The 72,089-nt window shown below is 36.2% G+C and overlaps 1 protein-coding gene and 2 long non-coding RNA genes across 3 annotated transcripts; 2 read left to right on the top strand and 1 right to left on the bottom strand.

The window, feature by feature from the left end:
* The first annotated feature begins 5,705 nt into the window (after positions 1-5,705).
* On the top strand, positions 5,706-6,277 carry LOC122197785 (uncharacterized). The gene is made up of 3 exons (XR_006191461.1): positions 5,706-5,797; positions 5,870-6,007; positions 6,122-6,277. It is a non-coding gene; the product is annotated as an uncharacterized LOC122197785 (long non-coding RNA).
* Positions 6,278-37,266: 30,989 nt separating this feature from the next.
* LOC122197784 (uncharacterized) lies at positions 37,267-39,138 on the top strand. Its single transcript, XR_006191460.2, has 4 exons — positions 37,267-37,532; positions 38,211-38,277; positions 38,626-38,685; positions 38,767-39,138. It is a non-coding gene; the product is annotated as an uncharacterized LOC122197784 (long non-coding RNA).
* Positions 39,139-39,955: 817 nt separating this feature from the next.
* On the bottom strand, positions 39,956-43,173 carry LOC111876624 (UDP-N-acetylglucosamine transporter ROCK1). The gene is made up of 7 exons (XM_023873171.3): positions 42,906-43,173; positions 41,764-41,812; positions 41,444-41,670; positions 41,166-41,364; positions 40,937-41,080; positions 40,375-40,449; positions 39,956-40,283 (listed from the first exon to the last, which is right to left on the bottom strand). Exons 1-7 carry the CDS (start codon positions 43,043-43,045, stop codon positions 40,122-40,124), a joined length of 996 nt encoding a protein of 331 aa, XP_023728939.1. The 5' UTR covers positions 43,046-43,173; the 3' UTR covers positions 39,956-40,121.
* Between the last annotated feature and the right edge of the window lie 28,916 nt (positions 43,174-72,089).

Below are 72,089 nucleotides of genomic sequence, written 5' to 3'. Positions count from 1 at the left end.
GGATAATATGACATTTTCCCGACAATTTAATGTTGGATGTCCTTTTTTACCACATCCATTACATTCTTTTAGGATCTGACCCTCACCTTGTATGGGAATACAGTCAGTATTTTTTGGACTTGCATGTTGATGTTTACCCATTATTGTTGACCTTAAATCATTAAACTATTGAGGATGGCCTGTTCATATGGGACTGGGAGAGGGTTCATTAAACCCGTGTCCGAAATCAGAAAGTTACGCCTTGCATAATTTTTCTTACGTCATGCATAGCAGCTGCGCCCTGCGTAGGACAAAAGCCCCTGATTTCCACTTCAACTTCAAACAACCATAACCTTTTCTTTTCAATGCCGTTTTCGCGTAGTTCATTAAACCTGCGTCTGAAATCAGTAAGTTATACCTTGCGTAATTTTTAGTTACACCATGCGTAGCTTTCCTACGCCCTTTGTAGGACAAAAGCCCCCAATTTCCACTTCAACTTCAAACAACCATAACTTCTTAACTCTGTTTTCGTCGTTCTTTATATGAACGAAAAGATATTGAAGAGCCCCACAATCCTATCTAACTAACTTTGAGTTAAAACGTACCGAACTAAAACCATAATCCATGAAAAAAGCCTGAAATATTACTTTTCCCATTTTACCCTTTTTGCTTTGAAGCACAATTCGGTGGCTTTAATCATTTAACCCAACATTTTTTAACATCTGATAGAGTCTAAACTTTATTTTCTTGAAGTCCAAGACCTTTACTTGATCCATTTATTGTTCATAATCTCGAAATAAGAATTTTTTCGAAATAGGATGTTACAATATAATCCAAATTCTACATATAATTGATAAATAGTTTAAAGAGTATTATGCATTGCTCTAAAAAATCAAAGAATATCATTAACACATACAAAAACAATATCAATATTGATTATGTTTTGTTAAAAAATGCTTGTACATTTTACTTTTAGTTTTATAAAGAAAACCAATATTGAAGTGTACATTATGGGCGTGTTCGGCACGGAGCATTTAAGAGAGTTTAAGAGCTTCTAGCTTTTGACAAAACGTTCCGCTTTGAACAGAAAACCTCGTTCAGCACTATAAGCTTCTAGCGTTTAGTTTAAACAAAACACATCAAATCCAAATGCTACTTCATATAACGTTTAACAAAACGCTACAAGCTACAAACTACCCGCTACAAGCCACCCGTTACAAGTTAGTTTTGCCGAACACGTCCTATATTTAATAAAAGTATTTTGATTTTGTTTCCTGATTTAATATATAAAATTATACGTTTAACAAATACATATGTATATAAAAGCCATTTAGATTAAGGTGAATTATTAACAATCATAAAACTATTTAATAACAACAAAATATTGTCTTATTGAATTATATGTCCCGGTACATATTAAAATAAATTTAAAATATATTCTGAATAACAAGTAATACAATAATAATAATACCATATTTTTATAATAATAATAATAATAATAATAATAATAGTAATGACCGGGATTTTCTTTTAAATAAAGCTATAAAATCTTACCAAAATATTCATTAAAAATCCTAGTCTTTAAATATGTATAAAACTTTAGATAAAATTTTAATGGTAAACTATATAAAACTTTAAATAATAACGCTGATGCTAAGGAAATATGCTCACAATAACGCTAAATAACTTTTTCAAATAAATTAAGAATATATGTTGATTTATATAACAATATTGTATTATTGTTAATATATAACCCGTCAATCAAAAATAATCAAAATATTAATACTAGTATCGTAATTACAACAAACAATATGTAACTTCTTCGTTAAGATATCAACGATCCAACGGATCTTTATGTTAAGTATGGAAAATATTCGTACTTATTAATCGGAACATCCCCTTTTAAAAGGGCACAACTCACTTTCATGATTCGGTTCGAAATAATTCAGCAAGTATAATGGGTATAATTGGAAAGTTTACTTATTTAGTTTCCATACAATATTTTTGAGTTTGATTAGGATTCTAAGTACATTAGTATAAATAAGATAGTGAACTTTTTTATTCTATTCATTCACTTCTCGTTTAATCAAAAGTAAAACTTACTGAGCAAGTTCGTTTAACCTCTTCTGTCCCCCGTTCTGCCTCTTTCTTCCATTGTTTCAGTTTTTGTTCTTCCCCTGTTTCAGTTTTTGTCCCTCTTTTACTCCGATTTCTTGCGCTCGAAGTCATAATCAGAACCTGAAAGTTTACACAATCATCATCGTTTTTTCTGAACAATTAACCCATCAATCACACTTCACCAGAAAAGATGGAAAATTTCATGGAGGTTGTTTTCTCACCGAGGCTGTCGACTTTCCATCTACAACCTGCTCATCCTTGCGCCTTCTTTCCACACGACGAAGAAACCCTTGTTATAGCAAGCCACATTCCACCGGAAGAAATGGAACAAATTCTTGGGGTTGCTTTCATGCCGACGCCGACTAATTTCCATCTACATCCTGCTTACGCATATCCTCATCTTCTACTTCAACAACAACAACAACGAGAAAACATGTTATACAGAGAAAAAACGCCGACGAAATCCACCTGGACATTCCCTGGTAATGTTTTGAAGTTAAACACTGATGGGAGTTCGAAAGGAAATCCGGGTCCTTCAAGCTTCGGGGGATTAATCAGAGATTGTGGAGGAACGTGGGTGTGTGGATACATGGGTAAAATGAAAGGAAGATCATACACAAGTTTAGAGGCTGAAATTTGGAGCATTTATAAGGGATTGTGTTTAGTGAAAGAGAAGAACTTGTCAAATCTGTTGATTGAGACCGATTGTGAAGCTGCTTTGATGTTTAGGGTTGGAGAATTGGATGATCCACTGCAATCTGTTGTTGAAGATATTGGAAGGATTATGCTTGAGCAAAAATGTACTTTGATTCATACAAGAAGAGATGGAAATCACTCTGCAGATTTTTTGGCGAAATTAGGGGGAAATCAGTCTGAAGAATACACTGTTTTGGAGGAACCACCAGCCATTTTGATACCTTATCTGTTACGAGATACTGAAGCTGCCTATGAGTTTGAAAGGAATGGTGATTTTTAAGATTGATGACATTTTTTATGAGTTTAGTTAGAATATTTGTGATGGATGATGATTTTGTAAGTCGTTGTATATAATGCATTATCTTTTGATTTCAAGATGAGTCAACTTTTTATTGTGTACTGTTGTGCAACTCTAGTCACCATTTTGCAAAAGCCCTTCATTCAATGAAGTTATTGAACTATAAATCTCCAACAAATAAGATCGTATACTCTCAATTCTACAGAAAATAGAAATGAAGGAGTAAAGGACCCACTAAGTGAACCAACTTCCCCAATATATTGTGGGTTAATTACAAAAAATATCAAAAACTATTGAATCCACTTAACAAATTGACTATAATTTTGACTGATATAAAAATTGTCGGGGAAATTGCGAATTGCAAAATGAATGATTGAAAAAAGAAAATTAGTGGTTATATTCGGATTTTGATAATCTATGAATATTTTCAGTGAAACTATGAGAGAGATTGAATATTTAGAATTCATTTCAAAATTAGTTTTTTATCATTGAAAACAATGCACTTTGTTGTCTGAATGATTTCTTTTAATAAATGTTAAACTTTTAAATGTAATATAATATTTTTGATATTTTTATGTATGTAAGAATTTATCATAATTTGAATTTTCAAAAAAAAAATTGTTCAATTTAATTGTAAAAATGTGAAATATTTCATTAATATGCATATATTAATATATTAAAAAAAGTTTAAAATTAGGAATAGTAAACATGCATGTTTTTGTCAGTTCTGCATCTTATTTTTAATGATTTTGACACCTTTGGACTTTGGTTATTGCAATAAAAAATTTTACATTTTTAGCAGCCTTTTAATATTCAAAGTTTGGCCACAAAACTTTAAGGAATTGACGACTTTGGTCACTTTTGTAAAAACTTGCTAATTTTAACCCCTTTAATTCTTTAGCAATTTTAACACTTTTGGTCCTTACAGTCTAAACTTTTATATTTTTTCATAAAAAAAATACAAAAAACGGCCCGAGACAAAGTTTGAGTTTGTCCTCATATTTAATTTTTTTTCTCGTCCCTTGCACTTTTTGCCGTCTGTCATTTTCTTTTTTGGTATATTTTTTATATATTGACCCGTATATTTGTTTTTTTTTCCTGCCTCTATCTATTCTTATCCGTCTGTGAAAATTAGGGGTCGAATTATTCCACTTATATCTTTTAACAAAAACGGCACTCAAATCAGACGCATACGGCCCATGCGAAGAATGGGCAACATATCTAGTCTTAAATAAATAACGTTTGTGTAAAAACGACAATTTTAGATGAGGAAGTTTTACGATACATTTCATATAGGGTAGGATAAATTAGTTAATTATACCAAAAAGAAAAAAAATTCAAAACCGTCGATGATTTGAAAGGTTTTGAGTTAATATGTTTTTGTTTGATATAGTTAGTGGAAAGCTCATCACAAAACAAAAAAAAAAAATTATGTTTGATATCCATGACCGTGAATACTCTAATCTGCAATGTCCACTTGAAATCTCTCTCGACGACATACTTGCTTGAACACCAATGGCTTTAAACCAAATAAGTTTTTGTTACTTAATTTTCTTTATATACATAGAATATAGGTTTTGCTTATTTCCGGTTATTTTGTAACCTTTTCACATCTAGTAATCTCCATGCTAAAAAGATATTTATTTGTTATTCAAGTCCTCTATGTTACGTATATCACCTCTTTGTGCAAGTAAGAGTAAAGTTGGTTACAAAAAATGACAACAACATAATAGTTCATTGATATATCCATCGCTAAAAGAATTCCAAACTGGAACCATTCCATAAAGAACAATTTCATCACGATTATCACTTCCATAGCTTTTTCTAGATCCTTCCCCAATGCTTAAAAGAACAGCTGCTAAGGGGCGTGTTTGACACGGAGCTTTCGGAAGCGTTTGAGAGCTTCTAGCTTTTGATAAAACGCTCTTATTTAAACAAAAAGCTTTGTTTGACAGTACGAGCGTTTAACTTTTAGTTTTAACAAAACGCTCCGATTTTAAAAGCTACTTCATGTAACGTTTAAACAAAACGTTCATTAGCTTTTGAAATCAATTTCCATAATTACCCGTAAAAATATATTTATATATTTATTTATTTTTACTGTCCTTTTATGTAATTTTATATATTTCAAAAGTTTCCAGCTACTTTTACCAAACATTCATATAACAAATAAAAGCTACAGCTTCCCGCTATTAGCTACTTGCTACACGCTACCCGCTTCTAGCTAACAGTTACTTTTGCCAAACACGCCCAAGATAAAATATGAATAGGGCACCAATTTGTTGAATGAATTGCTTATGTCTGCACTCAATTATTATAATTTCTCTGTTATTTACAACCATTGAAAACATGTGTGTTCATTATTATTATTATTAAAAAAATACTAAATTTATGTCGTATTTACAGGTTAGAAGCACGCAACTGGGATAAGAAAAGCTTGATGACATTATTGGACACACAAAGCTATTAAGACCTCCAAATATCTCTTTAATCAAAACTCAACATCTTGATCTTAGCTATATGCTTTCTGTATGCCTCTTTACTGTTTCAAAACTGCATTTTTGTTTTGTTTTGTTTGAATTTCTTTTAGTAATCTTTAAATTTTCATTTTTAGAATGTTGGGTTGCCAAAATGGAGCAACACCACCATCAGGAGGTTCATAATAATGACCCTGTTCTTGATGACATTTTGCTTTCTGATGTTGAGGTAATTCACTAATTCTTTCTTTAGAACAATTCCTGTTTTCAAGACTTTTTGTTCTTCTTTTTTTGTGTCCAGATATCAGATGCAATTGAAAATGAAAAAGTTGTAAATAAAATCTTCAAGATATACAATGTGGATGGTGCTGTTTGTGGACGTCTAGAGGTGCCGTTGCAAAAAAAATGGAGATATTAATCATTTTGTTTTTATCTAAAGGTTTTAAGTGAACATCAAAACACCTTAATATACAAATGCATTGAAAGCCCGTTTACAATCATCAAAATTATGACACAATTACTCTAATTATTTACTTTCTTTGTGGTTTTACAGGTTAGAATCCACCTGTTGCGTTACAAAATAATCACATGAAGGTATTGTGCTTTGGACAAAGGTTGTGTTTCCCGTTATCTATGTAATTTTAATTATTAATTTTTTCATTTTAAAATGTATACATTACCAGAATACACCTTTCATTTTTATTCATTATATACTTGACTTTTTTCTATAGCGATTAAACCATCAATGCATTTTTACCGGTTACAGGCCAAAACGAAAAGAAAAAACATGAAGTACTTTTACCATTTTAGGAATTTAGCCACTAAACTAAAATCTTCTGTCAATTTATCTACCATTTAAGTCAAAACACCATCTTTTTTTTTCTTTTTTTTTGTGCATAATGCTACATATAGCATTGTACTTTCTTATACTTTGTTAATGGGTTGAGTGCTCTAAATAGCAGTCTACTTTCATTTATAGTGTATTATAGCATACGTTTTTTTTCTTTTCATTACAATATTGTAATAGGAAGAAATGAAACTACAAATACTTAAGATTCTAGACACTATTATTATTTTTATTACCAAGTTTGTAGTGTGGCTTACGGTTGCCTTCTGTTGATACATATTTGGTTTATTGCCATTACTGATTGTGGATTGGCACGTAGTATGATGACACAGATTATTAGTTGGCTTATTTTTGGCTTTTAAATTTTCAATTTTGTTGCTTAATTTTAGTTGTTTTTCAAATATAACTTTTACGAATTTCCACCCACATCATCTACTTTCTTCCATGTCAATTTTTTACTAGAGAAATTAAAACAAACATCTTTATCAAAGTCTACTGCGGTATTGAAGAACATTGTGGTTCTTATTTGTATTTGGATGTTTAAACATGTTCAATTAAATGATATTTGTATTAATTTTTGTTATTTTAATATATATATTTATCACAATAAAAAATATAACATTCATCGGATAAAGTTAAATGATATTTTTAGTAATTTTTGTTTCTTAATATCTATTTGTCACAATAATAAAGATAACATTTATTGTATAAACTATGAACCGGTATCAATGACATATTTGTAAATGACCTCCATTTTTCTCAAATTGAATTATTTAATTTTAAGGTTGAGTCGTGATCAAGTTTTCTTTTGAATCATTCAAATTTAGATGAAAAAAAAAAAAAAAAAAAAAAAAAAAAAAAAAAAAAAAAAAAAAAAAAAAAACTTAACCAGGTTTAAATGATACCGAAATAACAAAATTGACGGTGAATAAATTTTTTACCATGCTTGAAAATTTGTTATAAAATAATTACCCGTTTAATAAAAGTGATTTGCAATCTTAATAATTAACATATTGGTTAGAGGTGTTGAGATCAATAAACAATCTAAGCTAGCTTTTGAGAATACAATTGGGTCTAGGGGTGTTCGTGGATGGTTAACCGAACCGAGCTTCACGAAACGATCGGTTCAATAATTTCTTAAACCTAAACCAAAAAACTCGGTTAATGAGTTTTTGGTTAACCTATTTTTTCGATTTTGGTTATTCGGTTAAACTATTAACTGTTTATGAATTAGTAAATGCTTTTTGAAATTAAAAAAACTGAACGGTTAATATTCAAAACAAGGATAATAATCCGCTACGATCTTTAAGAAAAAATTAAAACGATGAATATAAGTTGTAATTTATTTGCAAAATTTTCCTTGTGTGTTTATTTATTTATTTTAATTTTTACATTGCTCAGAAGCAAGCATGCAAATCGCTAATTAAGAATGTACATTTTCCCATCATATCCTTTAGAGACAACTTTGTATTGTGTAGTCAATTGATGCAACTCAACAAGAGGAGCTGATGGTTGACGGGGAAAAATAAGCATTTGAAGTGTTTTTTCTCAGGGGTAAGTTTCAAAGAAGTTTTTTTTATATAGATTACGGTTTATGAAAGTTTTTGTATGGATAATGGTTTATAAAGTACTAGGTGTCAGACCCGTGTAATTTTAAAAAAAATTAAACATTAAAATATAAATAAAAAATATTTTTAATGGACAACTTAAAAATAAAATAAAATAAAATAAAATAACATATTTATTGCAATTTAATATTATATATATGATATTTAATACTTTACATATATAAGTATATGATTTTAATTTTAAAAATTGAAACAAACCAAAAATTGACAAATTTCAAAAATACCACAAAACGACAAGTGTCAAAACTCATGAGAGATTCACATGTGTCAAAAAAAACCTTCATTTATTAAGGAAGATTTCAATGTGTTTACTCTTTAGAATCATTGAATGTCATTTAAACAATGTTTTAAAAACCGATTTGAACCGGCCGGTTGAACCGGTTGGACCGGAAACCGGGGGAGGGAGCGGTTCAACTATCATCGGATTTATGTCGATTTCTGAACCAGATTGAACCGTCCGGTTTTTAGAAAAACCCGGTTGAACCGGTCAAAATAAACCGGTTGAACCGGTTAAACCGAATAAAAACACACGAAAAAAACCATTTACATATTAAACTTTAGTGATTTTTTTTTCAAATCTATTTAGTTTTCTATAAATAAAAATATATGATAAATGTTATAAATTTTTTTGATGTGTTTGTATTTATCTTATTCTATATTTTGTTTCGGTATTGTATATTTTTTTTTTCTTTTTGACTTTATGGATTGATGTAAAACACTAAAACTTATGATTATATGTTATTTTAATGTATACGGATTCATCTAAAACTTATTTTTATGTGTATTTTTAATGTTTGAACTTGTAAACATGATATTCATGATTATATATATATATATATATATATATATATATATATATATATATATATATATATATATATATATATATATATATATATATATATATATATATATATATATATATATAATGTTTGAACTCACTAAGATGGTCTTTTTTGATTTGTAGTTGGCATGCACATCTAATAATTTGAAAATGACAATTTTGATGATCTTGTGAATTGTGATTTATGATACATGGATACCCCGGAGCAATTGTGAATATTCTAAAAGATTTTAAAGGTAGGAAAAGCAAAAAATGGGATCAGTGTCCTTAATTTTTAATTAGTATGATTGCAAATATGGGGAATAAAACAAATTCAACTTCAAATTTTCTAAAAATAAAATTTTATTCCTCTATTAGAAATTCAACTCTAATGGCCCCTGAAAAACTACCTGTAAGCTTTTTTGGGGGAATTCTAGACACCATGGTTGAAAACCATTTACAATGGTCAAAACCACTAGCAATCAAATCAAATAAAAAAATATAAAAAAATGCAATAGGCATCCATCCTAACGTCAACTTTCTTCTTCTTTTTTACACAATTAAATATCTTGTTATTTTATTTTTGATTTAGATTAAGTAACTTCTATATCAATGTTTATAATTACAATTTTAGTTTTTATAATTATTACACGCATTTTCCTCTCTGTTTATTTATGTCACAATCTTAAAAAAATATTTCCTATGCTATTTTTTTGTATGATGTTTTTTTTATCATGGTGATAATATTTTTTATTATTAATATTTTGTTATGTATTTATGTCATGGTCATATTATTTGCATGATATTTTCAAGAGTTTTAAAATTACATTGTTTGAACCGTTTATTTAATTATTATGATTCGAAACTTCTAACAAACACTTTTGAATATTTTAAATTTTTGATAGAAAAACTTCATATTGGTTTACTAACTTAGATAAGAACCAAAATGTCTTTGTCTTTAGCAGTATAGTTATATGTCATTGCTCAATAAGGTTAGATATTCAAGTTCCGTTTGGAATATATGTGGAAAAGATGAGTAGATTAGGATTGTATGTTTATGTTTGCCGTTTAAAAAAAACCCTAAATAAAAACTCGAAAATATATCATAAATGGTTATTGTGGCTTCCTTAGATCTGAAGTTTGATCCATGTGTTTTAAGAACATCATAAAAGGTCCATTTGCTTCCAAAACTTTTGATTTTTGGTCCGTATTAAATTTTGTCCGTTAATTGAATGACATTTTTGTCATTTCATTGCCACAATGACCATTTATAGGGGCGTATCCACCAAGGGCTTAGATAGGTCCTAGGACCTACCTAAGTTCTCAATTTCATTTACAATGTATATAGTAAAAAAAACTAAGAACTATCTTAAAAAAAATATAGGACCTACCTTAAATTTGTTTTTTAAAAAAACTTCTTAAAAACCATTTTAAAAAGAGAAAAATATAAGTTATTATAGGCAATTTGTTATTTTAAATTATAGTCTTGATAACAAAAAGTTAACCATTTTTAATCGACACACTCAAAATATTAATAAATAAATAAGTTGCTTTAATAAAAAGAAGTCCACATGCCAAAGACTTTCACTCTCTTTTTGCCGCTTTATCAATGGACTAATAAACAACTAGTTTTTTGTTAAACCATATGGACTTTTCAGTTATATTTCAATCAGTTTTTAAAATTTTTAATCGGTGGTGATTGATCGTTTTTAACCAATTGAACCGGTTTAGTTCTTTTAAGGTACCCGACCCGACCCGAACCGAACCCAAAAGTGTTGTTAATTTTTTTTTTTTTTGGCTTTACTTAATTTAGGAACCACGTGATTTTTTGTTTTAGATTCGCCACTGACCATTTATGATGTTTTTTTGTTATTTAAAAAAAAAAGATAATATTTAATATATAAAGGGTCCTCTCTCTCTCTCTCCCTCTCTCTCTCTCTCACTCTCTCTCTCTTTCAACACATCAAAGAGGGGTGGTCGACAGGGATGTTACAACCAGTCAGTGGTGGCAACGACAGTACAAGTGGGTGCTTTGGCTAGACCGAGTTCTAGAATCGATTTGAGTTCTGATTTTAGGGTTTTAGAATCGATTTTAACCTCATTGTAACGCCTATTTCTGGTATGTAATTTAAATAAAGAATTTTCATTTCTTAGGGGTACTCGACGAGTCTGTAGCCCGACTCGTCGAGTAGAGACAGGATGATCACGCGATTTGAGCTGGCTACTCGACGAGTCCAGACGCTGGGACTCGACGAGTCCATACCCTGGTCCGATGCAGTATGCAGTATATGTGTTCATGCTAGTTGACACGACACGAAAATAAACGGGTTGACACGACACGACACGTTAATTAAACGGGTCAGGTTAGGGTCAAACACTTTCAACCCGTTTAGTGTTTCGACACGACACGATTGCCACCTCTAACCATAATTATAATTACGTGGTCGCGAAAATAACATGTTATATTAGTTTATACTAAAAATATAAAAAAATAAAAATTTAAAATTTAAAAACAAACAAAAATGACTAATTTTTTAAATTATTTTAATTATGTCCGTTTATTTATAAGTATACCTATCATGCATTAGTTTATGGACTTTAGATAATTGTTGTAAATTGTTTAGTTTAAAGCAACACAAACGAACATATTTTTATTTTTTTATCTTCTAATTTACGTTTTATCAAATATTATAGTTATTTTGAAAAAAATAACAAGGATAATAGTTAGAAATTTATCAAATATAAATTTACCCCTGATCCTATTTTTATTCATATTACCTGTGCTTCTTTTTCATTTAATTTTTGTTTTTTCTTATCAGTAATTCGATATATACATATCAACATTTACTGGGTATTCTAAAATTTTAAATTAATTAAAGAAAGTGGGAATCATTACAAAGAAAAACACCACACCAAAAGGGACAAAGTTGGAAGAGGAGATGTCTTTCAATTTGGGTTTTAATTAATGTATAAGTGGTTTTGACTTTACAAAAATGGTTTTGACTATATAAATCGGGTGCCATTAACAACACCTTAACAACACCTGCTTTTTTGTTGTGTATCTTTATTTTGCCCGGTTGTTAAAAATGACCATTTTGACAATTTTCACATTTTTCTCAAACTTGACTATTTCACCATTTTGACATTTTTACCCTTTCAAGTTTCTTACATTTGGATCGTTTTCACATTTTTACATTTGGACCTTTTTGGCATTTTAAAAATAGGCCTACAAAATAACCTTTTTGATTTTTTACAATTTTACATTTTGAATTATAGTGACATTTTGGCCACCATCATGCTGACCTCTTGAATCTTGATTGAATATACTCCATAAAAAAACACCTCGATGCAACCTTAAGTAGTCTATTGAAGCTTCATAGTTTTAAATGAGTAGCATATTTGATCATTTACAACTTTTCATAGATAAAATTTAACTATTCTAGCATTGGGGGTAAAATGGTCCAAAGAGAGGGTTGGTTTTACACACATGTGGGTAGTGACCAAAAGGGTGTCATTGAGGTAGATTGTAAAACGTTTATAGAAATAAACATAAATTGGGGAGAAAGTGGCAAAAAGGCATGTTGTCAATTTTTTTTTTTTTTTTTTTTTTTTGTGTTTTATTTTCTTGCTTATGAATATTGTAATTCTTTTTAACTGTTTTGAAATAGAATATATTTTGTCTATTAATTTCAATAATAAAAAATAATAATGTCAAACCTTTAACAAAGTAAAATCAATATTTTTTTATTACACCGGTCAACCGTCCACCGGACAGGTATAATATTAGTTTTAAGAACAGTTAGGTGTCTAGGTTGACATTTTTTTGTTCAATTTCTTTTTGAATTTAATAAGTCAGATGTATAAAAATTAGTATTTACCCAAAATGGATCATATCAAAGAAAAATAAATTAAATAAAGAAATCATTGTTATCTAAGATCCAAAAAAGAACAAACAATGGAAGAGCCAAGTAACAATATTCAACTCTATTATTTCCACATATTACAAAGTTAATGAATAATTAATTTATAAGTATGCTATATTACAGTGAAGCATATAAGCAGATTAGATTATAGTGAAGCAATTAAGCAAATCGGATAACAACAGAAACAATATGATATAAATTAGAAATCAATAGCCAAGTATTTAGTATATAATGAAACAAAATTAACTAAAATTCAGGACTTATGTACAATCATAGCCTGTAACTTACTTTTGACATCGATGGTGAATCAATAGAAAACCCAAGTGAGTACATAATTAAATAAGAAACTATGCTAATTGCGCACTAATAAATGAAAATAAAAAAATGTTAAATGCTTATTTATGCAACCATGTTTCATTTTCTTTACCAATTTATGCATCAATATTTCACCTTTTTCCCAATTTATGCACCAATGTTTTATCTTTTTACCAATTTATGCAACGATAAAAATGAAGGGAATATGATAAAATATGAGAAAGTATTCTAGATAAATATGAATCAACGCGAATTATACACCCAAGTTTCAATGGTTAAAACAACATGAAATGTAGTTGCAACTTTTATCTAAAAGCCCACTTCGTTGCATAAATTAGGGGAAAAATTAAAACATTCTTGATAAGCTTTCAACCCTTCACAAAAACCTCAAAAAACTATATATTTATATGCATATTTCAATAAAGCCAATTCCATGTAGTGCCTAAATACAAAATACTTATAGAAAGTTGTAGAATGTCCTCCTAAAGCACACACTTTAGAGCTAAAATTCCAATACCGAATTGCAGATACTTGATTAATCACTAGTTTAGTAGTTTTGAATGACAGAGTTGAAGAAATAAACAATTGGGATTCAACAAATTACAGTGTACACAAATTATTTCAACTCCTGCTTATATATACATGCATATATAGTATATACACCAACAGACAGAGAGATAACATATTGCAATAGTAGCAGCAGATAAGAATGATACCTTGATATGAAAGAATGGGAGAATAGGGATGATAATTCTTTTCCAAAAAAAAGAATAGCAATTATAGCAATGGGAAGTTAAAGTACAACTAACAATTATCAAGGCATGAAGGCCACCTCCTCGGTAAATGTTTACAACTCATTTATGCCAATTTTAAGCAATAACTGGATGCCTGAAGCTTGGGTAGTTTGAATCCTGCCAATTCAGTTTTATTATCGTCTTTCTTTTTTCATACCTTTAAAAACCCAAACAGTATCGACTCTTGTTCTAAGTTCAATGACAAAAGAAAAGCGAATTCTTAGCAAAAACGCGTTTAGAAACAAGAAAACAACCTAAGGAGGTGTTTGGATAGGAAAAAAAGAGGATTGCTTATTGCTTATTCTCATCATAATAAGCTAAAAAAACTAATTTTAATAAGCATCCTCTCCTTGCTTAAATAAGCTAATAAGCTAATACAAATACCCCTAAAAGTGTACACAGGTAGCCAAGGAGAAGAAAAGGTGGGTCGATGTTTACCTGCGTTAGAAAAAGGAGTGAGCGATGGCAGAAGAGTGGAGTCGCTACTGTGGTACTTAGTTGAGCGTGGGTTATTGGGCGCGGAGCTAGAAAGCTTCAAGATTTACGAAGGGTTTATGCGAATTAGATGTAAGACTCATATATTACATGAGTTGTAAAACCCATATAGTTCATTTAAAAGAAAAATTAACTATGAAATTCTTTAACATTTTGAGAAAATTGAATTTATAAGAAGAGTAAATTACACGAATGGTCCCTATGGTTTAGGGTAATTTGCACGCTTGGTCCTAACTTGTTTTTGTAACTCGGAAGGTCTCTATTGTTTGTTTTTGTTACACGCTTGATCCATGTCTTGCCTAAAAAGACTATTTTGCCCTTGTTTTTTTTAATTTATTTAAATAAACACACCCCACCCCCTCACCTTACCTTACCTACCCCGCCATTTTTTTCTTTATTTAAATAATAGTTTTTTTAGGTAAGAAAGAGACCAAGTGCGTAACAAAAACAAACAGTAAAGACCAAGCGCGCAACAAAAACAAAAAGTAGGGACGTTCCGAGTTAAAAAAAATAATAAGTTAGGGTCCAAACGTGGAAATTACCCTAAACCATAGGGGACCATTCGTGTAATTTACTCTTATACGGAAAATTTTAAAAAATAATGAATTATTAAAATTAAAGTGTTTTTTACTTTTTTAAATTTAAACTACTAATTTAGATAAATAAACATAAGAAACTAATAAGACTTTAATTTAGAAAATTTTAAATCAGAAGAAATATTAATTAATGATATTGATATACATTTATCATTACACTTATTTAATTATTATATTTAAATATTATGTGAAGTTTAATAAAAACAGAAAAACCACAAAATGTCATGTGGAAAAAATTTAATTGAAAAAAAAAACTCAAAATGACATGTAACCAAATCAATAAGAACGTGACACGTGGAAAAAGGTTTTCATTTATTAGTGTAGATTGCGAAGGGTAAAACTCCAATGAAAATAGCAATATTTTGTAATTATTTTTCATAAAAATTAACCAAATTTTAATTTTAACCAACAAATCATGTCCTGTAATTTTCAGTAAATGGATTGTCATTTCATGATCTGTTTGTAATTTCTTTGTTGGTTAGTTTGATATGTTTTAAAAAAGAGAAATTAAATCTCAGACATGTTTGACAAAAGTAACCGTTAGCTGGAAGTGGATAGCGGACAACTGGTAGCATGTAGCGGGTAGCTGATAGCTGGTAGCAGAGACCTGTAGCTTTTAATGGTTATTTGAGTGTTTTACAAAAGTAGTTGGAAGCTTTTGAAATACATAAAATTACATAAAAAGACAATTGTTTAAAAATAAATAAATATATAGATATATTTTTAAAGGTAATTATAGAAATTGATTTCAAAAGTGCAGTAGCATTTTGATAAAAGCTACATGAACTAGCTTTTAGATTTGGAACATTTTGTTTAAACGAAAAGCTAAACGATCGTACCGTCAAACAAAGTTTTTTGTTTAAACTAGAGCGTTTTGTTAAAAAGCTCCCAAACGCTTCCAAAAGCTAATTGCCAAACACACCCGATCCTCTTACCTTTTCTTTCTACCCATCTTGCTGCTCACTAGATCAATGCAAGTGTCAAAATTAAAAGAGAGAATTAGTGGATTTCATGTGTCATATGAATAGAAATATAAGTAGAAACAAATGGTAAAAAGATATTTAATTTTTCTTTAAAAAATCACCGTTATTTTTAGATTGAAGGCTTAAAATTTTGAAAAAGTATCAATTTTTCCCGGATTACTAAGCTTGGAATCGGTTTTTAAATTTCGGAGTTTCTTTTCTTTGAATAAATCAAAGTGTTCAATATCATTGTTTTTCAAACAAATATATGATTTTGAACCTTACAATCGTATATACATTCCATTTTACTATATTTGTTTGACTTTTTGTTAGATTTTTATAAAATAAAAAAAGTTCTCAAAATTCCAGAACTACTCATCCGATTTCGGATTTGTTCTTGAAATTTCAAAGTTTTTTTTTTCTTTTCGAGATCCTAATTGTTCCTGTTGTCATTGAAAATGTTTTTTGTCGAATACCCTATTTTGGTTCCATTCCGGACTTGTTGGTTATTGTGCCAAAAAAATGATTATTTTCTTTAAATACACATCAAATTGAGGTTAGTTAGCTAATTACCCATAAATTTCTCTTTATGGCTGATGACAAATTTCCTATTAACAATGATGTAATTGCTCTTATCTTTAGCTTTCTTGTTAGTATTTTATCATCCTGAAACCTAGGCAGTTATGGCGGTCCAAAATCAAATATCGGTCAAGGGCCGATATTTGGGATATAGGTTATCGCGGTAAGCGGTATTTTTATATCATGATAATTATTATATATAAACATAAAACATATATAAAAGTAATATAAAAAGTCAAAATTCAAAACTGTCAATGTTTGAAACATAATCTTACGTAAGCCATGAAATCTTCCTCCAAGTCCACATCACCCAAGGTATCCAATTATTTTATCTAGATCATCCACGTCAACTCTAATAACATCATCATTTAAGAATTATGTACTTTAACACTTCGTTTGTCTTATAAATACAATATTCTCTCGTTACTTCCAAAAACAATATAAAAAATATTGCACTGCTTTATTGGCAAATGTATTATGGTTTTATGGAAGGCAACAAGCAATCAAAATTTCAGTATGGCGCTTTTATGTTCAAGTAACCTTATTCAATTGGATAAGGCATCCGAGAATTTAACTGAAATAGTTGTTAAATAATAATAATAATAATAATAATAATAATAATAATAATAATAAGAAGAAGAAGAAGGATTTCCTTTTAAATAAAGATATAAAATCTTACCAACATATTCGCAAAAAATCCTAAAAGATTTTTATTTTCAGATAATACATATAATATTTTAAATAATACTTTTAATAATAAACGATATAAAAATTTTTAAAAAATAACAATGATACTAAATAATACCAGTTTTTTATAAATAAATTAATAGTATGTCTTGAATTATAATAACAATATTGTTGATATAAAAAACCGTCAACCAAAATTATAATACTAATATCATAATTACAACAAATTAATTTAGTAAATATAGAATTATTTCCACGTCTTTCCTTTTAAAGAGTTAAAACTTGTTCATGAAGCCATAAAAAATCCCAAAGATCTTTATATTAATATTTAAAAACTTTCCAAACTATTTCATCTGATCTCCCTGTTTAAAAGTACACAAACTCACTCTCATCGTCACTTTCCTCATCTCAGTTCAGAGGTTCATTTCAGTTCTTGAAGCTCTCGATCAGAACAATTAAGCCATCACAGTTCGCCTAAGCCTTCAATCTCAATGTCGCATCCACCAGAAAAGATGGGAAACTTCATGGGAGTCGTTTTAATACCGAGACCGTCTCCTTTCCATCTACATCCTGCTCCATATCCTTACGCTTGCCATCCACACCACGAAGAAACCCTAATGATAGCAAGCGGCATTCCACCAGAAGAAATGGAAAAAATTATTGGGGTTGTTTTCATGCCGATGCCAACTAATTTCCATCAGCACCCTTTTTACGCATATACTCATCTTCAGGGGCGGAACACATACATTAGAGTTGGAGGGGCCGAAACCAAAATTTCAAACAAAAATCATATAAAGATGTTTATGGATTATTTTTTCATGTTAATGTATACTATATAACAAAATTAACTAATATATAACATATAGGAAAATAAAATAATAATTATCAAATAGATATTATAGAAAATTAGTTATTTTTACAAAAGTAAATGGTAAAAACACAAAATAAAATTAAAAATAAACAATTAATACACTTCCTTCATAGGTTTATGAATTAAAAAACTTATGCTTCAATAATTAGCCTAAATACTTAATACAAATCAATAAAATGTATATCTATTCTTTTATAATATATTGGTTAACAAAGATAAATATGTTTATAAGTTAATCAAACTAATTTCATAGATCAACAGTAGTAAATAAGATATGTAATAAAATTATTATAAATAAATTAATATCAAATAACAAATATAGCTATATCATAAAGTTTATGACATCATCACAATAACATTACCTTACCCATACGAGAGAAAGCATAGCCAATTTGTATGTTTACCTTTTGAATATTTACACGAGGATGAGAGAGTGTGTGTGTGTTCATATTACTCTTTAGCTTGAGCATCTGTTTCAAAGAAAACATGGTCTTCATTGATTTTTTATGGTGATTGGCAATGGCAAGACAAGTATAACAAGTTGGCAAGGGCTAGACATGATGTGGTGAGGGCGAGATGTCGAGATAAAGCAAAGGCGCAACAACAACGATAGTAAACCGATGACTTTGTTTTCTGGCGACATCCTCCCGGGTTTCTTAATCTTTTGATTTCTTTTCTACCTCCTTAACTTTATTTTGTATATTGTTCTATGTTACTCCTTTATCCTATTTTTAGTCAATGACAGGTTACATTACCCTGTTTTAGGAATATTTCCCTTCTATTTAGCCATGATCTTTTGATCGTTTGTTTTTTCTCATTTTTATCTTTTTTATTATCTTTTTAGCGAGGGACCAATAGTACAGATACGTATATAATTTTATTTAAAGAAAAATCAAATTGTTCAAGACTAGTTATTAGACAAAAAAACGCAGGGGCCATGGACTCCCTAGGCTCCTTAAGGGTTCCGCCCCTTGCTCATCTTCTTCAACAACAATAAGAAAACATGATCTACAGAGAAAAGATTCCGAAGAAATCCAACTGGACATTCCCTGTTACTGTTCTGAAGCTAAACACTGATGGGAGTTCGAAAGGGAATCCGGGTCCTTCAAGCTTCGGGGGATTAATCAGAGATTGTAGAGGAAGGTGGGTGTATGGATACATGGGTAAAATGAAGGGAAGATCGTATACGAGTTTAGAGGTTGAAATCTGGGTTATCTAACCGGTTGATAGAGACTGATTGTCAATTTGTTTTAATGCTTAGGGTGGGAGAATTGGATAAAGATGGTCCAATGAAATCTATAGTTGAATGTGACATCCCCATTTTCACGGCCAAAAAAGACCGATTTTGTTTATGCTTTATAAAAAACAGAGTACTTCTTTTAATAAAAATGTTGCGGAATTTGTTCACAGAAAACATGATAAATACGTTATCAAAGCATTTTCGAAGAAATGTATTTTTATTCATTTTCATTTTCAAAACATTTGGGATGTCATCGTCAATACAGAAACATAAACATAAACAGAACTTACATTCATTTACACTAGTGATCTACATCTCTTTAATCTCTCGATGTAAAGTAGCTTCGTATCGACACCTGTGATACAAATGAGCTTGAGTGGGTCAGGTTGGGAAACCTAGTGAGTACATAGGGTTTTCAACCGACAATAATATAATTATTATGTTTAAACATCAAACAATCAACCCAATTACCCATCCCCATTATCTTCTTTACTGTTAAGGATCTACTCTAAGAATTAGCTATTCCTCGTTCATTCATTCCTAAGGATCATCCTAAGGAATCGGCATGAAATCCATCATTGCCAGGGTTTACTCGACAGACACTAAGTCGCATAGTCGCCAGAGTTTAGGCACTAAGTCTCATAGTCGCCAGGGTTTATATAACAGGCACTAAGTCGCATACTCGCCAGGGTTTAGGCACTAAGTCTCATAGTCGCCAGGGTATATACAACAAGCACCAAGTCGCATAGTCGCCAGGGTTTAGGCACTAAGTCTCATAGTCGCCAGGGTTTATACAACAGGCACTAAGTCACATAGTCGTCAAGGTTTATACATCAGGCACTAAGTCACATAGTCGACAGGGTTTAGGCACTAAGTCTCATAGTCGCCAGGGTTTATACAACAAGCACTAAGTCGCATAGTCGCCAGGGTTTAAGCACTAAGTCTCATAGTCGCCAGGGTTTATACAGGGGGCACTAAGTCTCATAGTCGCCAATGTTCACTCATATCTTCTTTCATCTCTCATCATTCATCTACCCATGTTTTACCCAACATATTCATAGATATAAAATACATATACAGTTTAAATTATTTAAAACATGTATAAAATCGTTCATCCAGCATAGATAGCAGGTATACAGATAATATGCACAAATAGCACGTAGTTTATATAAAATACTTCATATCTATGTGTAAGATGAAAGTAACTATGCACTCACAACACCTAATTTATATCAAATACTTCATATCTATGTGTAAGATGAAAGGGACCATGCACTCACTTGATAAGGTGGTGACTCGGTACTCGGACAACGCTTCGTTTACTTTAAAATAATTTCATTCGACGAAACCTAGTATTATTACCACTAGATTTTAGTCTAATATTTACCGTGACTAATTATTATTATTATTATTATTATTATTATTATTATTATTATTATTATTATTATTATTATTATTATATAAGCGTTTAAACAATATTTTCCAACCACTATGTACAGACAAGGGTCAGACATAAAACACCGGAGGGCATGACCATTTTGACATATAACACTTCTGAAATCCAACAACCCTATGCGGCCATTTAAACCAGATTTCCCGTAGTGCGAGTAGTTAAAAAGATATTATAACGACATTTATATAAGTCATAATAATAGCTCAAATATTTATTATAAGTTCATAATAACAATACTAATTTTAAATATAAACTATATTTAAAATAAGTTAAGCATAACTTACTTACAAGGGGGTTTTAGCCAGGAGTCGGGCTCTGCAGGGGCAGAACTTCGTCGTTGAATCTTTCTAAGAAAGATTCGTGCAACGCTTCAACGCTCACCTTACTATACTAAAACTACAGAAAGAGAAGTCGAATCGCGAGGGACCAAAATGTTCGGGGGATAAGAAAAGAAAAACTCTTGAATCAAGGGAATGGTGCTAGAAATATGAGAGCCCAAGCCTCTTATTTATAGTAATTGAATTTACAAAAATTACCATCCATAATTACTTAATGACCTTATAGTTATATAAATGACTAAACACCCATTCATAATACTATTTTAAATAGATTTAACGATATTTGTACTAAACTAATGTCGAAAGTACTCAATACTAGTCTTATAATAACCACATCGTCGATACCTTTCTAATGATATATATGTATGTGCACGTATATATGATTTATACTTTATTTTAATACGTAAATATGCTATTATAATTTGTAACTCGTTCATACGACCTCCATTTTCGACGTTCTTTATTTCCACGCGTTGGTATTTACGAGTACTACAACTTTCATTTAGACGTCGTCAACTAATTCTCATTCTATCTCAGATTTACAAAACTGTATCGAATTTATCGTGCTCGAAGAGTAGGGACCAAGTTTCGTCCATATCTTTAACATACGAGCTCAACTCTCGACATTATTTATATCCACGCATAGGTAAAAACAAGATCTAAAACTTTCATTTAGACTCCGTCGGCTAATTCTCGACCAATCTTAAATTTAACAGTAGGAGGATATTATACTGTTAAATGTCCGCGTAAAATTCATAACTTCTACATACGGACTCCGTTTTCGTCTGTCTTTTTACCGTTGAGTTCCTATTAATGAAATATTCAACTCTCATTTAGTTCGCGTAGGCCAAAAACCGCTCGAACTAAAATTCGAGTTTCGAGTCGTGCACTGTTATGCCAAATCTTAGAAAATTCATAACTTCCTCATACGAAGTCAGAGTTGGGCGTTCTTTTTTTGTATGTTCTCGGTTTAACGTATACTACAACTTTTTTTTAGATCACTAAGGCTAAAAATCCTCTATCGTAAATTCACTATTTACGTTTCCCAGTACCGTGCCGGTTTTGCCGTAAAACTTCGACGAGCCATAACTTCTTCGTTATAACTCGCATTTCGGCGTTCTTTATATGTACGGAACCTTTGTAGCATATACTACAACTTGGTTAAGATTAATCCTTCCAAATAATATTCCATCAAAAACTCATTTTTTATGCTCATCGTCTCTAAATTGACTAGCCCGAATCTGCGGGCGTTACATTGAAGATATGCTAAGAGTTATGCTTGAGCAAAAATGTACTTTGATTCATACAAGAAGAGATGGAAATCATTCTGCATATCTGTTGGCGAAATTGGGGGGAAATCAGTCCGAGGAATTTAGTGTTTTGGAGAAACCACCAGCTATTTTGTTACCTTATTTGTCACGAGATAATGAAGTTGTCTATGAATTTGAAAGGAATCTTTGACTTGTAAGTTTAATAGCATTGTTTTATGAGTTTAGTTTCTTTGATAGAGTGTTTGACTTATCTTTTTTAGAGGCAAAAGTTCTTTTAGGAAAAATTACAAAAAGTCAGGTTTTCCTGACTTTTCCAAAAAGTCACTTTTCCTTATATTTAAAATCCAAAAGTAGCTTTTAAAATGCTTTTACCAAACAACTTTTACATTTTATTTTTTTCTAAAAAGACTTTTGGCCTCTCAAAAGATAAACCAAACACCTCCTAAGTCCTTGTATATAATGCATATCTTTTGATTTCAGATGAGTCTAACTTTTTATCTTGAAAGAAACTTGTAATTGTTCAGATAAAAAATTACGGGAACTGATAATTCCACTTACAATTTTTCTCCATCCACTTAATAAAAATATTTTTTTTTCCTTTTTATGCCCCTTTAAAACATAACCATCATCGACCTTCATTTTAATTTTACCACATTTCTAATTTTGAATGTTATACATTTTATTTGGAAATGATTTCCCATCGTGATTCTAATTTGTTTTATATTTACTTTTATTTCTATTTTTTGTTTTAGTTTAATTTTAATTTTATTATATGTTATTAAAATAAGGTATATATAAATAATAATAATGATACTTAGTATTTGAAACAAAAACTATTAAAAAATTATATACATGTGATACTAACATCATTCGGACGTATTTTTATCGGAATCGGTTAAATGTTTTTATTTGATTTACTAAGTGTCATATCATAAGCTAAAAAGATTTTTTTTATTATTATTATTGGTGTAATTTAAACAACTATCAGTATCACAAATAAAATAACGGTCATAGAGAATGATTTGAAATAACAATTCTCATGATACATTAGTTTGATCATTTTTCTGACATGCATTGTTTTGAGTTGGCCAACATTGTATCTTAATAGGGTGAATGTGTGATTACCGGCATTATGACATCGTAAGAATTGTTGTTTCAAATTGCGGCCCTTGACTGTTATTTTATTTGTGGTTGTGCATTTGCAACCACAAACTCGTAATTTTCGACTCTACCGAGGATGACCTTGAAAAACGTTTAGATTACACCACATTAATAAAAATAAACTTATGATATGACACTTAATAAATCAAATAAAGATATTAGACTGATTCTGATATTGTTGGTATCATATGTATATGATTTTTTATCTAAATTTTCTTCAAATATAAAATATAATTATAATTTATATATATACTTTATTTCAATAACATATAATAAAATTAAAATTAAACTAAAACAAAAAAAATAACAATAAAAGTGAAACTAAAACCAATTAACATCACATTGGTAAATCATAGATTTACAAATAAAATGTATAAAATCCAAGATTAGAAAAGTGGCAAAAATAATGTGCGTGGTTGTTGTTTGCAAAAGGGCATAAAAGGAAAAATGTATTTTTATTAAGTGGATAGATAAAATTTCTAAGACCATCTTCAACTTACTCTCATTTTTCCCCCAAAAAATGGAGTAAATAGTGTTTCATCTCCAACCCTACTCTATTTTTACTCATTTTCCTCCAAAATGTATATTCATAGTATATTCAATTTTTCCAACTTATATAGATTGTCAAACACACTCTTCTACTAATTTGGTTTTAACAAATATATAATCTATAATTTTTTCATTACAATAATAATAAATAAACAAGACTATATTTATAACACACTTATAAGCTTTTGTAAATACCTTATTGTTTTTTAAAATTTCAATATGTATTTAACTTTTTATATGAATTTGATGAACAAAAAATAAATTTTATATTTATAATTAATTAATATAATTTAATATATAACAAAATATTATAAGTATTAAATATTACATTTAAATTATAATTAGTAGGTAAAAATATACTGAAAATGTATAAATATATAAACAGACAGAGTAAAACCGACAACATAAAGTTCATCCCCATTTTGGGAGAAATAAATAGTATAACACCATATTTGGTGTAATACTATTAATATCCCCCAAAATGGGAGAATAAATGGAAGAGAGTTGGAGAAAAATAGAGAGGAAAAAATGGAAAATGGAACTGACCATTTTGCAAAAACCCTTTCATTCCATGAAGTTATTGAACACTAAAGATAGTATATACTTAATTCTACAAGAAAAAAAATAATAAAAATAAAAAATAAAACACTAAGTTGACCAACGTCCCCAATATGTTGTGGGTTAACTGCAAAAAATATAAATATAAATTAGTTGAATCCACAACAAATTGACTATAATTTTGACTAATAAAAAAAATAGTCGGGGCAATTGTGAATTGCAAAATAATGAATGAAAAAAAGGGGTGAGGGGGTAAATATATGGTTTATATTCAGAGTTTGGTAATCTATGAGATTTTCAGTGAAATGTTGATAGAGAGATTGAATATTTAGTATTCACTTCAAAAAAAATTGTTTTTTTCTAATACACATGCATTTTTGTTGTCCAAATGATTCTACTATTATATAATACATTAAAAACCAGTTTCCAATTGAACAGTTCTTGGCTGTTACTGGACCATTTCTTTAATTTTTTTTACCCATTTGCTGTAAGTTTTTGGTGTATACCAGATAACCACTACATTTCAATCTATAATTCCACACGCGTCATCTTCTACTTTACCACCCTTTGTTTTTGGTACGTGTCCTTCACCTCCACCATCATCCGATAATAGATATGCACCACCATTTCGTCTTTCCGAGACCGACACCGCTTCTGTTTTCTAGATCACTCCACTCCACCGCCATTCCCACTGTTTTTTTTTTCTTCTATCTGTTCCACGATCTATTCGACTGGATTCTTCCTTTGACATTCTATTTCAATAATATCCATGTTTTCTTATGGTTACACTTGAACCTGCTGCTTTAACTATTTTGATTTTGCTGGTGATAACAAGGGCTTATACCTATTGTCGGACCTATAGAGGGAATAACAATCAGATGTGATGAGAGGGTTCGTCTTCATCTACCTTCTCCCTTTCAATTTTTCCTGCTTCCATGAAAACATATTTTTTTGTTTGAAATTTGATTTTGCTGGTGATAACAGGGCCTCTTCATCGAGGCTGCTTCTCTTTCCCTGCTCCACCTTCTCTAATTTCTCCAAGAGCATCATCAGGTTAGATTATTAGTATTGTCGATTGGTGTGTAGGGTTTGTAACATTGTAACATCCGGATTCCCAGGTATATTATTCTATTCATTTATATTTGGAGTTTGTGAAGGAACTCGGCGAGTTGGTGCATAGACTCGCCGAGTAGGGTCGCGGATGTTCATCCGGGTTCACGACTGGACTCGGCGAGTCCACGCTGTTTAATGAAACCCAAATTTCCAGGGTTTGGGACCTATTTTGTAGCACCCGGTTCCTGGTACGTAAATGTTATTTGAGTATTTCCTTTCTTTTAGCCTTGGACTCGGCAAGTCATAGGTCCGACTCGCCGAGTGGATGCGGGACCCGGGACACGTTTAAGTTGTTGACTCGGCGAGTCCATATCCTGGACTCGGCGAGTCACAGCTGTTGGATGAAACCCTAAGTTTCAGGGGTTTGCACCCTATTTAAGCAGCTTATCTGCCCAAGGCCAGCCCCCATTCTCTCCCCAGAGCTCCCCAACCCTCGTTTGTGCTTGTTCTTTGAAGATTGAAGTTTTGTTGTGTACTTTTGAAGGCTTTGAAGGAAGGAAGGAGGTAGATCCAGAAGATAGAAAGCCATCCAAGCATTATTTGTGTCCTTCCAGCAGTTCCTTTGAGGTATAACCCGTTTTCCCCTTGATTCTATGCTTAAAACTTCATTTGGGTCCTTCTTGGTCATTTCCCCAAGTTTGTATGTGCATTATATGTCGTAATAAGGCGTTTGGCCTTTGGATCTATGCAAGATTGAGCTCCAGGAGCTCAGATCTGTTAGCTTTTTGGCCCCATGTGGCTTGTTAGCCCTAGATCTACCCTTTTGAGACATTTTGAGCCCTATAATCCATATTGGTGAATATCCACACGTAAAGTTGGAAACTTTACGTGTGATTCGTGTCCTAAGAGTCCAGATCTATGAATGGCATGGACTGGAATCGAGCAAATCGGTATATTTTAGGAGTGCATGGCAGCGACTCGGCGAGTCGTCCATGTGACTCGGCGAGTCTGCTCGCGAGTCTTCGAGTTTGTCCCCTTTCCGTAGTGTCGAGTGAGCAGTAAGTCACAGGGTGTGACTTAGTGAGTCGGAAGCTTGACCCATCTATGGAGGTACTCGGCGAGTCAATGCCCTGACTCGGCGAGTTCAAGGCAATCTCCTTAGATCAAGAACAGACTCGACGAGTTGTTCATACAACTCGGCGAGTCTTAGCATGGGTGTTCTTCGGATGAAGATGGACTCGACGAGTTGTTCATACAACTCGGCGAGTAGGATGAAGGACTTGAGTATTGGTCTTGAAGGCGAACCCGTCGAGTCGTCGCCTAACTCGACGGGTAGGATCGGGATTCAGGGCAGTCGTTTGCGTAGGGACTCGGCGAGTCGGAAAGCCAACTCGGCGAGTCGAGGTCAACTGAAAGTTGACTCTGACTTTGACTTGGGGCAAGGTCAGGGGTAAAATGGTCATTTTACCCAAAGGTCAGTGAGCAGTGTTTGATTGAGTATATTGTGGGAATTGCAGCCGGAGGGTTTCCGGAGCAGCAGCAGCAGTAGTAGGTGATCAGTTCCCACGCAGACCAGCAGCTATTTCGAGGTGAGTTTCCTTCCCAGTAGGAACGGGTCTAAGGCACCAAGGCCGACCCGTGTAGACGAGATGCTAGTACTAGAGTGTGGGCCGAGCCCGTATCTCTGTTGTAGTTAAGTACGGTATATGTGTTAATAAGATAGTATTGCTTATACTTGTTGTCTGCGTGATACTTGTATGTTATGGGTTAGTGGTTGAGTGTGGGCAGGGCCCGTATCTCGCCAAGGTCGGAGTGTGGGCTAGGCCCGTATCTCCCAGATAGCGAAGTGTGGGCAGGGCCCGTATCTTCACGAGTGTGGGCGAGGCCCGTATCTCCCGGCTAGCGAAGTGTGGGCAGGGCCCGTATCTTCCCGAGTGTGGGCAAGGCCCGTAACTCCTAGCTGAATAGTGGTTGTTACTTGTTGCATGGTATGTGGTATTATGGGGGAACTCACTAAGCCTTGTGCTTACAGTTTTCAGTTTTGGTTTCAGGTATCTCCTCAGCTAGGGGAAAGGAGCCGGCGCGGTAGCGGCACGTCACGCACACACTCTCCGGTTTCCGCATTTATGAGCTTTTCTGGGATTTGTACTCTGATATTTTGATCGAATGTATGAATTGGCTTTTAGACATGATTCACTGGTGTGATGTTCTGATCAGACAATGTTTTAGCCTTTTATATTTTCTGAAAGTAATGTTCTTTTAAAACGAAATTTTTGGTCATGAAAATTGGGTCGTTACAAGTTGGTATCAGAGCCCTGGTTTGAGGGATTCGGACACACCTTCGGGGGTGTCTGAACTCAAATCGAGGGATTAAAAGATTTTCTGAAAGAAAATGTTTTTGAAAATTGAGAAAAGAATTTTGAGAAAGAACGAAGTGTGTGTGATGTGCGCGACCGGCCGAGCTCGAGTAAGTATTCCCCAAAGTACCCATACAAGTTTATGTTATGTTTATCAGCTTTCGTAGAACAGCATGCTAAAATAGGACTAAGGATCTAGGAGTGATACCTTATGTGCCTGCTATTTGTGTTTTAGTTGTATGAAAATTGCATGCTAGTTTCGGGTAGACAGTAAGTAGGATAGCCTGATTAGGTTATGCCTGGTAGTATGAGCTTAGCACTTTATGCTAGCTCAGTTCCTGAAGTTGATGGAGTTAGTTGAGATTGTTACCCTTTATCTGAATGCTGCTTGCTTTGTGCTTCGTGGGGCTCTGAATAATGGGAGTTAGCCATTAGGCGAATGCGTCACGCCACGTGTGACCAGGGTTGAATAATCTTAGAGTGCCGGATTTGATCCTACTGCGCAGCTCTTTTTTGAGTCCAACCGTTGTAGGGACGAGTCGGATACTCGAAGAATTATTTGGGCCTCGTCACATGTGATGGTATTCGGGTAATGGCTAACTGGCATTAGAAGGAGGCCTGTAGCAGCTGAGGACTGGTTAGAGTGGAACTAGAGATTTCCCTAGGGCAAGCCTAGGATGAGTATAGCAGTGGTCAGCGATAGTGAAAGGGATCTGGTGGAGTCGAGGCAATCCTTGAAGAAGGTACGGATAGATGTGGAAGGTAGTATGGGCCCGTACTACTGAAAGCAGAGGATCTGTACCCGAACCAAGGATGGCCAAGATAAGACCAGGGAACTTGTAAGTAGATGTGATCCCTCAGGGAGTATCAGTATCACTAATGATTGTTATGATGTATTGCAGAATGGTGGTACTCCGATCGAGGCCGGTAGATGGTGGCTCAGGAGAGGGGTCAGGTTCGGGATCAGGTTCCGAGCTAATTGATGAGGGGCTACGTGAGTTCATCGCGTCAGAGATCACCAGGGGTATCCTTGAGTCGACTCCCATTATCTTTGGGTCGATCAAGGAAGGGATCATGGAGTTGATGGAGGATCGCCTTCGGGCATTCAGGAGTGATATGGCATCTAGCCAGTCAGGATCTCGCACGCTGTCCTTCAAGGACTTCAGGGGCAGCGGTGCGCCGGATTTCCATGGGGTGAAAGACCCCATTGTTGCCAGGCGATGGATTGCAGACATCGAGTCTGCCCAGTTGACCAGTTTCTTCCCCGAGGGGTCGAAGGTGAGGTATGCAGCGGGATGTCTACGGGACCGAGCCCGGGATTGGTGGGAGTCAGTAGGTGACTCGTTGGGAGCCTCAGCTATCGAGGCTATGACCTGGTCGGACTTTGTGACCAGGTTCAGGGCAGAGTTCGCGCCGGCGGTCGAGCTTCAGCAGCTGGCCAGGGAGTTTCTTGACATGAGGCAGACGACGGAGACTGTGGCGGAGATCACCGCCAAGTTCAGGGAGAGGGCTTTGTTGGTGCCCCAGTATGCCGGTGACAAGGACATGAGGAGGACTCGTTACCATGATATGCTACGAGCTGACATCCGGGAGCATGTTAGCTTTTCGGCTTGCCCTACCCTGGACTCCATGATTGCCAGGGCAAGGGAGAGGGAGATAGATTTGGAGCACATCCGGAAACGGAAGCTAGAGGAGGGTCAGGCAGGAGGGGCTTCGGGGAAGAAGCCCAAGGGATCAGATGGTAGGCCGAAAGGTCAGTCAGGACCGAGCCGCTGCGGGAAATGCAGCAGGTCGCATGTGGGGGCATGTAGGGTGGGTTCAGTAGGCTGCTACAAGTGCGGCAAGGCAGGACACTTTAGCAGGGATTGTACTGCTCCAGTTTCAGCTATTCAGACATCAGAGTTGCTGTGTTTTCACTGCAATCAGAGGGGCCACAAGAAGGCCAATTGCCCCCAGTTGACAGTTTCAGCGCCAGTGAAGGCGCCAGCTCCAGCGACCCTGCGGATCACGGATGGTCGGCAGGGCAAGGCAGAGGCTCCAGTGGTGAGGAGCCGGGCATTTCAGCTGACTACCGAGGAGGCACGCGCCGCACCCGATGTGGTGACGGGTATGATTCTTTCCTTCTGTCTTATTTTTATGATGTTATGATATTGATATGTGCTCTGTATGCTTTAGGATCGTTCCATGTGAACGGCATCCCAGTTCAGGTATTGTTTGATTCGGGTGCATCCCGATCGTTTGTTTCTCTTGCGCTTAGCAAGAGGTTTCATGAGGCTTCAGGAGAGTTAGATTGTCCTTTAGAAGTAGAGATTGCTGATGATCGTTCGGTGCGAGCATCGATGGTATTCCGAGATTGCGTTCTGCGGTTGTTCGAGGAGCGTTACTTGGTAGACTTGGTTCCCATATCGTTGCGTGGGAACAAGGTGATTATTGGCATGGATTGGTTGAGCCCTAATGGGGCGGTGATAGATTGCGCGCAGCAGCTAGTGCGGGTCAGGACCCCAAGTGGGGGAGAGTTGGTGATTCATGGAGAAAGGCCGCAGTGTGGACCCGCTGTATGTTCAGCAGCGAGGGCTAGGCGCTATCTCCAGCAGGGATGCGTGGGTTATGTCGCGTATGTGATGGATACCCGAAAGGCGGGTAATGCATCGATGAGCGAGGTTCCGGTGGTTCGGGACTTTGTAGACGTCTTCCCAGAGGAGCTTCCTGGGATACCTCCGGAGCGACAAGTGGAGTTCAGGATCGACCTTGTTCCTGGTGCGGCTCCGATAGCCAAAGCACCGTATCGGTTGGCTCCTCCCGAGATGCAGGAGTTGTCTACGCAGCTGCAGGAGTTGCTAGACAAGGGGTTCATTCGTCCGAGCAGTTCGCCCTGGGGAGCCCCGATTCTGTTTGTGAAGAAGAAGGACGGGTCGCATCGGATGTGTATAGATTATCGGGAGCTGAACAAGGTAACGGTGAAGAACCGTTACCCGCTTCCGAGGATTGATGACCTCTTTGACCAGCTTCAGGGCGCATCTTGGTTCTCCAAGATTGATTTGCGTTCGGGTTATCATCAAATGAGGGTCAGGGAGGAGGATATGCAGAAGACCGCGTTTCGGACGCGCTATGGCCATTATGAGTTCGTGGTGATGCCGTTTGGGCTCACCAATGCTCCTGCCGCGTTCATGGACCTCATGAACCGTGTATGCAGACCGATGCTGGACCGGTCTGTGATAGTCTTTATCGACGATATCTTGGTTTATTCCAGGACCCGGGAGGAACATGAGGAGCATCTGAGAGAGGTGTTAGAGACCCTGAGGAGGGAGAGCTTGTATGCCAAGTTCTCCAAGTGTGAGTTTTGGTTGCGCGAGGTGCAATTTCTGGGACACCTCGTCAACCAGAACGGGATTCTGGTCGATCCGGCCAAGGTCGAGGCCGTGATGAGATGGGAGGTTCCGAAGTCTCCATCTGAGATTCGGAGTTTCCTGGGATTGGCAGGCTACTATCGGAGATTTATTCAGGATTTCTCCAAGATAGTCGTGCCCCTGACGCGGCTGACAAGGAAAGCCGCGGTCTTTCGGTGGGGACCCGAGCAGCAGGCTGCATTTGAGACGCTGAGACAGAGATTGTGTGAGGCGCCGATCTTAGCCCTGCCAGAGGGCGTAGAGGATTTTGTGGTTTATTGTGACGCGTCCATTTCTGGGTTGGGCGCGGTGCTGATGCAAAGGGGGCATGTCATTGCTTACGCTTCGAGGCAGCTCAAGCCTCACGAGGCGAACTACCCGACGCACGATTTGGAGTTGGGGGCGGTGGTATTTGCCCTCAAGATTTGGCGACATTACCTCTATGGGGTTCGGTGTACCATCTACACGGACCACAAGAGCTTGAGGTACCTCATGGATCAGCCGAATCTGAACATGAGGCAGCGTCGGTGGTTGGATGTGGTGAAGGATTATGATTGCGAGATCCTTTACCATCCGGGGAAGGCCAATGTGGTGGCCGATGCGCTTAGCCGCAAGGCGGCGCCGATCAGGGACGTTTGCATGCGGATGACCGTGGTGACTCCCCTGTTGGAGCAGATTCGGGAGGCTCAACAGGAGGCTATCAAGGAGGAGCATCGGAAGAGCGAGCGTGTAGAAGGTCAGGTTTCCTCCTTCGATTATGATAGCCGAGGGTTATTGACACTACACCATAGGGTGTGGGTGCCGTATCGCGGTGGCGTGCGCCAGATTTTGATGGAGGAGGCGCACAAGTCCCGATTCTCTATTCATCCCGGGGCGACGAAGATGTATAGGGATCTTCGTCTAGACTATTGGTGGCCCTGCATGAAGCGGGATGTGGCATGGTATGTCGAGCGATGTTTGACCTGCAGGAAGGTCAAGGCCGAACATCAGAGACCACATGGCAAGATGCAGCCGTTGGATATTCCACTGTGGAAATGGGAAGATATCACGATGGATTTTATCACGAAGCTTCCCAGGACCGCACGTGGAGTGGATTCGATTTGGGTCATCGTGGATAGATTGACCAAGAGTGCTCACTTTATTCCGATTCAGGAGAGCATATCGGCCGAGAAATTGGCCGACATCTATATTAGGGAGATTGTGGCACGGCATGGGGTGCCAGTATCGGTGATCTCGGACAGGGATGTGCGTTTCACTTCCAGGTTTTGGAAGAGATTCCATGACGAGTTGGGCACTCGTCTGCATTTTAGCACTGCCTTTCACCCGCAGACGGATGGGCAGAGCGAGCGGACCATCCAGACTCTGGAGGATATGCTGCGGGCGTGTGTGCTAGATTTCGGTGGTAGCTGGGATACCTATCTTCCCCTGGCCGAGTTCTCCTACAACAACAGCTACCACGCGAGTATCGACCGCCCTCCCTTCGAGATGTTGTACGGATGGAGGTGTAGGACCCCGATATGCTGGGGTGAGGTTGGCCAGAGAGTCATGGGAAGCACCGAAGTGGTGCTCAAGACGACTGAGAGGATCCAGCAGGTCCGGAGCAGGCTTCAGACTGCTCAGAGTCGGCAGAAAAGTTATGCCGACAAGCGTCGATCCGATTTAGAGTTCCAGGTCGGGGATATGGTCCTCCTGAAGGTGTCGCCGTGGAAAGGCGTCATCTGATTCAGGAAGCGGGGCAAGTTGGGCCCGCGATTTATCGGACCGTTCAGGGTCTTAGCTCGGGTGGGCAAGGTAGCATATAGGCTGGATCTGCCAGCCGAGCTTAGCCAGATCCACAGCACTTTCCATGTTTCGCAGTTGCGAAAGTGCCTCGTGGACGATTCTGCAGTAGTTCCTTTGGAGGATATTCAGGTTGATGACAGCCTGAACTACATTGAGCGCCCAGTCGCAATCCTCGACAGGAAGTCGAAGGATTTGAGGAACAAGAGGGTGGAGCTGGTGAAGGTGCAATGGCAGCACCGCAAGGGTTCGGAGTGGACTTGGGAGCCGGTTGATGAGATGATGAAGCATTATCCCGAGCTGTTTCAGGATCGAGCAGCAGACTTCGAGGACGAAGTCTAAAATAAGTGGGGGAGATTTGTAGCACCCGGTTCCTGGTACGTAAATGTTATTTGAGTATTTCCTTTCTTTTAGCCTTGGACTCGGCGAGTCATAGGTCCGACTCGCCGAGTGGATGCGGGACCCGGGACACGTTTAAGTTGTTGACTCGGCGAGTCCATATCCTGGACTCGGCGAGTCACAGCTGTTGGATGAAACCCTAAGTTTCAGGGGTTTGCACCCTATTTAAGCAGCTTATCTGCCCAAGGCCAGCCCCCATTCTCTCCCCAGAGCTCCCCAACCCTCGTTTGTGCTTGTTCTTTGAAGATTGAAGTTTTGTTGTGTACTTTTGAAGGCTTTGAAGGAAGGAAGGAGGTAGATCCAGAAGATAGAAAGCCATCCAAGCATTATTTGTGTCCTTCCAGCAGTTCCTTTGAGGTATAACCCGTTTTCCCCTTGATTCTATGCTTAAAACTTCATTTGGGTCCTTCTTGGTCATTTCCCCAAGTTTGTATGTGCATTATATGTCGTAATAAGGCGTTTGGCCTTTGGATCTATGCAAGATTGAGCTCCAGGAGCTCAGATCTGTTAGCTTTTTGGCCCCATGTGGCTTGTTAGCCCTAGATCTACCCTTTTGAGACATTTTGAGCCCTATAATCCATATTGGTGAATATCCACACGTAAAGTTGGAAACTTTACGTGTGATTCGTGTCCTAGGAGTCCAGATCTATGAATGGCATGGACTGGAATCGAGCAAATCGGTATATTTTAGGAGTGGATGGCAGCGACTCGGCGAGTCGTTCATGTGACTCGGCGAGTCTGCTCGCGAGTCTTCGAGTTTGTCCCCTTTCCGTAGTGTCGAGTGAGCAGTGAGTCACAGGGTGTGACTCAGTGAGTTGGAAGCTTGACCCATCTATGGAGGTACTCGGCGAGTCAATGCCCTGACTCGGCGAGTTCAAGGCAATCTCCTTAGATCAAGAACAGACTCGACGAGTTGTTCATACAACTCGGCGAGTCTTAGCATGGGTGTTCTTCGGATGAAGATGGACTCGACGAGTTGTTCATACAACTCGGCGAGTAGGATGAAGGACTTGAGTATTGGTCTTGAAGGCGAACCCGTCGAGTCGTCGCCTAACTCGACGGGTAGGATCGGGATTCAGGGCAGTCGTTTGCGTAGGGACTCGGCGAGTCGAGGTCAACTGAAAGTTGACTCTGACTTTGACTTGGGGCAAGGTCAGGGGTAAAATGGTCATTTTACCCAAAGGTCAGTGAGCAGTGTTTGATTGAGTATATTGTGGGAATTGCAGCCGGAGGGTTTCCGGAGCAGCAGCAGCAGTAGTAGGTGATCAGTTCCCACGCAGACCAGCAGCTATTTCGAGGTGAGTTTCCTTCCCAGTAGGAACGGGTCTAAGGCACCAAGGCCGACCCGTGTAGACGAGATGCTAGTACTAGAGTGTGGGCCGAGCCCGTATCTCTGTTGTAGTTAATTACGGTATATGTGTTAATAAGATAGTATTGCTTATACTTGTTGTCTGCGTGATACTTGTATGTTATGGGTTAGTGGTTAAGTGTGGGCAGGGCCCGTATCTCGCCAAGGTCGGAGTGTGGGCTAGGCCCGTATCTCCCAGATAGCGAAGTGTGGGCAGGGCCCGTATCTTCACGAGTGTGGGCGAGGCCCGTATCTCCCGGCTAGCGAAGTGTGGGCAGGGCCCGTATCTTCCCGAGTGTGGGCAAGGCCCGTAACTCCTAGCTGAATAGTGGTTGTTACTTGTTGCATGGTATGTGGTATTATGGGGGAACTCACTAAGCCTTGTGCTTACAGTTTTCAGTTTTGGTTTCAGGTATCTCCTCAGCTAGAGGAAAGGAGCCGGCGCGGTAGCGGCACGTCACGCACACACTCTCCGGTTTCCGCATTTACGAGCTTTTCTGGGATTTGTACTCTGATATTTTGATCGAATGTATGAATTGGCTTTTAGACATGATTCACTGGTGTGATGTTCTGATCAGACAATGTTTTAGCCTTTTATATTTTCTGAAAGTAATGTTCTTTTAAAACGAAATTTTTGGTCATGAGAATTGGGTCGTTACATATTTAAAGGCCCTTAAGGCCGTCATTTGCGGCTACCAAACCCTAGAGAGAGACCCTAAGAGATCTAGATCGTTTGTGAGGAAAGAGAGGCCATTGTTGATCATTTTGTTGGTGTAATTTCAAGAAGAAGGTGACGAAGGCAAAAGGAGGCTTAAGGAGGTGCGATTTCAGTGACTTTAGAGTTCAGAGGCTTCATATTGAGGTATTTATTCGGACCTTCTTCAGTTTTGGTGTTGATTCTATAGAGTTAGGGTTTTCTAACCCTTTGGAGGAAGGTTATGTGGAGCAATTGGTCCCTTATCGAGTTTGTGCTTTGGATCTTGACTCAAAGAGGTCCAAAGACCTTAACTCTTGGAGCTTTATGAGTCATTTTGGGGTCCATGGTCCTAGGATGTCATTTTTGGGGCTAAATCACCGATTGATGCCATTTAATTGATATATGAGCATCAAATTTCGAACTTTACGTGACTTTCATGCTTGGGAAGGCCAGATCTATGGATTAGGGGCACAGATCTGACCTCAGGAGGTCAATAGAGTTTGTGCATGGCATGAACTCGTCGAGTCCAAGGATCAGACTCGGCGAGTAGGGTTGGGGTTTCACGTAAATCACTCAGCGAGTAGACTTTCCGAGTTGGGGGAATAACTCAGTGAGTCAGAGGGGGATTAGAGGACTGGAGTTCAAGGCGGAACTCGCCGAGTTGTTCTTGGGACTCAGCGAGTTAAGTCGGGGTGGACCCGCGATTCATGCCAGGTGTGACTTGTAGGGCAAGAAGAGGGACTCGACACGCCAAACGAGAATAAAGAGTTAGTGGACATGTGTATACTCGCCGAGTCGCCAAAGTGCACTCGACGAGTTGGGTCAAAGTTTGACCGTTGACTTTTGTTGACTTTTAGGGTTTGGTCAACAATGGGGTCTTTGAGTCAAGAGAGGGGTAAAATAGTCTTTTACCCTTCTGAGGGTGCCAAGAAAGGGTTGAGTCTAGTCTCGAGAGTTATATTTATGAGAGTATTTACTTTATGTGACTAGGCGGAGGCTAGGCCATATTTCTACCGAGTCAGAGATTTACCGAGACATCTGAGGTGAGTCTTCTCACTATACTTTACATAGTGTGGTAACAGAGTTATGTGACAGAGTACTTTAGAGTTATGTGTTAGGGTATTTGTATGTTATTTATGTGTTGTGATTTATTGTGATATGTGATATGCATGATTCAGAGTCACAGAGTAAGGACCTTCGGGTCCATAGAGTTAGGGCCAGAAGGCCCACAGAGAGTTGGGGCTGGAGGGCCCCACTTAGACACATTGACCAGAGGGTCAACAGAGTTATAGCCTCGAGTGGCAATTATGTGTTAGAGTGGTATTTTGGGGAACTCACTAAGCAATTATGCTTACAGTGCTATGTGTTATGTGTTTCAGGTACCGGTGATGATCGCGGGAAGACGCCGACATGATTCGTACACAGGCATATTGGAGTTTATATGTTTTTGATCTTGGGGTTTGTATGGATACAATGTTTTGAAAATGAATGTGATTGATATTTTATGGTTTGCAAAAAGTGAAAAATTGTTTAAATTTTTACGGTGTTACGGGTATGTTCGGTTTTTGTGATTTGTTAATTGGATTTCCGGTTTCAAACATAGACATCACCGTCGCCATGTCTGAACAGGAAAAACGAAGAAGTAGGTCAATTAGTAAAATCAACTTCTCATCCCTCTAATCCCTTCTGAAAGGTTAACTAGGTTTTTTTTTTTGGAAAATGGGTTTTGTTTGGGGTTTTTGGGACAGTTTCCAAGTTTGTTTTGTTGGTGAAAACGAATGGATCCTAATATGAAGGACTAGAAACGTTGGATTTTTCAACAAGTTTACTTGGGAATTCTGTTTCTTTACAATAGGTAATTCTGTCATTAAACATTCCAACTGATTTAGCTTTATCATGTTCGATCTCTTTTATTAGATCGAAGTTCCTTTGTAGATCACGAGTCATACGAATTCCATAGCTCTCACCTTGCTAACCCATATACGTCCTCTATCATCTCTGTATGTCTCAACATCTTCACTAAATCCCTTTCTGGGTTCATTTATGAAAGACTTGATTGTGTTGTTTGAGTTATTAGTTGACTCAACACCATTCACAGAACCTGTGGACGAATGATGTGTTGACATTTGGGTTTTCTAATGCAGTCATAGCGTGATAGAGAGATTAGAGACTTTATCAAGTTAGTCTTATCTATACACTATCACGTATTGCGCACCATAAACATATGATATATGTGATATTAATGATTAATATAGTTGTAAAAAACATACCTACTTTCCAAATAAATGACTTTGTTGATCAAAATTTAGAAAGTTGAAAACTCTTGAAGTTTTGGTCTTCATTGTGTTCCAGAAGCCAGCCCACCAAAATTGGTTCTACAAACGGGCATTATTTTTCTCCCCTTTTTCTTCTTTAAACAAATTTGTAATCTTACCCCAACTTAATTAGATAATATTTATGAATTATTCACTTAAGCCGACAAAAGAAAACTGATTTGGGATTCATAAATGATGGATGGAGTTTGTTTATATAGGAGGTGCTTCACAGTGGAAAAAAATCACGAGTTGCTTTTTGGAGGTCTCAAACCGAAATCTAATAATGTAAGAAAAATCTTGACTTTATGTTCTATTTTCAAAACTTTAGTTCAAAGTGGAAAATATGGCAAGCATGTTTACCTTCTTCTTTGAATAAAAGTATACTGAAATTCAATTGCAATTGAACACAATGGATAGAGTCATAGAGACGAGTTGAGTATCTGTAATAACCTCATCTTTATAAGAACTTGGATTCATAACAACAAACATTATCTTCAACTTCATCCAGTATTTTATAGTTACCGCCAAACAAATATATCTCCCTTCCATGAATTGATTTTGTGTATATCTTTGAGGCATCTGTCTCAACCTCTGATGTTTATATCCAAATGTTCATCCCTTTAATTTTTTTAGGAGACGGAGGGCATTTCAAACTTAAAAGTCCAAGTTCTTGTGGTTATTGCAAGCGTTGAGGTGAGCTGACTTTTTGTATATGTATTGATTTGATTCTGACATTGATAATAACACATTCTCAAATCCTATTTCTTATTACAGTTAAAGAAGAAAACAACAGTGCACACTACTGAAGTGGCTTCTAATCTGGTTGAGATCATACAAAATTCTAGATTCAAGTTACAGACAGTCAATTTGGGCTTTGAGGATGACTATGCAAATTAAAATTTCTATCTCATTTGTTTGTTTGGAATCTTTTCCTCAATTTTTTTGACATTTCTTGCTGATAACCATGTTTAATTTTTTTTATTTGCATTCAATTGCGTTCCGGAGTAATATTTAGTTATGGAAATATTTAGAGATATCCTACCTATGTCATTGAATTAAAAACAGTACAGCGAAAAAATTAAGGAATGCTTTCCACCTGTAATCAATTTATGGCTTCCAACCCCCGCAAAGCGGGGATCCTTCTCTAGTTCAATATGAAAAGCTTTCTGAATTCATCTCTAATATAACTAACCCTCTCTTTAATTAATAATATTTTATTTTATTTCTTAATTATAGGTTAAACGTTGAATCTTTGTTATCTATTAAGGAATTAATTTCTTTTAATAAGTATTAAGCTTTTAATTATAATAAAATATTTTAGTATTTTTGTTTAACTATACACGTAAGAACTTATCATTTTTCATATTTTCGGGAAAAACCTTGAAAATGCTTAATTTAATTGTAAAATTTTCTGTTTTAATTAAACATTTTTTCCGTGTAATATTTCATTTTAAATAAATGATGTTTATGTAAAAATTACAAACTTAGACAAGGGTGTTTTATGATACAAGCACTATTACATTTATATGGGGGTACACAAAACAATTTGGCACTATTACATTCATATGGGGGTACACAAAACATACTATTACATTCATATGGGGGTACACAAAACAATTTGGGGGTACGTATAAAAATTCCCAAAAAAAATCAAAATGGTCAATGATGTGAAAAGGTTTAAGTTAATATATCTTTGTTTCATAAAGTTAATGTGACAAAAAAGAAAAATTATGCTTGAGATTGATGACCTTGAATGCTCTAATATGCAATCTCCACTTGAAATCTCTCACTACCACAAACTTGGTTGAACACAAATGGCTTTAAACCAAACATAATTATATTAGTTTAATCCGTATTAACAAAAGACTATCTTGTTTAATTCATGTACCTTGTTCAAAACCCCAGTTATAGATTCTCACATCCTTAGATTCTCACATCCTTACTACTGCTAGAACAAACATAGTTAGAAAAACAATCACATGTGCGTTTTTTTTTTTCTTTTCACTATAGTTTCTCCATAGGTTAATCAAAAATATTATACATATTACGACATGGTTAAAGAATATGAAAGATAGTAAAGAACATAAACTGTAAATCAAAAAGTGTTGTAGAACATGAAAAAGTAGTAACTAGGCTTCCTTCTTTTTGATTTGGTAGGGGTACTTTTGGTATATTGAAATGCTGGTCATCACAAGTGGAAGAGCCAAAAGACAATACATTGAAGGTGGTTTTCCATCAAACACAAATTGCAACAAAGCAGTAACAAGGAGAGCAGAGACTATCACAAAACCCTGCGTGAAAATAGACAATGCACTTTATTTATTTATTATTATTTTTTTCTCATAAACAAAAATGAAATAAAATATATTATGAAAAACTTGCCTTTCGTACACCACCAGCATATGATGTCACAAGGCCCACAAGAATCCCACCAACAGCATTCACAAAAACAGGGATCTGAAAAATCAGAAACAGAAACACAAAAGGAAAATATCAAATTACAATGAGTAAATTACACGAATGGTCCCTATGGTTTGGGGTAATTTGCACGTTCGGTCCCTAACTTATTTTTTTAACTCAGAAGGTCTCTACTGTTTGTTTTTGTTACGCGTTTGGTCTCTGTCTTACCTAAAAAGACTATTTTGCCCTTGATTGTTTAATTTATTTAAATAAACACACCCCGACCCCACTTCCACCTCACCTACCCCATCTTATTTAAATAAATTAAAAAGCCAAGGGCAAAATAGTTTTTAGATAAGACAGAGACCAAGCGCGCAACAAAAACAAACTATAGTGACCTTCCGAGTTAAAAAAACAAGTTAGGGACCAAACGTGCAAATCACCCCAAACCATAGGGACCATTAGTGTAATTTACTCAATTGCAATTTGTATAACAATTAAGAAACATTGTTGAAAATAATGAAAAGCTACAAGAGATTCTTACCAAGGTAAGTGGGGTCCACCCATGGAAGAACCCATGTTGTCTCATTGCTTCACCATCTGGAGACTTGGAAATACTTGCCAACAAACAAAGACTCCCAACTATTGACATTTCTACTGTCATCAAGTATGATGAGTGTTTCTTAACCTAAAATTAACATGGAAAACCAGATTACTAAATTTTTTATATAATAATAACAATAATAATAAATAAGAAGGGAAGTTTAACAAACCTGAGATGCCCATTGGCACAAAGCAGAAGCAAGACCCGAAAGTACAGAAGCAATCAAAACTGGAACAATTCCATAAACAACAATTTCATCACGATTATCACTTCCATAGCTTTTTCTAGATCCTTCTCCAATGCTTAAAAGAACAGCTGCTAAAATAAGTATGAACAGGGCACCAATTTGTTGAATAGATTGCTTCTGTCTGCACTCAGTTATTATAATTTCTCTGTTATTTACAAACACTGAAAACATGTATCTTAGGATGATCTAGCGTATAATACCTTAATATGATATATGTGAAGAATGCTGTGAAAATTAATTTTGTCTGGTTTAACATTGAAAAAGTGAGAGAATCAAGGTTTCTGTAGGAAATCTGTAACAGACTGTTTTGTAGTGCATAGATAGCTGCAGGTAATCCTGATGCAGTTAATGACCCAATCAAAGTCCATTCCTTCATTGCTCTTTTTAGACTTCCATCTTTTGCCATGAGACACACTGCACAAATAACCTACAATGTGTATATATTTTTTTAAAAAAAAAAAGCATGAATTAAAACATATATACAAGATGTAACAATAATGTAATGAATAATTGAATCTACCTTTACTATCTCACATGCCAAAACAGATGAAGTCACAATTACTTCTCTCCTACAGGAATAGCAAAATAACAATCAGATTATAATGTTAGAGTTGAGAAGATTTTTCAAGGTATAATGTTCTAATAAGTAAAGAATGAAAGCACAATGATATAGTTGAGTAGATCTTTTAAAAAACAGAATTGTTACAAGCTTTCAATGACTAAGGCCATGGTTCGTTTTTTCCCCCATTAAGTGTTGTTTGGATAAATGATGTTAGAAAGGGCAGATTTGTAAAAAGATAGGGTTTGATGAGTAAAATCTCCTTTCCCTGACTATCACTATTAAGTCGTTTGTTCTGAGTTAATTAAAAAGAAACACTCATTTATAGCTTACAGGATTAAGTCTTGTCCCCATTATATTCATACATCCAAAATGCCTATGTCTGCTTTTAACATAACTTTTTAGGAATGATAGACTTCTAAACCAATGATAGCTCCAAACAGAATCTGAGTTGATCCAATTGTCAAGGGAATAATGTTATCATTCCAAAAGAGCACAAGATCCACTCCTCAATAAGTGTTTCTAATACTTCAGATCATTATTATGTGACTATTTACATGCATTTGCAAATTGATAGCTCATCTATTCTTACCCTCTATTAGCTCTTCCAACACCAACAATATGCACTACCCCTACCTAGTCCAATCTACACAATGAATTTTAAAGTAAGATTACTAAAATCAAATCCACCATCTGAGAAATATCTATCACTATCCAGTTGAAAAGGCTATATAACTATTAATCTCCCATAGTGGTATATCATAACCCAATCCTATCACATAAACACCGATGGCAAAAAACAAGCTGTGAACTGTGTGGATTGCATGATAGAACTTAGGTACCTTCAACATAAAAGGTTATCATAGCGTTTTAAATAAGTTTGCAGAACTTACGACTATACTGTTCTGCTTAGCTTCTACATCAATTTTGCAGTTTCACCTTAATCCACTAGTGAAGTGATAAAAGTACCCAAAATAGAACCAATACTGAATCAGTCAAATCAAAAAGTAAAAAAGTTGAACCCCAAAATCTCAACGATCATATGGCTAAAGTTACTTTTTACTTAAGATCACATGCAAAATGACCAGGCGATAAAAACTTACCCGATGCAGCGTTTGGAGATCAGAGGCTGAGCACCATATTGAATTGTAAGCAACAACGAATAGAACCATACTCTTGTGTTAACACCTGAGTTCTCCGAATAATTCTTTGAATTCGAGGTTTTCGATTTGGTCGACGCCATTGATGAGGAGACCTCGCAGCAGATCAATTACGATTCACCTTCGCTTTATCTTCTTGTTCTCCTCTGGATGATTTCAGACTCCGTCTCCACGCTTTACATGATATTTTTCAGAAAGGAGTCTATGTGGAGCATTGGGGTTTTTCTTTGTTTCATAACTCCCATTGAGTTGTAATTAAGTCCCTCAAGTTTGTTCTAAATACATCAAGACCCTTGCTCTTCAAAAAAATTAAAAAATTTAAGATCCAATTATATATTGATATGGGGAGTGCTAGATCCGCGCACAGTAATACAATTATATCATATAAATTGATAAAACATATATTTTATAAGAATATTTTAAATGAAAATATCAATTCTTTATTTCTATATAGGTGTTATATTATATCATATAAATTGATAAAACATATATTTTATATGAATGAACTAACTTTTTTTAAATGAAAATATCAACTCTTTATTTATATAGGTGTTAATAGGCTTTTCATTATTTTATTTCTATATGTGATATAGGCTTTTCACCAACCGAATGGTATGGTTGCTCACTAGGAACCGTACTAGGAAACACTATATTCTCGGTGCGGTTTGTGAGCGATTTATTTTCAAACGGGAACCTTACCTGCCATAGTTTCTCTTTTGTTGTGATTGGCCAACGACCATTTCTTTTAATTTCTTTTTTTTAATTCAAACAGTAAAAAATAAAAAATGATTTGATTTCAAAAGTAACGGTATATATATATACCAATTTACAACCCTATAAATACTCATTTTATTCTATTATTACAATCACGTCATCTTCTACCAATTCATCTCTATTTCATTTATTTTAACAAAAAAAAAAATGAATCCCAACAATCCAAGCTCAAAATCCAAAAGAAGAAAATCTTGTGTTTCTAGTTTAACAATACTAACTAGAAACATTTTAGCTTTTGATCCATCAGTTTACCGTCCCAAACTTGATACCCATCTATAATTTCAATACCAAAATATTCAACAATACTATCTCGTTCGAGTGTCAAATGTTACCCCTAACATGATCAACAACTTCGTCGCTTTTCCTAATCTACTTTTACCAAACCAACCCCATATTGCACCACAAAGCCAAATCCCATCCTACAATCCTCAAACTCAAACCATCGACGAGTCGGATGACAAATTAGGAAACTCAACCCCCTCAACACCGTAAGGTAAAAGAACCGATGACAAATAAAACAAAGGTCGATACTAAAGGGTGGAGTACGAAAGAAGGGTTATTATTGACATAAGCTTGGGTCAACATTTTGGAGGATGCACATTTAATTGATCACTTTTAGCTACACATTACTGAAAGATTTCGCATAGAAATTGGTGGTGGTGATGGCTACCGTACTAAACACCAACCAAATCCAAAGTTTCGATAAATCGCGATGAGTGTTTCAAAGATGAGCAGGTTGTATAACAACCTAAAAACGCAAAGGAGAAGTGGTCAAGGTGATGAAGAAATTCTTCAAGAAGTGTATCATTTGTATCATGAGGACACCGAAAAGCCATTCAAGTTTAATGACCTTTGGAAAGTGTTATCTTGTAGTCCAAAATGGAAAGAATTTGAAGCCAAACTACGTGCATGAAAAGTAAGAAAACTAATAGAAACGACGTCGGGTGGATACATAACTTCTTCTAATGCTCGTGTCGGTTTAAATTTGAATGATGATGACAAGCTCGAGTTAGAAGGAATTGTCCGTCCGATGGGTAGGAAAACAAAAAGGAAGGGGAAAGGGAAGGGGTCTTTGTGACAATCCAGAAAGATAAGTCAACAACTGCCGTTAGTACTTAACGATAAAATACTAAAACATAAGAAGGGCGGTCCTGAAACCCTTAATATACTCAAATTCTAAATTTCATCAACTTTTAGGCTCAAAAATTTGTGCACAAAAAAATCGTATCAACTGAAGAGCTGGTTTGCATTTTTAGAATATACCTGTTACCACGATCCCCAAAAAAATATAAGCTTTGTAAAAATCCGACTTAGTATGAAAGAGATATGACTTTATTTGTAAATGAAAGTCTACCACGTGTAAGATATTACAAGGTCCAAAATTATGCAGAGAATGATTGACTTCTGGAAAAAGAGAAACGTAGTACTACTTAAAATAAGAATTTTAAGACAAAGAACTTAGGTGTCTAAGCCCATAACTAAAATTGGTATATACTTGAATTGATAGTAGCACAGTCCTTTTGGGTTGCCCTCAAACCTAGCAACTGGTCATGATGATTTTAGAGAGAGAGATTAGTTTATTATGTGAATAATATATTAAATAAATGGTTTATTAATGTGTGATGAAAATAATATATTATTTAGAAATCATATCATTTAATTAATAATTAATCAGAAATTAATTGGAATTAATTTTCGGATTAATTGGATTAATTAAAAGTACATGGACTATTTGGTTATTTATTGATAGTTGAGAAATGAATGCTTTAGAACCTCATGGAATGAAGTGGACAAAAATCTCTAGGGCAAGCCTAAGAGTTTTCGTCTAAGGCCCTTGTATAAGGGATTAGGCTGCTTGGTCACCAAGCAAAGGAATTTAGGGCTTATCCCTTAAACCCTAGCTTTGGCACCAAGTTTCCTAAACTATATAAGGAACCCTTTGGTCCCATATTTTAGTTACTCCTTCTCTTCTCAAGGCTTGGACGAAATATTGCCTCCCCCCTCCTCTCTATTATATTATCCTCTTGTTAGCGTGGGTGTGATTCCATTAAAGGCACGACACTTGTGGTGTTTGCTTCTAAGATATCAACAAAGGAGAATTCTAGTTGTTTGATATAACAACTAAAGGGTATGTAATCCTAAAAACCTTTCATATAAATTTCAAAAATATCGTAGGGTTTCCAGGTTTCTTTTTGATGTTCTTAGTTATACGTTCAATAGAGAAAACATAGATCCTATCTAGGTTGCATGCAAACTTAAGGGTTTTGATTTTGTTTGTTTACCTAAATCACATCAACGATATCAGAGCGTTTGGTTTGTTTTCTGTTGAATAGCTATAATAGAAGAATAGATCAATTAGGGTTTATTGAAATTAAACCCTAAGAGGCCATTTTTTCGACAATGGCTAGGGTTTTAAGAACCCTAGCCTCCACCCCTTGGATTTCGAAATTTAGGGCTAGGGTTTTGAAACCCTAGCCTTCCTCCCCAAGTAATTTTGAAAATGGTAGGTTTATAGGGTTTCCATATTTTGATAATTAGTTTAATTTGATTAAAATGGATAATTATAAAATTGGATAAATCCTATACCCTAATTTTCTAAAATTAAAGGGTAAGGATTAGGATTAAATTATTTGATTAATTTAATTAGACAATCCTTAACTGATTTAATTTATTTAATTGTTAATAATTAAATCATTATTAATTTATTTTAAATTTAATTAATTGAATATTAATTTCGAAATTTAAAATATAAATCCTAGTCTTTTAAAAAGTTTAAAATGCACCTTATACTATATGTAAATTAAAATCTTAATTATTACTATATGTATAAGACTAAGTCAGTCAAATCACTAGTATGCCTCATTCATGAAACTAGTCTATAAGGGAGTATAAGGAATATGCCTATAAAATGGTAGTTGAATAGGTATCCACTCTCACGCACCGCTTCCTTGATTATTGGAGGGTCGTTAGCTGAATGGATTTGATAGGACAATTAATTCTCATTAAAAGTATAATGTTATTAAAAGTAACTAAACCTTTTATTAAAAATCCTAATCTAATAACTCATCATCTTATTGTTCTTGGGTCTTTGATACATGATGTGGATTTCACATTTGTTCTAATTTACAGGGGCTAAGAAGAAGTGAGGAGGTGGAGCACAGTAGAATGAACTTGATCTTGGGGAATAGGCGATCTTCACATGTCACCAAGATTGGAGTTTATGGACAAGTGCTTAGTAGTGATGTTTGTTTAGATTTAATAATTTGTTGCTACTCGTCAAAAATGACATGTAACATTATTTCTTTACATGTATTGTTCAGACAAGGTTTCAGATATTTTTTTAATGATTTGAATGGTTCTATTTCTGTTTATAAAAATGGTGTTTTTTTAAGCTTTACCTTGTGATGGTGTGTATGAAACTGTGACGTGTGTAGACAATTTACGCAATAATTCGACCAGTCGAGGGATGTTTAGCCTTTCTCTAGGAAGTGAGAATAAGGTGTATGCATATTCTAGTGTGTGTTGTTAGGGTTGTTGTGATTATCTTCTGATACATATAGAGGTAGGTGCAGAATGTAGTATGGGCTCGTACTACTGGAAGCACAAGACCCGTATGCATAACAGGGAAGTTACAACCCCTAGGGTCTTGATGTGGATTGGTGTGACAACCCGAACCATTTTTTCGTTTCCGTTATTTGAATTCCGTTAATAAAATTTGAATTTTATTAAGTTTCCGACAAACCTCTTGGTTTAGAAAATCATCTAGTTTTATATAATTAAATTTTTATACGAGTCGGAACCAAAGATCGCGCGAAAAAAACCCGAATTCTCTCGAAAAATAAAACGGTTTTTGGCCTGACTGAGTTTACGACCGTAAACCCGTGTACGGCCGTACACTTGTTTACGGCCAGCGTCGGGTGGACCCCACCACCGACCACGAAAACCCCTATAAATACGAGACCCTGCCCCTCATTTACACTTTTCTAGCCGAACACTCACTCCTTCTCTCTCTAAACCCTTGACCGTACACCCCTAAAAACACCCTTATTCTTCCGGAAAACATCGAGAATCACCATTGAGGGTCATTTCGGAGCATCTAGAACACGTTTTTCATCGATTCCAGCACCCTTGTTCTTAAGTGTACGACCGTACACCCTTCAAAACCGCAAATCTTCATTGACCGTACACTCGTTCACGGTCGTACACCTTCAAAGGCCGTACACCCTTCGAGAGGCAGTCTACGACCATACACGGTTCACGGCCGTACACTCCCTTCACGGCCGAATACACTCCCTAAGTGGTGCAATTGACTGAAAACCCACTTTCCTCAATTTAATCAAGTCCCGGTAACATTCCTTAACCGAAAGCAAGTGTTTTCCTAACACTTTATCTAACGAAATCGCTAATTTAGATACATATATGTATTTAATTGTTATTAGGATTTCGTTAAGTGCCACACTACAACTCGAGGGTCTTCATTTCAGTTTGTTGATTCAACGCTTGTACACGACTAACGGCGAGTTCATACCCATACACTTTAATGATTTTTAATGTTTTCAGGGGGGAATAAAAGTCAAACACAAATGATTTTAACGAGTTTAAAACTTATGCAATTGATACAGTTAAACGATTTTCCCATGTTTTATAAAAATATTTAGACATTTTATCCCTTTTGTACTATGTTAAGCATAAGGGACGCTTTCAGCTTGAAAACACAATTGCATAGTTTTCAGAACAATTTACAAATCAAGTACAAAACATTTCAAGCAAACTATAATGGGTATAGTTTGGGGAATTCAATGCATAGATTTTACCGTTTCAGATTTCATACATGGGTAAACATATAAACTATGATAGATTTAGTTTATGATATACATTACTACAAGAGCACAACATTTAATAATTATTTAAGTATAATTATTACCTATACAGTGTACACACAGATTCAAATACAAGAGAACAATATTGCATGTAAACTAGTTAGTACATGATTGTGAGACAATATCTTCAAAATTGTACCCTTTGGTGTACTGAATTAAATCCTATCATAGTATAACCAGAGTCTCCTGGAGGGAGAGCGTGAGATTTGTGAATAGATCTATTCGGGACTGACAATCCCACACCTGAACTGCTAGCTACAGTTAGACAGGCATGCCTGGGGTGACAAATGTCATTTAACCGACACTTGAAGAACATCGTAAAGGTCACTAGGTCATATCAAGCATGGTTATACGACTCACAATAGTATAAACCAACCTTTGTTTATGGGATTTCATTCTTCATTAGTTTTATTTTCATTAATAGAGCTATTATACATTACACTGAAGGATTCCAGAGATACATTACTTGATTTTATTTTAAATAATAAAACAAACTATACAGACTGGTGGTAGACAAGGTTTTTCAAACTGTACATACTATACATACTAGTAGTAACCAAGCATACAGACTAATATGTTTCATATACTACAAAGGATACAGTAACAAACATTCATAGTTAGTCCTATAACCCCTTAGTTTATGCATCAGGGTTACGTATGAAGAATACTCGATAGACTGTGGAGTATGTGGTTTCCGCCTCATTTCTTGTTCCTTGTTTGGTTGTGGGCTTAGGGTAGATCCACATATTCCACTGTTTGTTCGATATTGGTTTCTACGTGACTAGTATGAACTAAGTGGTGATAGAAGGAAATAGTATTATCATGCTCTTACTAAAGAAAATATTGGATTTTCTTGAAAACATACGAACATTTTCACGGATTCATCAACATGTTTTGATTACAAAAACATCGCTTATGAACTCACCAAATTTATGCTGATACTCTTTCAAAACTGCTTGTATTCTCAGGAAATCAGTAGACACGTACCTCCTGGATTTTTGAGAAGACGAAGCGTATAGAGTCGTGTCTTTTTCTTTTTATTATACTTTTGATGTATAAGAACAAGAATCACAACAGATGTAAATACTATTTCATATATGTATTCAATGTAATGGTTGTGGTTACTATGATTAAATGATGCAATTGTTGTGATACTACATATGACGTCATCCACCCCCGAACGTTTCCGCCGTTCCGGTTTGGGGACAGATTGGTATCAGAGCTATTGTTTATAGTGAACTAAGTATACCGAACCTTACATGGTATACAACTATAAACACTAAAAGGGCCAAAGCACTCCGAAACTAAAAGTATGTTTTTAAAATATAAATATTTTATAAGAAGTATACAAGTATTCATACGTACCAGAAACAGTATCAAAAGTAGAACAAAACAAAAGTATTTGGATGTTGGACACTGCGGTTAAACCTGGGTAGTTATGTAATCATGTTTGCGATCAATATAGCCTGATCAACTATATTTATTTGAGACATGACCAACATGTGTCTCGGAGTGATTGTGGTGTGGCAGCAAGCACAAAACTTACCAAGTTATATACATCATGATATCGATAGAGCAAAACATACAACATTTAAAATACTATAGGAGTATTTTAGCTAGATCCGAATATAGTGTAGAGTTTCATTCCAAGTGTTGCTACTTATTTCTTCCTAGCGATAGTTTACTTGCATTGGTAACCTTTCTCTGTTTATCGCTTAGTAGAACACTTTATCTATCAGGTTGAGATATATTTTTTTTCATATCTCTTGAATCAAAGATCTAGGCGACTTACCCTCCTCTTCTTCCTGATTATTTTTAGAACAAGATGCCTCCCAGAAAGAGACCCAACAGAAAGAACAATGACCCACCGCCACCACCACCTCCTCAGTTCGATCCTGCCATGTTCAAGGTAGCAGTTACAGCCGTGATGTCGTAGATTAATTCTGGCGGCTCTAGCGGATCGGGAAGTGGTACCCATCCCCTTAATCTTGAGGGTGGTCAGGGACACCAGAAGGAGTGTTCCTATAAAGACTTCATGAACGCTAAACCTAAATCCTTCGATGGCAATTGAGGAGTCATTGCCTTAACCTGATGGTTTGAGAAGATTGAATCCATTTTCGAAATTTGCGCTTGTTCTGAGGCAAACAAGGTGAAGTTCGCCGCCTGCACCTTCACCGACAGAGCGTTGACCTGGTGGAATCGTCAAGTCAAATCCTTAAACCTGCCGATAGCGAATGCCATGGGTTGGGAACGCTGAAAAGAATTCATGCTTGCTGAGTAATGCCCAAGGGTCGAGATGCAGAAGTTAGAGCACGAGCTCTCGAACCTGAAGATGAAGGGTTCTGACATTTCCTCTTACACAACTAGATTCTGTGATCTGGCTCTCCTCTGTCTAGGAATGGTCACCCCGGAAAGCAAGAAAATAGAGAGGTACATTTGGGGATTGACGCCCCCAACTCAAGGAAATGTCTTGGTTACAAAGCCATCTACTTTTGACAGCGCCAAGTGCCTGACGCAGACCCTAATATATCACGGGGTTGATCTTGATTCAGCAACAACTGCTCCTGAACCACCAAAGGCGAGTGTTGGAAAGAAGAAGTTTTGGAACAAACGAAAGGGCCAGTCTTCTCAGGAGCCCTCCAAAAAACATCAAACAGTGACAGTCCATGTTGCTACTATTCTTGCTGCTGTTCCTGTTAGATTAATGTCTAAGTCCATAACTATATTTGGTATGTACTTGACTCGACCCGGCATGGTCCATTTGGGTTGCACTTCACCGACATAATTTAAATGGATAGTCTTTTGAGAATAGTATATTTATGATTTATATTAATATATTATAAGTTCTAATATATTAATATGGAATCATATTATTTAATTAGTATTGATCAAGACTTAATTTAGAATTAATTAAGTGATCAAAATGAACTAATTAAATATGGACTCTTATATATATGGAATGGGCCAAGTTCATTTAGGTTGGGCTAAGCTTTCATGGATAGTCCATGGAGTGTTTAACCCATGGATCATATGAAATGAAAGGTCATGGGTTTAACCCTAGTCTCCACACTATATAAAGATGTCCTTGGTTGGTGAAATTGGCACTAGTGTGGGTACACTAAGAGGGCTAGCCGATTTCACTAGAGAGAACCAAAGTATTCTTATTCTCAAAGTCTTCCAAGGTGTTTTGGTGATTTGTGATTCCACTTGAGGCTTCCACACTATTGGGGCTAAGCTCTTAAAGCTTGAAGACATCAAGCTACACCAAAAGGTATGTCATCTAACTAGTCTTTTGTAGTATAGTTGCCTCATAGTATGCTAGTTAGGATTAAAGCCTTGTAAAGTTCTTATTTGCATGTATAATAGAGAAAACATAGATCCAAGGTTTATAGGGTTGCATGTACACCATAGGAGTGTTAGAATGCTCAAAATCCAACAGTGGTATCAGAGCCTAGGCTTGTTTTCTTGTTACACTTGCAAAAACTGCTTAAAAATCGAAGTTTTTTTGCTGTTTGGACAACGGACTCGGCGAGTCCATCAGGGGACTCGATGAGTACATGCCTTAAAAATTTTCAAAACGTTCCAACTCGTCGAGTTTGTTCATGCACTCGACGAGTTGGACCCCCAGATAACATAGATTCGATTGTTTTGGCTGGAATTGGACTAGGAACATTACCCTAAGATGTTTTTGGACTTATAAACTTGTTTTTGATGTGGTAATGTTCATGCTAATCCAATTTCAAAGATAATTGTCAATAGATTCATGTTTTGTATTAGTTTAAGTGTTATGCTAATTACATGAAAAAGTTTGATTCCAATTATCTTGTCCATATGAGTTGCTTAGATTAATAGATAAGTTACTTGATTATGTGTTTTCAATCCATTTTAATCTAAGAGATTATTCTAAAATGTGTCTGTGTAACTTGTCCTCAAGTTACATGAAAGGTCACATTTAAGTTTCTTAAAACTCATAAAAGTTGGCAAAGGTTAGAAGATGAAGAGTCTTGTTCTCATTAACTGGTTTTATGACTCCATAACTTGTCCTCAAGTTATGGAGGTTCAAGAGTCACTTCATTAAGTAATAAAATGTGTAACCTTAATTAATTCCATAAGTTACAAAATAAAGAAAAGTTACATTCTTTTATTAGTTTAAAGTCTTCCATAACTTGTCCTCAAGTTATGGAGCTTGAAGAGTTTTTAATTAAAACTACTTTAAACACATAAGTTATGGAATTAATTAGTTTTGAATATTTTCAAAACTTGCCCTCAAGTTTTGGAATTTGAAAAGTTTTCTCTTATGAATACTTTAATTCCATGTTTAGCCCTTAGAATTTTAAAAGTTAAAATTCAACCCTTATACTTTATAATATTATAAGTTAATAATATATATATATATATATATATATATATATATATATATATATATATATATATATATATATATATATATATATATATATATAAGAGCAAGTTAGTATTACCGTTAGTAGGCCTCATTCACGAAGTTGGTCTATAAGGGGGGTATAAGGTTACTGCCTATAAAATGGCAGTTTAATGGGTGTCCACTCTCACTCACCGCTTCCTTGACTGGTGGAGGGTCGTTAGCCGAACGGGTAGGACAAAGACTATAAATTCTCCCTTCATTAAAAAGATTAATGATAAATACTAAGTAACTAAACCTTTTATAAATACCCAATCTTAGTTACTTAGGAAAATGTGAATAAGGTGATAATCCATGAAATTACACTTTGTACTTTGTTTAAGTCGGTTAGTGGAGCGTGTGTGGTTAACCGGCACACTAACTCGTATTTAACAAGGTAGGCAAATGGTAACTTAATGTTTATCATAGTATCGATGGAGTGTGTGTGGTTAACCGGCACATCAATTGAGGGGTAAACATTTAAGGGTACCAAGTAATTTGCATGGTTATTCACACCTTGTTTTGTGATCCTCAGCATCCCAGTCACAAAACCTGAAGGGCACACTCGAGATTGAAACATGCCATTGAAAAGTTCAATGAATCTCAAAAGAACTAGGAGTTTCAAAACCAATTAAAACCTAATAATACATTTCGTTTATCTTGGTGGAAATTGGTGAATCGTCATTCACCTACCTTCAAATATTTTATATCTTGGATTACGACATCCCTATTCCAAGTTATAAAATAGTTTGTTGGGTCCAAGTTCAACATCTATGATCTTCCCAAATCTCTTGGAACTTCACTTCCTCCACCTCCTCCAATTATTCTCCCTAACCCACAAGTTCAAGGTCACTCAAGCCCTATTGGCAAGGCAAGGTCTAGGTGTGATCACATCTTGGAGATGAAGTCACATACTGACAAGTCAGGAGAGTTGGGTGTCAAAGTCTTGAGAAAGTTAGTGGTTCAATCACTTTCTAAGTCACATATTGAGTTCCTTTGGGATTCCTATGAAACAGACTATGACAAGACCCTTAATGATCTTATCTATTTGCTTGGTGCTGCTGAATCAGCAATGATTTGGAAGGCTAGTAACGCAAATTTGATTAGAATATCGACTTCCTAAAACTTTATGGACATTGACAATGAAGACATTGGAAATCCAGAAAAAGCATTCCCTTCCCAATGGAAAGGGATCGGCCATAGTCAACTCGGTTGACCAAATGGTAAAGAGAAAAACTAAGTCTGTGATAGTCCCATGTAATATTACCAAAGGGTCCATATGTTAAAGTGCCAAAAGGAAAGGGCATTGGTTGTGAAGCTGCCAAATTTACCTGGTAAAGTCAATAAGTTTGACTCTACTTCAGGTAAAGTCCACTATCAAACTCTATTAAGTTTCTTTTCTGAGACTCTTATTACATGATGTGACTGGGTCACATGTTGATGTTTTAAGAATCAAAGGAAAAGTGAAGGAAACTTAAAGAAAGATTATGATGAATCTGACCGCGAAGATGGATTTCTATCGCTTGGTTGAAGATTAGATTCTTGAGCTACTTATTAGGAGTTATGATAGATTGCTTGGAAACATGTAATAACATAGTTTTCATTTCAAGTTACATTGTAAGGAAAAAGTTTTTTCCGCATTTTAAAATAAATAAAAGTTTGTTTTACTTTATTTTTATCTCCTTACAATGGCATTCATGAAAACTTGATGTTTATATGTTTATAGCAATATTAGAAATATGAATTTGATTCTTTCATTTGTGGTAGTGTCTAAATTTACCAAATAAGGAAAGATTCTCATCACCCAAGTTTCAATTGGACCGAAACTTGGAATCATACAAGGTATTTAGTGTGATGTATGAGAATTTTCAACTTTGGTAAATTAAGACTAGTTCCGTGTTCACATGTATATGTGACTCAAGAGAAGGACTAAGGGATCAAGTACACTTTCTTGTGCACTTGTCAAAGTCCACCACAAAATATGGATAAGACTATTCGTCATGATTTAATAAGGTTTAGTAAATATGATTATACTTACAAGCTTAAGTATAATTCTGAAACATTGAAAAAAAATTCAATGTATGACAGAATGAATAAGAAGAATCAAATTAGGCAGAAGGATAAAAGTTTCTCAAATCTGAAAAGATGGGAGAGTACTTTAGTATCATGTTTTAAGATCATCTTAATGATTTTGAGACCTTATCACAATTCATCCTCTAAGTGCATTATGATAATTAAGAAGAGGAGTTATGAATTGTTGAAGTGGTTAAATCAAGAAGATGATTCATACTTCGTTCCAAAAACAATTCATAGAGTTATACTCTAAGATTGTAACTTGAGCGACATGTCTTAAAGAAGGTTTAAAACACTTTTCAAATGTAAGAGTAAAAGGTTTCTACTCTTGTACATTTGAAATTGGTAAGTTGTGATGTTTTGGATAAAACAAAGACCAACTAAGGCCAATTGTGTTAAGTGTCTGTCTAGATTAGAATCCACACTATCTCTTGAATATTTGGCAAGAAAGTCTTATAAGTCAAGGAGACAGTGGGAGTCTAAAAGATCCTAAAAGGGTTTCAAGTAGTAATCAAGAATAAAACTTGTATTTCATCACTAGCACACAACTAGAGGTTTATAACCTATCGTGTTGACATTTCTATGCCCATTCCAGTTAAGTTGGCTATACATTTGAGTTCTACATGTTATCAATTGTTTGCATAGCTACTTGGAAGCAATGGCAGGACCTTGAGCTGCCAGGTGGCAAGAAGTTAAGATTGCACAAGTTCAATCCATATGAGTTAGGATTTGTCACTAACCTAGTCTTGTGATTATGGTTTTGAAAAATTCACGTGGATAAGAACACATACACCATAAAATCTAAGTGTCATAAGGTTTCTCTCCGATTCATGAAAATGATGGTGAGGAAATTCTTTCACTAAGTAGATTTTAAGTAGATAGCAATTGTGATATTTGCAGTTCTCAAAGTCGTTAGTGGAGCGTGCGTGGTTAACCGACACACTAACATTGACTTATGAGAAATGGTAAAAGGTCTAAACAATTGAGACTATGATTACGACATCCCTTTTCATAGTTCTGAAATTGTCTAAGACATACATGTGAGCTATCTAGGATAAGGTGTATAATTTTGATAAAGTCTTATCAAAGCAATCTAGTATCAGAAATCTAGACTTTGGTAAGAATATCAATAAAGTATTGACTTCTAGAGGTCCAGTTGTTTTCTGGATACATGTCAAAGCTAGTGGGAGCATAATTGTTATGCTAATAATCATCATGTTAGTGGGAGCATGATAATTATGATAAGTATTGCAAGTTAGCAATGTTAATTATAGAAAACAAAAGTTTCAATTCGTGAGACTGCAGGGGTTGAAAAAGTTGTTTTGCTATAATTAAGGGAGAGGAAATTATACTTCATTTCAATTCTAAAAAGCTTAGACTGAGTTTATAATCTTTCTAAAGAGCTTATATTGAGATTTTAATCACCTTTAGTCAAGAATATATATATATGAATTTCATGTTGGAAAATTCTATATATTACGTTCTCAAAATTCGATTATGATTACGACATCCCTTTTCATAGTCAAAATTTGAGAATATGGCAAACAAAAATTATTATGGCAAAAAACTGGTCTAGAGCCATGTCTTTATGTGAGACATCGTGAATCGTGTCCCATTTTTTTGGGTACAGGATCGATTGCATGTGCTATAATATTTGTCCTTTCTAAATTTTCCAAATGCCCAGAGGAATTAAGAAGGGAAAAGGTCTAGAATTTGATATGACTAAAATGATTAAGCAATTGTCGAGTACAATCTAAGGTTTACCAAAGATTGCTTGCTCAGGGACAGTTGGAAGTATATTGCTAATTTTGGAAGGACCATATTGACATATTCTGAAAAGAGGCATCTCTTGTTCTGAAGTGATAGTCAAAATGATAATATGGATTTGTCTCCATAGGTGGAAGTTATCTGTGTAAGATTAGAAAACCTAATGCAAGAAGCATGTTCAAAGCAATGTACTTTGAATATGAGACTTAGTTTCCATTGAATTTCTCTCCATTGGGATACTCAGTAATGATTGTTGCTAAGCCTTTGTGGCTTTGTGCATAATCATTACAAGAGGAACATTGCATATAAGTTTAAAATCTAAATAGATTGCGATTTGGGAGTGTGAAATTAGAATCATTGAAAGTTTGGTCAATTGGTTTATTTCACAAAGAAAAGGATCATAGACAAACATAGAGTTCGTACTTGGTGTATGGCAAAGCTATTGTTTAGAAAAACATAGTGTACATGCTTGGAGCATGGGACAACTAGTGTTTTTAATTCAAGTATAAAGTTGATAAAACCGAAACAATGAATAATGAGTAATCAGTATGGTGATAAATAGAAAGTGTTTTATTTATATTCATAGGTTTTGATACCATATTATATTCATTTATTCTTGTGTTTCACTTTGCATGTTTTGACTTCCATAATAACTAGGTTATTCTTCCAGAATGACTAAGTTATTCAAACCATCCACAGTCGGTCATATGTTGGAAGTAGATATGAATCAAGATTGTCATGGGTAGGCTTGTAGAGGTCCAAGTTGGTGGACAAAGTTGTGCTACAACACTCATGAGTGCTCATAAGTTCTGAGTATTGGATTCAACCCACGCTCATTTGAATCACTTCATGGATTTTATCATGAGTGATCATGAGACGATAATATCTTATATTCTTCAAACCTAGAGATATGAGTTGTTACTATGAGTTGATAGTACATTGATTGCACGAAACCGCATTGGTAACTCGATGTTATAAAATGTGCCTTTGTGTATGATTCAACAAGTAGCAGAACAAGCCAAATGAGTCGAAGTTTATCCATTCTTTTTACCTTCGAGATAAAAGCGATATATGTGGTCCCCTCGATGATTTAATGACGACACATGTGAGTGCTTGGCCAAGCCAGAACTGATTTGATTTGTTCAATCAGTCAGTCTTCATGAATCGGAAATCGGGAAACAACAAATGGACAGAGAGAATGATTATAATCCATGTCTCAGTCCATATGATATCTATAATGGAGGAATATATGATCCCTTATCTAATGGACAAGTCGTTTACAAGGTCAGAGATCGACAACGGATTTAAGAGCTACGATTGCCAGTTAGGTTTTGAAGTCATACTCAATAATAGTTTTAGACTTATCCAAGTGGGAGACTGTTGGATTAATGTCTAAGTCCATAACTATATTTGGTATGTACTTGACTCGACCCGGCATGGTCCATTTGGGTTGCACTTCACCGACACAATTTATATGGATAGTCTTTTGAGAATGGTATATTTATGATTTATATTAATATATTATAAGTTCTAATATATTAATATGGAATTATATTATTTAATTAGTATTGATCAAGACTTAATTTAGAATTAATTAAGTGATCAAAATGAACTAATTAAATATGGACTCTTATATATATGGAATGGGCCAAGTTCATTTAGGTTGGGCTAAGCTTTCATGGATAGTACATGGTGTGTTTAACCCATGGATCATATGAAATGAAAGGTCATGGGTTTAACCCTAGTCTCCACACTATATAAAGATGTCCTTGGTTGGTGAAATTGGCACTAGTGTGGGTACACTAAGAGGGCTAGCCGATTTCACTAGAGAGAACCAAAGTATTCTTATTCTCAAAGTCTTCCAAGGTGTTTTGGTGATTTGTGATTCCACTTGAGGCTTCCACACTATTGGGGCTAAGCTCTTAAAGCTTGAAGACATCAAGCTACACCAAAAGGTATGTCATCTAACTAGTCTTTTGTAGTATAGTTGCCTCATAGTATGCTAGTTAGGATTAAAGCCTTGTAAAGTTCTTATTTGCATGTATAATAGAGAAAACATAGATCCAAGGTTTATAGGGTTGCATGTACACCATAGGAGTGTTAGAATGCTCAAAACCCAACAGTTCCAACCACCCAAGCACCTACCAGTGGATATGCTGGTACTCTTCCAAGGTGCAAAAAGTGCAACTTTCATCATCACGGACCCTGCCGTGATTTGCAATGCAACAGGTGTGGTAAGAAGGGACATACAACTCGATTCTGCAAGGCACCAGTCCAACCAACCAATCAGACTCCTGGAGCGGGGGCTGGTCAAGCCTGTTATAGCTGTGGGGAGGTTGGGCATTTCAAGAGAAACTGCCCCAAGGCGACAACAGCTGACAACACAGGGAGAGTGCTAGCAATGGGCCAGGAGGAGGCAGTTGTTGATCCCACCATTGTTACGGGTACGTTCTGTCACACCCCGAAACCGAAGGCGGAAACGTCTCGGGGCGGAGGTGACTTCATGTGAATCATAACCAATGTACATAGTAAGCGAAGTAAAACACAAAACGTTACATTACATAGGTTTCATTACATCAGTTGAAAAGTAAAGTAGTACAAGTTTCATAGATGCATAAGATTAAACAAAAGAAAGACGTGACTTCCATTCGCTCCGTCTTCTGCAAAAGAACGCGGGATACCTGTCTAAGGAAAACCTGAGAATACAAGCAGTTTGAAAATCAGCATAAAGCTGGTGAGTTCATAAGCGGTTTGTTTTATGAAAAGAACGGGTTCCTTTAGTTTCCTGAAAAAAATGATTAAACAAGAAAATCCCATATTTTCTTAATAGTTAATTTACCAAATCCAAATTGTATTGTAAAAGATGTACAATGAGAACATGATTGTTCTTATGATTTGTAAATTTTAGTTAATTACCTTATTACACTTATCTGGTTACAAACTACTGTTACTCAGGAAAATCCTATACTTTCCTATATGTGTAAGTGTGAACTATTACTGATTCTGTGTGAGCTAACTGATATTGATTCCGATTATGTTCATTATTATCCATAGGAAAACCCCATGTTTTCCTGAATGTGTGTATGTGTACTATTACCAATTCTGATTATGTTCAGTGTCCTCCCCAGGAAAACCCCATGTTCTCCCGACTGTGTGTGTATAAACTATTACCAATTCTGATTATGTTCAGTGTCCTCCCCAGGAAAACCCCATGTTTTCCTGAATGTGTGTGTATGTGTATCATTACCGATTCTGGTTATGTTTAGTGTTCTCCCCAGGAAAACCCCATGTTTTCCTGAATGTGTGTGTATGTGTGTGCTTGTCATCCTTGAACGTACATTAGTTTTATTACGTACATAAAACTAATAAATACTCGTAAAGTGTTAACAATCCTGATTGCGAGTCCTTAACCATACTCAGACTAGATATGACTCGGACCAGGGCCAGTATCCTTTTTATGACTTTCGTCACCCTTGAACCTTTCGGTTTGGCTGTAGCTAGCAGCCAGGTGTGGGATTGTCAGTCCCGTATAGATCTATACACTCAAGTCACGTTCTCCTTCCTCGAGATTCTGGTTACAGGGTTAGTCCTCCACTCTCTCGTGCCAAGGAAGTGTTACAGAGGACGTGTCTCTAATCTTTAGGATTACTCTTTACTTTTCGACTAGGAAAGTAGTATCTACGACTAACTAAGTTCTAACGTACCTGTCCTTTACACTCGAGCCTAGGTGTTTTACTAAGGACATTACACTCGAGCCTAGGTGTTATCTAATGATGACTGTCCTTTACACTCGATCCTAGGTGTATTATTAAGGACGTTACAAATGATATATGTGTTATCTTATGGTGATTGTCCTTTACACTCGATCCTAGGTGTATTATTAAGGACATTCTAATTGTTTTGTGTATTATGATGGTATTTATCTATCACACTCGAGCCTAGGTGTATTGTTAAGGACATACAGATGTTTTATGTTTTCTGATGGTGTCTATCTTTTACACTCGAACCTTAGTGTTTTATTACAGAAATTACAATGGTTTATGTGTTCTATTAGTTTAAATGTGAACAATCAAATATAAAGTATACAATACATCAATGTATAATAAGAATTGAAAATCGGGTTAAAACAAATAACTCTGCAAGTTAAAATAGTTTGTTAAAAGGTTTTCAATTCTTAAAAATGTACAATTATGAAACCATTTAACTAAAATCATGTGTTTAAGTACAAGATATTCTTGTACTTTTGCTTGTATCCCCCCTGAAAACATTGAAAACCCATTGAAAAAGGGTAGGGGTATGAACTCACCGGACGCGGAAAGTGTCGAATGGGATGCTAAACGTCGAACCGAGGCTTGAATACGAGTGATGATCCTATGTAATAATAAATAATACACAATATATATCTAATTAGATTTAAATAATTAATTAGATACCCTTGAACATTCTAAGACGCGAAAATACTCCAAAATGAGCGTTTGAAGTGACCCGGGTGGCGTTTCAGGACATGAATGGCTAGGATATAGAGTTTACTCTTCAAGGGTAAAATCTAGGGAGTGTTCACGGCCTAAAAACCACATCCCCATGACTTTACGTCCGTAAACTCATGGTGGGTGTTTTTATGAGATAAATTGCCTTAAATCAATTAAGAGGTGTTGCTAGGTTTGGTTTTTGAGCAATTGAAAGGGACAAAATCATTATATGAATTAATAGAAGAGTTTAGGGCAGTAAACTAAGAGTTTATGGCCATAAACTCTCACCCATATCCAACTTAATTATTTTGAAGGCCAAGGATTAATCACAAGTGATTCAAATAATTTTTACAAGGCTTAGGGTGAGTTTAAGGCTTCAAATGGCATCCATCTAGGAGTTTACGGCCCTGGAGCATATTCTCTGGCCGTAAACTCTCAATTAGAGTGTTTATGATGAGTTTAAGGCCCCTAAATGATTTTTGGTTGGTTCCATAATTTATTCCAAAGCCTAAGGGGTGTGTAAGTTGCATTTTAACACCCAAAAAGGAGTTTACCACCCATTTATATGAGTTTACAGCCCAAGCATATTCTTGGGTAGTAAACTCATGTTTACTCCTTAAAATTGACATTCAAGGTGTTCCAAGTCTATTCCAATAATTCCTTAAGCCTTATCTAAGCTCCTATGGTGATTTGGAAGGGTTTTAAGGCTCAAAAACCCCAATTACATGTGTTCACGGCCTAAGGCTGATCCAGGTCCGTAAACACATGTTTATGGTCCTAACACATGATAACACGAAATTGAAAGCTAAGGATGTTATACTAGGAGCTAGGATGCTTACCTTGGTGTTTTAAGGCTTGAAATGGTTAATTTTGGCTTAACAATATGGATTTGAGGAGAGAGGTTAGAGAGAGAGTGAAAAAGCTTCAAATGAGGCTTAATCCACTTTAAATATGGTTTGAATTGGATACACTGTGGAATTTTACCCGATACCGACGTTAACCGATGCTTTGGGTCGCACCCGATTAAGTTGTCGTTACTCGATATGGTCGAAACTATAATTTTTCAAATTACTAGTTCGGGACGTTTTCGCATGTTTCCAACATGTTTGGATACTTACCAAGTCAAAATAAAGGTTTTGACTTAATTGACCTAGTTTAGGACAAAATCGGAACAATTCGCTTAAGACGAGTTTTGACGGAACGGTTACGGCGAGGAAGCAAAGTTTCAGGTTGTTACACGTTCCTCCTCGACAACTCTTATGCATGCATTCTTTTCGATTCCGGTGCGGAAAGGAGTTTTGTTAGTCATGCATTCAAACATCTACTTAAGGGTAAATCCCAACCTTTAACCGAAACATTTACCGTCGAGATGGCTAACGGAAAGAAAGAGAGCACTAACGACATATTCGTAGGCTGTACCCTTACCTTAAATGACCATTCCTTTCCAATCGACCTCATGCCAGTTTCCATAAAAAGTTTCGATGTCATCATTGGCATGGATTGATTGAGCCCTAATTGTGCTCATATCCTTTGGTATGAAAAAGCCATCCGTCTCAATCGACCCTCGGGCGAAACCCTCATAGTTTACGGTGATTAACTCAACTCGAACCTTCATATCATTTCCTACATTCAGGCCCAGAAATAATTGCAAAAGGAGTGCCATGCATTCTTAGCTCATGTTGTTAATGAAAAGCAGGAAGTTAAAGACCTCGAGAGCATCCCCGAAGTCTGCACCTTTCCTGATGTCTTCCCCGAAGATCTTCCTGGAATCCCTCCCATGCGCCAAGTCGAGTTTCATATCGACTTAATCCCCGGAGCTACTCCTGTAGCTAAATCCCCTTACCGTTTAGCGCTAGAAGAAATGAAGAGTTGTCCAGCCAGATCAATGAGCTACTCAGAAAAGGATTCATAAGACCAAGTTCCTCACCCTGGGGAGCCCCGATCTTATTCGTGAAAAAGAAAGATGGATCCTTTCGGATGTGCATTGATTATCGAGAACTGAACAAGCTTACCATCAAGAACCATTATCACTTACCCAAAGTCAATGACCTCTTCGATCAACTTCACGGAGCCAGTTACTTCTCAAAAATATACCTAAGATCAGGGTACCATTAGTTGCGAGTTCATGAGAATGATGTTCCCAAGACAACATTCTGAACTCGTTACGGACACTACGAGTTCGTAATCGTATTCATTGATGATATACTTGTATACTCTAGAAGTGAGGAGGATCATAGACAGCACTTGAGGCAGGTGTTAGAAACACTAAGGGCGAAGAAACCCAATGCAAAATTTTCAAAGTGCGAATTCTAGATCAGAAAAGTAACTTTCCTTGGTCACGTGGTTAGCGAAGAAGGCATACACGTGGACCCTTCCAAGATCAAAGCGATTGAGAGTTGGTCAGCACCGGAGACGCCCACAGAAATCTATCAATTCTTGGGTCTCGCTGGCTACTATCGCAGATTTATCCAGAATTTCTCCAAAATTGCTAAGCCTTGAACCACCCTGACATAGAAAGGCGTAGCCTTTAGTTGGGGAGAAAAGCAAGACTCTGTGTTTCGAACATTGAAGCAATCCCTATGCAGTGCACCTATCTTGTCCCTGCCCGAAGGGACGGAGGATTCGTTGTCTTCTATGATGCATCCAATCAGGGCCTAGGCTATGTGCTCATGGAACGAGGAAAGGTTATTGCCTATGCATCAAGAAAACTGAAAACACACGGAGTCAATTACACAACTCACGATTTGGAGTTGGGAGCATTGGTCTTTGCGTTGAAGATTTGGAGACATTATCTCTACGGAACCAAATGCACTGTCTTCACCGACCATAAGAGCCTACAACATATCTTTGATCAGAAAGAATTGAACATGAGGCAACGGCGGTGGGTAGAGCTACTCAGTGATTACGAGTGTGAAATAAGCTACCATCCCGGTAAAGCCAATGTGGTAGCGGATGCCCTCAACCGGAAAGAGCATTCAGGTCGTAAAGTTAAAGCACTGACAATGAACATCCATTCCCATCTATCTGCTCAAATCAGAGAGGCTCAACAGGAAGCCCTGAAACCAGAGCACAGATCAGATGAAGCCTTGAGGGGAATGGGAAAGAGCTTAGAGATTAGAGAAGGCGGAGTTTACTAGTTCATGGACCGAATCTAGACCCCAAAGTTCGGCGGTATCAGGGAGGGCGTCGTGAATGAAGCTCACAAGACCAGATACTCCGTTCAACCAGGTTCGGATAAGATGTACCTGGATCTCAAAAATCTCTATTAGTGGCCGAACATGAAAGCAGAGATCGCTAGCTTGGGTGAAGGTGGAATATCAAAAGCCCTCAGGTCTACTTCAGCAGCCAGAAATACCTGAGTGGAAGTGGGAAAGAATGACAATGGATTTCATCACTAAGTTGCCCAAGTCTCCGAGTGGGCACGATGCCATCTGGGTAATTGTCGATCGATTAACTAAATCCACCCTATTCCTGCCAAATCAAGGAAACTTCAAAATGGAGAGACTTACACGAATCTACATCCAAGAGATAGTTTGTCTGCATGGTATGTCGGTGTCCATTATCTCCGATCGAGATAGCAGATTCACCTCGAGATTTTGGCAGTCACTGCAGAAGGCTCTTGGAACTAAATTGGATATGAGCACAACTTATCATCCACAAACAAATGAGCAGAGTGAGAGGACCATTTAGACATTGGAAGACATGTTGAGAGCATGTGTCATAGACTTTGGTAAGTCGTGGGACACTCATTTTCCCTTGGTCGAATTTTCCTACAACAATAGCTACCATACCAGCATCAAGGTTGCGCCGTTCGAAGCCCTCTATGGCTGTAAGTGCAGATCCGCTCTGTGTTGGGCTGAGGTAGGTGATACGTAGCTAGTCAAGGGTCAAGTCCTTGATAGCACTCTCATAGGACCATAAATCATCCGGGAGACTACTGAAAAGATCGTGCAAATCCGGGAACGACTAAAAGCTTCAACAGATAGACAAAAGAGCTACGTCGATAAGAGATGAAAACCCTTGGAGTTCAAGGTTGGTGACCGTGTTCTTTTGAAGGTCTCACCCTGGAAAGGCATGATACGCTTCGGAAAGCGTGGAAAGCTGAATCCAAGATACATAGGACCATTCGAGATCCTCGCCAGGATCGGTCCCGTAGCATACAAACTTCGTTTACCTCAAGAACTTAGCAATGTTCATCCCGTCTTCCACGTGTCGAACCTAAAGAAGTGTCTGTCCGATGAGACACTTGTGATACCTCTCGATGAGATCAAACTAGATGAGAGTTTACATTTCGTAGAAGAACCCGTCGAAATCATGGACCGGGAAGTCAAGAGAACAATACAAAGTCGCATACCAATAGTGAAGGTCCGATGGAATGCCAAGCAGGGACCTGAATTCACTTGGGAGTGCAAATATTCAATGAAACAGAAGTATCCCTATCTCTTCCCGAGTCCATGATTTGCATTCTATGTTTGAATTTCAGGATGAAATTTCCTCTAATGGGGGATGATGTGACAACCAGAACCATTTTTCCGTTTCCGTTATTCGAATTCCTTTTATAAAATTTGATTATTATTAAGTTTCAACAAACTTCTTTGTTTGGAAATCATCTAGTTTTATATAATTAAATTTTTATACGAGTCGGAACCAAAGATCCCGCGAAAAAAAACCTGAATTCTCTCAAAAAATAAAACGGTTTTTGGCCTGACTGAGTTTACGGACGTAAACCCGTGTACGGCCATACACTTGTTTACGGCTAGTGTCGGGTGGACCCCACCACCGACCACGAAAACCCCTATAAATACGAGACCCTGCCCTTCATTTACACTTTTCTAGCCGGACACTCACTCCTTCTCTCTCTAAACCCTTGACCGTACGCCCCTAAAAACACCCTTATTCTTCCGGAAAACATCAAGAATCACCATTGAGGGTCATTTCATAGCATCTAGAACACGTTTTTCATCGATTCCAACACCCTTCAAAACTGCAAATCCACATATTCCACTGTTTGTTCGATATTGGTTTCTACGTGACTAGTATGAACTAAGTGGTGATAGAAGGAACTGGTATTATCATGCTCTTACTAAAGAAAATATTGGATTTTCTTGAACACATACGAAAATTTTCACGGATTCATCAACATGTTTTGATTACAAAAACATCGCTTATGAACTCACCAGCTTTATTTCAAAACTGCTTGTATTCTCAGGAAATCAGTAGACAGGTACCTCCTGGAGTTTTGAGAAGACGAAGCGTATAAAGTCGCATCTTTTTCTTTTGATTATACTTTTGATGTATAAGAACAAGAATCAAAACAGATGTAAATACTTTTTCATATATGTATTCAATGTAATGGTTGTGGTTACTATGATTACTATGATGCAATTATTGTGATACTACATATGACGTCGTCCACCCCCGAACGTTTCCGCCGTTCCGGTTTGGGGGTGTGATAATTTGTTCCTATGGTGTGACATGCGTTTTATTTGATATCTCCCTGGTTTTATTTTCAGTATGGTGTTCACGAGGGGGTCCGGATCAGGAGCGAGTGGCCAGGATAAGCTAGGGTTGATTAAGGATCAGTTCATGGAGATGAATCATGCTGAGGTTGTTTCTATTATCTGGGGGTAGATGTCGGAGTTGTTTGGGTCTATCAAGACCGCAATGATGGAGTTCTTTGATGATCAATTTGTTGCACTTGTAGAGACAGCTACTGCTACAGCCACCACAGCCAGTTGTTGCTATGGGGATTAGTAGGGGGAGAGCCTTCCAGTATCAGTACTTCAACAATACGAAGCCCCCGGTTTTCGTAGGAGTCCAGAATCCGATCATAGCCATGAGGTGGTTGTCTGACGTTGAGGGATGTTTCTTTACGTGTTCCTACCCATCTAACTAGAACGTCAAGTGCGCTCTGAACCTTCTTCGGTCCGGAGCGAAGGATTGGTGGAGACCGATAACTAGTTCATACACTCCAGAGCAGAGAGCTGCAGTATCATGGAAGCAGTTCTCTGAGATGTTTCGCTCGAGATATGTTCCGTTGGTGGAGAGGGAGAGGCTGGCTTGGGAGTATTTAGATCTGATGCAGGGGACCGAGTCGGAAACAAAGATCACTAAGATTTTTATAGAGAGAGCTATGTTTTCCCTGAGTTTGCTGCTTCTGAGTAACCTCAGATGACCCGGTACTTGAGCATGCTCAAGACGGACATCTGTCTTTTTGTGTCTACACAATGTTATGATACACTGGTGGAGTTGCAGTAGGCCGCTAGGCGACAGGAGATCGAGATGGAGCTCCAGAAAAGGGAGCAAAGATAGGATTCGGTGCAGACGCAACCTAAGGCGGAGCGATTTAAGGCTGCTGATATGAGATTTGGGAGTTAGAGGGCCCGCAGTTGTGGCAAGTGAGGCAAGGTTCATGATGGGGCTTGCCGATCTTCTTCTGGATGCCACAAATATGGCAGGCATGGCTACATTACGAGGGGTTTCCATCAACAGACTTTGGTACCCATCACCTGTTGGATAAGGTGTCCAAGTCCATAACTTATTTGGTATATATTTGACTCGACCCGACATGGTCCATTTGGGTTGCACTTCACCCGAACTATTTATATGGATAATATTTATGAGAATAGTATGTTTGTGATTCATTAATATATTATAAGTTATAATATATTAATATCAAATCATATTATTTAATTAGTATTGATCTTAAATTAATTATGAATTAATATAGTGATCAAAAGAGTGACTAATTAAAAATGGGCTATTATATTTATATAATGTGGGCTACCACTCATTAGGATATGGGCTAAGCTTGGATGGGAGTCCATGGATGATCCATAGAGCTTTTAACCCATGGATCTTTGGAAAAGAAAAAGACATGGGTTATTAGTAGGGGTGAGCAAAAACCGCACCGCAACCGAAAAACCGCAACCCTAATAAAAACCGATGGTGAGGTTTTCTGTTTTTCAAAAACCGCAAATTTGTGATATGGTGCGGTTATTAATTTCCAATAATCGCACCGCACCGCATATATTATATACAATTTTTTTTATCAATTATTATTTTATTAAATATTAAAAATAAGACAAGTTTCATGAATGAAAGACAGATACAATGCTAGAACACAAAAGTGTTGGTTTTTTCTTATGTTTAACTTTGAAAAATGATGAAATTAGACAATTTTAAGATATTTCTTGTTAATTACTATTGATTTGACGTTTTAAGATATTAGTTGTTTGTGGTTTAAGTTAAATAGTTAATTGTCTTATACCTTATGTTTTTTTTATTATTACAAGTAATATGTTTGAACTCTTAAAACTATTTGAGCTCTAAACTGTGGTTAAAAGCGACACATAATAATCGCACCAAATTCATGCGGTTAATAACCGCAACACAGAAAAAACAAAACCGCAACGCAAAAATAACCGCTTAACCGCACCGCAAAAATAACCGCACCATGCAGTTTTGAAAATGGATTAACCGCATTTGCGGTTAGTGGTGAGGTTTTGACTAATAACCGCATCGAACCGCACCGCGCTCACCCCTAGTTATTAGGGTTTACCCTAATCATCTACACTATATAAAGACGCTTGTGATGCTTGAAATGAAACTAAGTGTGTGTGCATAAGAGTGGTCGATTTCTAAAGCGAAGACATACTCTCTCATAAAGTTTTCCAAGTTTGTGGTGTTTTATGATTTCCATCTGAGGCATTCACATTATTGATGCTTGGCTCTCAAACTCCAAAGGAATCAACTCACAACAAAGGTATGTAATTCTTCTAGTTCTTTTATGTTTAAAAGTACCCATGCCATGCTAGATAGGTTATGAACCTTGGAAAAATAATTTTGCATGTATCTTAGTCAAACATATATCCAAGGTTTTTAGGATTGCATGAACACCTAAGGAGTATTAGTTTGCTCAAAACCCAACAGTGGTATCAGAGCCTAGGCTTGTTTGTTTGATACTTGATGCAAAATAGTTGAAAAAATCGATTTTTATGTTGTCTGCACAGGGGACTCACCGAGTCCATGGGGGGACTCGACGAGTCCAAGTGAATCTTCAACCAACTCGGCGAGTCAGTTCATGCATTCGACGAGTTGGTCATGCAGAGTGCAGTTTTTTCGATTTTACTGCTAAAAATGGACTAGAAACATTACCCTAAATTGTTCTGGTGTTTTAAAACTTATTTTAGATGGTGTAATGTTTGTGCTAATCCATTTACAATGGCTTATATCAAAATTCCATGCTTTGTATGTGTTCATATGATTCTTGAAATTTTGATATTCATGTTCTTGTTCTTATGAGTTTAGAAGATGATAGGATTTATTTGTTGAATTGTTTATGATTAATTCTTGATCTTTTATGTGTTTTAATAGATTCCATAATTTGTCCTCAAGTTATGGATTTCCACAGGTCACTTTCTTTAAACACACATTTAAAACACATAAGTTACCTAAAAATGAAGAGTCTTCATTTTATGAACCATTAACTCATAAGTTATGAAATGAAGAGTTTTGAATAGTTTCAAAACTTGCCCTCAAGTTTTGGAATTTGTAAAGTTGCACACACTTTAATAAACTTTAATTCCAACCCTTAGAGTTTTAAAAGTTAAAATTCAACCATTATACTATTATAACATTAATTATATATATATATATATATATATATATATATATATATATATATATATATATATATATATATATATGTATGTATAAGATTAAGTCGTTTTACCGTTAGTAGGCCTCATTCACAAAGTCGGTCTATAAGGGGGTATAAGGTTGTTGCCTATAAAATGACAGCTTAATGGGTGTCCATTCTCACCCACCGCTTCGTTGATCGATGGAAGGTCATTAGCCGAACGGGTAGGACAATAACTTTAATTTTCATTAAAAGTATAATGATTATTATAAAGTAACTAAATGCTTTTATAATTACCAATCTTAGTTACTTTAGGAAAATGTGAATATGGTGCTAACCCATGAAATTCACACTTTGTACCTTACCAAGTCATTGGTGGAGCACATGTTGGTAACCGGCACACTAACTTGGACTAGTAAGGATAACAAAGAGTGACTTAGTGTTTATGATAGATCGGTGGAGTGCATGTGGGTAACCGGCACATCAATTAGGTGATGATATTAAGGGTACCAAGTGAATTTGCATGGTTACTCACACCTTGTTTTGTGATCCTCAGCATCCCAGTCACAAAACTTGAAGAGCACAATCGAGATTGAAACATGCCATTGAAAAGTTCAATGAATCTCAAAAGAAATCTAGGAATTTCATGAACCAATTAAAACCTAATATCTCATTTCGTTTTTCATGGTGGAAATTGGTGAATTGTCATTCACCTACCTTCAAATATGTTATAGCTTAGATTACGGCATCCCTCTTCTAAGTTATAATATATTGTGTTGGGTCCTAGCCTTAATATTACATTTGGGTGTCTTATTAAGGACTCTATATATCTAATCTAAACTTGTCTTTCTTCTTTTCAGATGTCTTCCAACAAAAATGCCTCGGGCTCTAACCCTACCGACTCCTTCTCTCTCATGAAACTTTGTAGGAGAGTCATCTTTGATGGTTCAAACTTCAATGATTGGATAAAAAACATCAGGATGGTCACACGCTATGAGGACAAGGAATATGTCCTCGACAAGGAGCTCGAGGAACTCGATGAGTCCACTGCTACTCCTTAGGAGATCGCTGACTTCAAGGCTCATGAGAGAGATGCCACCAAGGTGGCATGCATCATGATGGCCACTATGACAACCAAACTCCATAAGTCCTATGAGGACTTCTACCCTTTTGAGATGCACCAAGATTTAATGGACCGATACCATCAAAGTGCTCGTCAAGAACGGTATGAGATTATCTCCTCCATGATTACAACTAGAATGAAGGATGGTGAACCCATCACGGCCCACATGCAGAAGATGCAAAGATTTGTGGACCGTCTGCTGAAACTGAATGTGAGCTTCCCAGAGGTGTTGGCAATTGACATCATTTTGCACTCCTTACCTCCTTGTTATGATCAATTCAGAATGATGTGCCGCATGAACAAGGAGGAGGTCATACTCAGCAAGCTTCAGGGACTCTTGAAGACCATCGAAAGTGGTCTTAAAGGTAAGTCAGTTGTTCCTAGTCCTACTCCTACAACTACCCCTGTTCTGGCTATCGGGCAAGGAAAAGGTAAGAAGAGGAAGACCCCTTCGAAGGGTACCAAGGGAAAGTCTCTTGAAGACTCCTCATCTGGAACCAAAAGCGGTTTTGTCACTTCTTCTGCCATCCCTAAGGATGATGAATGCTTCTACTGTCAGAATAAGGGGCACTGGAAGTGAAACTGCCCTAAGTACTTGCATGATCTCTAGGATGGGCAAGTGAAACCCACCCATGCAGGTATTTACACTATATTGTCTAATAACTCACCATATTCTAACTCTTGGGTGCTTGATACAAGATGTGGTATTCACATATGTTCTGATTTTGCAGGGCCTAAGAAGAAGCGAGGATGTGGAGCACGGGAAGATAAACCAGATTATGGGAAATAGGAAGGCTTCACATGTTTCCAAGATTGGAGTTTATAAATTGTTGCTAAGTAGTGGGTTAAAATTAGATTTGAATAAATGTGTGTACTCGTCTGAAATGGAGAGAAATATTATTTCTTTTCATGGTTTGTACAAACAAGGTTTTACCTTTTCGTTTGATAATGAATGTGGTGGTATTAATGCTTTCTTTAAT

Source organism: Lactuca sativa, chromosome 4, assembly GCF_002870075.4.
Source record: "Lactuca sativa cultivar Salinas chromosome 4, Lsat_Salinas_v11, whole genome shotgun sequence".
Taxonomy (NCBI): Eukaryota; Viridiplantae; Streptophyta; class Magnoliopsida; order Asterales; family Asteraceae; genus Lactuca; species Lactuca sativa.
This window is presented reverse-complemented; position numbering and strand designations above follow the sequence as displayed.

Coding starts and splice junctions, on each gene's coding strand:
- LOC111876624 (XM_023873171.3), bottom strand. CDS start 43,045: ATGGCGTCGACCAAATCGAAAACCTCGAATTCAAAGAATTATTCGGAG. Junction 41,081..41,165: donor TGTGCCAATGGGCATCTCAG/GTTTGTTAAACT, acceptor TGTTAATTTTAG/GTTAAGAAACACTCATCATA. Junction 40,284..40,374: donor ATGCTGGTGGTGTACGAAAG/GCAAGTTTTTCA, acceptor ATTTTCACGCAG/GGTTTTGTGATAGTCTCTGC.